This window comes from Arachis hypogaea, chromosome 20 (genome assembly GCF_003086295.3).
Source record: "Arachis hypogaea cultivar Tifrunner chromosome 20, arahy.Tifrunner.gnm2.J5K5, whole genome shotgun sequence".
NCBI lineage: Eukaryota > Viridiplantae > Streptophyta > Magnoliopsida > Fabales > Fabaceae > Arachis > Arachis hypogaea.
The window spans coordinates 105,789,792-105,861,880 of NC_092055.1; the positions used below are offsets into that span (position 1 = coordinate 105,789,792).

At 39.3% G+C, this 72,089-nt stretch overlaps 2 protein-coding genes and 1 non-coding gene across 3 annotated transcripts; all 3 read right to left on the reverse strand.

Annotated features, from left to right (window-relative positions):
• Positions 1 to 14,521: 14,521 nt before the first annotated feature.
• LOC112787234 (small nucleolar RNA R71) lies at positions 14,522 to 14,629 on the reverse strand. Its single transcript, XR_003194657.1, has one exon. It is a non-coding gene; the product is annotated as a small nucleolar RNA R71 (small nucleolar RNA).
• Positions 14,630 to 51,214: 36,585 nt separating this feature from the next.
• LOC112786095 (uncharacterized) lies at positions 51,215 to 51,559 on the reverse strand. Its single transcript, XM_025829514.1, has one exon. It carries the CDS (start codon positions 51,557 to 51,559, stop codon positions 51,215 to 51,217), a length of 345 nt encoding a protein of 114 aa, XP_025685299.1.
• A 9,740-nt stretch (positions 51,560 to 61,299) lies between these two features.
• Positions 61,300 to 65,392, reverse strand: LOC140183136 (protein ALP1-like). The gene is made up of 4 exons (XM_072231156.1): positions 65,366 to 65,392; positions 65,166 to 65,282; positions 61,833 to 61,953; positions 61,300 to 61,688 (listed from the first exon to the last, which is right to left on the reverse strand). Exons 1-4 carry the CDS (start codon positions 65,390 to 65,392, stop codon positions 61,300 to 61,302), a joined length of 654 nt encoding a protein of 217 aa, XP_072087257.1.
• Between the last annotated feature and the right edge of the window lie 6,697 nt (positions 65,393 to 72,089).

Genomic DNA, 72,089 nt, shown 5'->3' on the forward strand with positions numbered 1-72,089 from the left:
GTAACTTAGAAGAGATCAACACAAAGAAGTCGGTCTCCTACAACGGAAAGTTATAAAAGTAATCCCTGAAAGAGACCTGACAAAGGTCCAAGAAAGAGGATTATGAAGTAACTTAGAAGAGATCAACATAAAGAAGTCGGTCTCCCACAAATCGGTTATAAAAGTAATCTCTAAAAGAGACCTGACCAAGGTCCAAAAAGGAAGATTACTCTAAATACTTGAAAAAGATCGACATCGGTCGACTACTTGGAAAAAGATAAAGAAGTCGGGCATGGATTGTTAAATCGGATCCACACATCGACAACAAGCCCTCAAAGAAGCCAAGATAGGCGCAAGCAAATGTGACGTAAAAGCCTCAGGGTCAGACCCAAAAGCTCAGAAGCTATTCGTTGTGTTTTTAAATAATGTTGCTAAACAAGCAACCAGAAAGAGTGTCAATAAAATAAACTAAAGAGTTTTAAAGCCCACAAGCCGGGCCAACTACAAAAATATCCAACATAAATCAGCTAAAGGTTAGAAGGCTTCTTAGCAGCATCAGTCTGAGGAGAAGGAGGGCGAGCCTGGAGGGGAACAGCATCCACAGTACCATCGTCCCAGTTTAAAATCTGACAGTCAGGATCAGAAGCAGGAGGGTCGACCTTGGCAGGAGGAACAATAGGCGCTGACGCCTTGGCAGAAGACACAGGGAGGGGATCGACCTCATCATCATCATCCCCATCATCAGGGACAATCTTGCCATCCCTGACAATGTTGTCCAAGCTAAAGGGAGTGAGATCGGCTTCGGGAGTAATAAACCGAACTTGCTCCTTCAAGTTCTCGTAAGCAGCAGTCACACTGCCAACGAGATGACTTTGGAGCTCAGAATAATCTTCCCGGACACTGTCGAGCTCCCCCCTCAGACGCAACATCTCCCAATAGGATGTAACGTAACTATCCTTGTGCATCATGGCTGTGTCCTCAGCCAACCTCAAAAAAGCTGCCAGTGATTGAGAACTCGCCTTCTCGTTCTCTAAGTCCTTCTCCAGTTTGGCTACCTTTACCTCAAGTTTCTCCTTCAACTCCCTCATCCGATCAAACTCTTGTTTTGCCTCCTCCATAAATGCTTTAGTGGCATGGAGAGGGAGATTCTGAGCAGTCCGATATATGGCGGCCGCCATAGACGCCATCTTTACGTGATTTTGGGCCTTAAATTCCAAGTGATGGAGGATGGACACATCATCCGTAGAGAGGGAGCCATAAGGACCGATTTGTTGATCCACAAACTCAATGGCATTGAAATCAGGAGCATCAAGGTCAAAGGGCTCGGCTGTTTTTTGTTTTTATTGGGAGGAGCAACAGATGGAGCGGCCGAAGTAGGGTGAGGATCCACCAAACGGACTCGGGGTGTAGGGACCATCTTCTTCACCCCAGGAGAACTCGGCACTGATGGCTTCTCGCGGATTTGGGAGGACCCCTCCCCAGCCGCCTTGGCCGCAATATTCCTAGCAACAGTCGCCCTCTACGCCCTCTTAAAAGCTTTCATAGCTTCATTATTCTTCATTGTCTCTGCAAATAAAACAGAAGTCAAGCTACAAGTCGGATAAGTCAGAAAGACAGCTACAAGCAACATAAACAGATAAACACAAGATACCCAGTTCAGTTTGAAGAAGAGAAGGATTGTTTAGAAATTTCTGTGTCGAGATGGGGAGGATGACCCCAGTGATCTTCCAAGACAGTCACGAAGGCTCGTTTAGCCTCATCCAGCGTTTCCCACGCATATCTAGAGACCCTCACATCTTTTTGCCATTCCAAGGGAAAAGCAGGTTCGTCATTTTCATCCAGAAAAAAGGGGCGAGCTCCTTCAACAGCTCGAACTTTGAAAAAGTAGTTTTTAAAATCACAGAACGACTCGTCAAACATGGAAAAGACCTTCTTTCCCTGGGTGGAACGGAAGGAGACCCAAGCTGACTTCTTTTTTACCACACCGGGCTTAGTCAAGACAAACAAATAGAAAAAGAGAGATTGGGAAGCAGGAATACTAAAACCATTGCACAACAATTGGAAAATTTTTATGAAACCCCAGGAATTGGGGTGAAGTTGAGAGGGGGCAACATTACAGGACCATAACAGATCGGTTTCAAATGGAGTAAAAGGAAGGGTGATACCCAGCGGACCGAAGAAAAAATCATAAACATAAAAGAAGGGGCGATCATCAATAACCCGAGTAGAAAAGCAGACTCTTTCATCAGAAGAGGGAGGGACAAGCTCATAGTTCTTCTCATCACTGGAATTACTACAAACACTATGAAACTGTCTAAGCTGTGCACAAAATTCAGAATCAACCAGAGAGACACACATAAGAACCATCGAGTCCACCCAATTGGCTATACCCTCAGGAACCCGGGAAGGCATCTCTACAACGTTATTTCAGGAAGACATGAGGCCAACTAAACCCTACAAAAGAAAAGAAGAACGAATTACTCAAAAACATCTCGGCGGGCGAATACACAGAAAAAGGAAGCCCCAAGACTCAAACTAAAACTCCTGGGGCATCCTTTGGAGGCAGTAACAAGGTGAGGTATCAAGAAAAATCTACTTACGTCCCGGCATCCCGCAAACAAGAATAGAAGACCTCAAAACAGCAAGCATTTTTCATAGGAGAAAGACAAAACACAAACAAAACAGAAAATTATCTTCCTACAGTCTATCAGCAAGAAACAACAGCAAACATACCAGGCAAAAATCATCAAAGATGCAACCTTTTTTCAGAATCAAACAAAATTATCATTCCCAAAGCTTCAAAATCAAAAGCATTTCACAACATGCAAAAACCCTAAAGGTATCAAGCAACAGGAAAAGCAACAAAGACCATGCAAAATATGAAGAAACTACGAAACGCACAGTGATCAGGCACAGCAGAAAGTAGAAAGATCCAAACTTTTCCCAACTAAGATAAAAACTTTCTCAAAACAGGCATAAAAATGACAGAGGAGGAAAAATCGAACCTGGAAAATAGAAGAAAACCTCGAAAGAAAGCTGAAGAGCAAGAAGCGATAGAGCCACCCTTCGAACGGAAAAAATTCGCCGGAAGAAGACAGAAGGAGAAACCCAGAATCACTCCTTTTCCACAGAAAGCAGTAGAAGAGCAGGCGTCGCAGGAAGAAACTATGAAACGCTAAGGAAAAACAGAAAATGAGAGAGTAAAGGGAGAAGTTACGAAGAGAAACGAAGAAAAGAAACCATTTCTGATGACAAAATTCAAAATAAAACCAAGGGAAACGGGGCATTTGAAGTCAATTAATGAGGGTATTAAACCCTCGCACGTTTCCAAAGCGCCGATATAAAAGCGCGCACTTTTAAAGGAAAACGTTCCACATTCAAAAAGACTCTACAAAGAAAGAAATCGACAAAATGCTTGAGTTCGGCTTCGCCAGAGAAGGACAGAAGTCAAAGACTCGACCTCAGCAAAAAGACCGAGCTCAAGCAGGGGCATTGTTCATACCCTGGGTCGAGCTACCTGACCTGGGATGACTGGTGGTGCACGAAATTGTGATCTCCAGGCTCGAACAAATCCTGGTAATGGCTCCAAAGCTTGGTGCTCTGATCTTAATTCATGATTGTCACAACTTCGATACAACTAACCAGCAAGTGCACTGGGTCGTCCAAGTAATACCTTACGTGAGTAAGGGTCGAATCCCACGGAGAATGTTGGTATGAAGCAAGCTATGGTCACCTTGTAAATCTCAGTCAGGCAGATATAAAGTGATAATGGTGTTTTTGAATATTATATAATAAAATAGAGATAGAGATACTTATGTAAATCATTGGTAGGAATTTCAGATAAGCGAATGGAGATGCTTTTCGTTCCTCTGAACCTCTGCTTTCCTGCTATCTTCATCCAATCAGTCTTACTCCTTTCTATGGCTGGCTTTATGCAAGGGCATCACCGTTGTCAGTGGCTACATCCCCTCCTCTCAGTGAATAATATGCTCACGCACCCTGTCACGGCACGGCTATTCATCTGTCGGTTCTCGATCATGCTGGAATAGGATTCACCCTCCTTTTGCGTCTGTCACTAACGCCCAACAATCGCGAGTTTGAAGCTCGTCACAGTCATTCAATCATTGAATCCTACTCAGAATACCACAGACAAGGTTTAGACCTTCCGAGTTCTCTTGAATGCCGCCATCATTCTAGCTTACGCCACGAAGATTCTGGTTAGGAGATCTAAGAGATATTCATTCTAGCTTAATTCATGTAGAACAGAAGTGTTTGTCAGGCACGCGTTCATAAGGGAGAAGGATGATGAGCGTCACACATAATCATCACCTTCATCACGTTCTTGGGTGCGAATGGATATCTTAGAAGAGAAATAAGAAGAATTGAATAAAAAACAGTAGTACTTTGCATTAATCTTTGAGGAACAGCAGAGCTCCACACCTTAATCTATGGAGTGTAGAAACTCTACCGTTGAAAATACATAAGTGAAGGTCCAGGCATGGCCGAGATGGCCAGCCCCCTAAAACGTGATCAATAGTCTCCTAAGATGAACAATGGATTAAAACTGAGACCAAAGATTCCTAATACAATAGTAAGAGGTCCTATTTATAATAAACTAGCTACTAGGGTTTACATGAGTAAGTAATTGATGCATAAATCCACTTCCTGGGCCCACTTGGTGTGTGTTTGGGCTGAGCCTGAGTGTTACACGTGCAGAGGCCATTTGTGGAGTTGAACGCCAGTTTCTGTGCCAGTTTGGGCGTTCAACTCTGGTTTTGGATCCTTTTCTGGCGCTGGACGCCAGATTTGGGCAGAAGGCTGGCGTTGAACGCCAGTTTACGTCGTCAATTCTTGGCCAAAGTATGGACTATTATATATTGCTGGAAAGCCCTGGATGTCTACTTTCCAACGCAATTGGAAGCGCGCCATTTCGAGTTCTGTAGCTCCAGAAAATCCACTTTGAGTGCAGGGAGGTCAGAATCCAACAGCATCAGCAGTCCTTTTTCAACCTCTGAATCTGATTTCTGCTCAAGTCCCTCAATTTCAGCCAGAAAATACCTGAAATCACAGAAAAACACACAAACTCATAGTAAAGTCCAGAAATGTGAATTTATCATAAAAACTAATGAAAACATCCCTAAAAGTAACTAGATCCTACTAAAGACATACTAAAAACAATGCCAAAAAGCGTATAAATTATCCGCTCATCAACTGGCGACAAAGCGACCGACCTCTTCAGGTCAGGCTACCCGACCTCTTCTCAAGGAGGTTGGCCAAATCAACAGGAGAGCCCAATAAAGGGCCCAAACAGAGGAACACGACCCAAATCCACAGGCCGTACGAGCTTATAGAGATAAAGGCGGTTCCCTTGAAGATAAGCTGACCTCAACTCAAAAGATAAAGATAACTAACTTATCTTATCTAAAAAGGTCACTATCACACCATTATAAATACACTGGAGCACCCAGGTATAACTCATACTCTGATTCTATGTAAAAACCTGCTTAATATCCGTGCTAACTTAAGCATCGGAGTCTCTTGCAGGTACCCCCCCACCCTCCGGTGGCCAAGGATCAGTAGTGCAGCAAGTCCAACAAGTTGAATACAACAGCTCCGGCTGTCATCAGCCAACCGGACACGTTATCTCCGACCAGTACGGAAGATCTCGTCCGAGATCGACCTCCAGTTTCAGGTAACCCTCGGAACAACTTCCATGATTTTTCCGATGTGATCTATAAAGACCTTATTCATTAATCTCTGATAAGTAGCTCCTGTGTTTTTAAGTCCGAAAGGCATGACTATGTAGCAGTAGTTTGCTTTTGGGGTTAAGAATGAAGTTTTTTCTTGGTCGGACAGGTACATCGGGATTTGATTGTATCCTGAATATGCATCCATAAACGAGAGGTATTTATATTCAGAGGAGGCATCCACCAAAGCGTCGATACTTGGGAGTGGGTAAGGATCTTTAAGGCAAGCTTTGTTGAGATCAGTGTAGTCGGTGCACATCCGCCACTTCCCATTTGATTTCTTCACCAAGACGACGTTAGCTAGCCATAGTGGGTACTTGACTTCTCTTATGAATCCTACCTCCAGTAGAGCTTGTACCTGCTCTTCCATAGCTTGGGATCGTTCTGGTCCGAGCTTTCTATGTTTCTGTTGTACTGGCTGAGATCCTGGGTAGACTGCTAGCTTGTGGCACATTAACTTGGGGTCTATGCCTGGCATGTCTACAGCCTTCCATGCAAAGAGGTCGACGTTATCTTGTAAGAATTGTACGAGTGATTCCTTTGTGTCTCCTTTTAGGATTGTACCGATATTGGTTGTTTTGTCCGGGATATCTCCGATCTGGACTTTTTCTACTTTACCTTCGGGTTGTAGGTGGAGTTCTTCTCGCCTCTGAACTCCACCGAGTTCGATAGTGTGGAATTCTTCTCCTCTGCCTCTGAGGTTTAGACTTTTGTTGTAGCAGCGGCGCGCCGTCTTCTGGTCTGCCTTTATTGTAGCTATCCCTTCTGTAGTTGGGAACTTCATGCATAGATGTGGAGTCAAGACTACTGCGCCGAGCTGATTTAATGTTGTCTGACCTATTAAGGCATTATAAGATGAACTCACGTCGACCACGATGTAGTCTATCTTGAGTGTTCTTGACTGGTTTCTTTTTCCAAAGGTCGTGTGTAGTGAGTTGTATCCAAGTGGCTGAACTGGAGTGTCTCCTAGTCCGAACAGGCTGTTCGGATATGCTCTGAGTTCTTTTTCTTCCAGGTCGAGTTTGTCAAAGGTAGTTTTGAACAAGATGTTGGCGGAGCTTCCTTGGTCTATCAGTGTGCAGTGGAGATTTGCGTTTGCTAGTATGATAGTGATAACCATGGGATCGTCATGTCCTGAGATGATGCCAGATGCATCCTCTTTGGTAAAAGTAATTATGAGGATGTCGGGTGCTTCCTCTGTTCCCTCGACGTGATATACTTCTTTAAGATATCTTTTGCGAGATGATCTGGAGATCCCTCCTCCCACAAATCATCCGTGTATCATGTGGACATGTCTCTCGGGCGTACGAGGTGGTCGTTCAGCCCGTCCGACATCTTCATCCCTTCTTCTTTTTCTGGGATCGTCTGCTCGGTTCGCTAAATACCGATCTAACTTTTCTTCTCTTACCAGTTTTTCTATGATATTTTTTAGGTCGAAACATTCATTGGTGGAATGTCCATAGATTCGATGATATTCACAATATTCAGCCCGGTTTCCTCCTCTTTTTTTGCTTTTAAGTGGTCGAGCTGGAGGTATCTTTTCGGTATGGCATACTTCTCTGTAGAGATCCACAAGGGACACTCGAAGAGGGGTGTAATTGTGGTATTTTTTGATCTTTTCCCCATGTTGATATTCTTTCTTTTTGGACTCTTTCTCCTTATCTCGGGAAGAGTAGGAGAATCCGGTTTTTGAGGTCTCTCCTAGTCGAGATTTTTCCTCCATGTTGATGTACTTCTCTGCTCGTTCTTGTACTTCGTTCAGAGATGTGGGATGTTTTTTTGATATAGATTGGCTAAAAGGTCCCTCTCGCAAGCCATTAATGACACCCATAATAGCGGCCTCTGTTGGTAGACTTTGTATGTCCAGACATGCTTTATTGAATCTTTTCATGTAGCTACGGAGACTTTTCCGATCTCCTTGCTTGATTTCTAATAAACTTGGGGCGTGCTTAGCTTTGTCTTTCTGGATGGAGAACCTGGCTAGAAACATCTTGGCTAAGTCGTCGAAGCTGGAGATGGACCTAGGGGGTAGGTTGTCAAAACATTTAATTGCCATCTTTGTTAAAGTAGTCGGGAAGGCTTTGCAACGGACTGCATCTGAGGTGTCAATAAGGTACATTCGACTTCTAAAATTGCTAAGATGATAACTAGGATCTGCTGTGCCATCGAATAAAGTTATGTTGGGAAGTTTGAAGTCCTTTGGGATTTTGGTCCTCATGATCTCCTTGGTGAATGGGTCTTGACCCTTATGGGAGCTATCTTCGTGACCGGATCGAGTAGTTTTGGCTTTGAGATCTGCTTCGAGTTTTAGGAGCTTGTCTTCTAACTCGCGGCGTCGCGTAACTTCCCTCCGTAAGTCTCTCCCCGCTTCTCGTTGATGCTCCACCTCTTTTTCAAGCTATTTTAAGTGATCTTGAAGTGCCTCCACGACTCCCGTATTTGGTGAATTCTTGTCGTTGTTAGGTTGAGGAATAACTTTTGGTGTGGTATCCACATTTTTGTTCGGCGTCCGGTCTTCTAGATCAGAGTCGTGATCGTTGTCATGGTCGTCCGCCATGGTGATGGGATGACTTCCAGGTCCCCGGCAACGGTGCCAATGTTCCGAGGGTTACCTGAAACTGTAGACTGATTTCGGACGAGATCTTCTGTGCTGGTCAGAGCTGACGTGTCTGGCTGGTGGATGGTGGCCGAAACGTTTGTATCCGACTTGTTGGACTGGCTATGCTGCTGATCCTTCGTCACCGGAGGGTGGTGGTACCTACAAGGGACTCCGATGCTTAAGTTAGCAAGGGTATTAAGCAGGTTTTTTAGTAGAATCAGAGTATGAGTTATAGCTGGGTGCTCCAGTGTATTTATAATGGTGTGGATTGACCTTTTTGGAGATAAGATAGTTATTTTATCTTATCTTATCTTATCTTTGTGCGAGGTCATCTTATCTTTAAGGGAACCACCCTTATCTCTATAGGCTTTGGGCTGCCTTTGGATTTGGGTCGTGTTCCTCTATCTGGGCCCTTTATTGGGCTTTCCTGGCAATTTGGCCGAGCTCTTTGAGAAGAGGTCGGATAGTTTGACCTAAAGAGGTCGGTCCTCTTGTCGCTAAAACATCCCGGGTCGGACAGCTCGACCCAGGGTATGAACAACAACCAATATTGGCACAATCCTAAAAGGAGACGTAAAGGAGTCCCTCATACAGTTCTTAAGAGATAATGTCAACCTCTTCACATGGAAGGCCACAGACATGCCGGGCATAGACCCCAAACTAATGTGCCACAAACTGGCAGTATATCCAGGATCTCAGCTAGTACAGCAGAGACGTAGAAAGCTCGGACCAGAAAGATCCCAAGCTGTGGAAGAACAGGTGCAAGCTCTACTAGAGGCAGGATTCATAAGAGAAGTCAAATACCCACTATGGCTAGCCAACGTCGTCCTAGTAAAGAAATCAAATGGAAAGTGGCAGATGTGCACCGACTATACCGATCTCAACAAAGCTTGCCCAAAAGATTCACATCCACTCCCAAGTATCGACACCCTAGTGGATGCTTACTCCGGTTACAAATACCTCTCGTTTATGGATGCTTATTCGGGATACAATCAAATCCTGATGTATCCACCCGATCAAGAAAAAAACCTCATTCTTAACCCCAAGAGCAAACTACTGCTACATCGTCATGCCATTCGGACTCAAAAATGCAGGAGCCACGTATCAAAGATTAATGAACAAGGTCTTCGCAGACCATATCGAGAAACTTATGGAGGTATATGTGGACGACATGTTAGTGAAAACATAAAGCGAGGAGACATTACTATCCGACCCCGCCCAAGTTTTCAAAACCATACGTAAGCATGGAATGAGACTTAATCCAGCAAAATGCACCTTCGCAGTAGAAGCCGGCAAATTTCTGGGATTCATGCTCACACAAAGAGGAATAGAAGCAAACCTGGACAAGTGCCAGGTCATAATCGACATGAAAAGCCCGAGCTGTGTTACAGAGGTGTAACAACTCAATGAAAGATTGGCAGCCTTGTCCAGATTTCTAGCCAGATCAGTAATAAGATCTCTCCCCTTCTACGCCACTCTAAGGAAGGGAAAGAGGTTTGAATGGACAACGGAGTGCGAGCAGGCTTTCCAGGATTTCAAAAGGTTCCTGGTACAACCACCTATTCTAACTCAGCCACGGGAAGGAGAACCACTTGTATTGTACCTCGCTGTAGGAAATCGGGCAGTAGCCTCAGCACTGGTCAGAGAGGACGAAAGTGGACAACAACCTATATACTTCATCAGCAAAGCACTACAAGGGTCCGAACTGAACTACCAAAAAATAGAAAAATTTGCCTATGTTCTCATACTAACATCTCGACGACTTCGCCCATATTTTCAAGCCCACATCATCAAGGTTCGGACTAACCAGCCCATTAAAGGCATTTTACAGAAAACAGATTTGGCGAGAAGAATCTTACAGTGGGCAGTCGAGTTGTCTGAATTCGACATTCAATATGAAGCTCGAACAGCCATCAAATCACAGTACCTGGCCGACTTTATTGCAGAGTTTACTGACACCCTGAAAATCTCTACAGAATGGAATCTCTATGTAGACAGCTACTTGATGAGCGGATAATTTATACGCTTTTTGACATTGTTTTTAGTATATTTTTAGTAGGATCTAGTTACTTTTAGGGATGTTTTCATTAGTTTTTGTTAAATTCACATTTCTGGACTTTACTATGAGTTTGTGTGTTTTTCTGTGATTTCAGGTATTTTCTGGCTGAAATTGAGGGACTTGAGCAAAAATCAGATTCAGAGGTTGAAGAAGGACTGCTGATGCTGTTGGATTCTGACCTCCCTGCACTCAAAGTGGATTTTCTGGAGCTACCGAACTCGAAATGGCGCGCTTCCAATTGCGTTGGAAAATAGACATCTAAGGCTTTCCAGCAATATATAATAGTCCATACTTTGGCCAAGAATAAACGACGTAAACTGGCGTTCAACGCCAGCTTTCTGCCCAAATCTGGCGTCCAGCGCCAGAAAAGGAGCCAAAACCAGAGTTGAACGCCCAAACTGGCACAAAAGCTGGCGTTCAACTCCAAGAAGGACCTCTACACGTGCAACACTCAAGCTCAGCCCAAGCACACACCAAGTGGGCCCCGGAAGTGGATTTATGCATCAATTACTTACTTCTGTAAACCCTAGTAGCTAGTTTATTATAAATAAGACCTTTCACTATTGTATTAGACGTCTTTTTGACCATCTTTGATCAGTTGTATGCTATCTTAGATCACGTTTGAGGGCTGGCCTCTCGGCCATGCCTGGACTTTCACTTATGTATTTTTAACGGTAGAGTTTCTACACTCCATAGATTAAGGTGTGGAGCTCTGCTTTTCCTCAAAGATTAATGCAAAGTACTACTGTTTTCTATTCAATTCATCTTGTTTCGCTTCTAAGATATTCATTCATACTTCAATCTGAATGTGATGAACGTGACAATCATCATCATTCCCTATGAACGCGTGCCTGACAACCACTTCCGTTCTACATTAGATTGAATGAGTATCTCTTAGATCTCCTAACTAGAATCTTCGTGGCGTAAGCTAGAATGATGGCAGCATTCAAGAGAATCCAGAAGGTCTAAACTTTGTCTGTGGTATTCCAAGTAGGATTCAATGAATAAATGACTGTGACGAGATCCAAACTCGCGATTGCGGGGCGTTAGTGACAGACGCAAAAGGATAGTAAATCCTATTCCAGCATGATCGAGAACCGACAGATGAATAGCCGTGCCGTGACAGGGTGCGTTGACCATTTTCAATGAGAGGATAAGATGAAGCCATTGACAAGGGTGATGCCTCCATACGATTAGCCGTGCCGTGACAGGGCATTGGATCATTTTCCCGAGAGATGACCAAAAGTAGCCATTGACAGTGGTGATGTATCACATAAAGCCAGCCATGGAAAGGAGTAAGACTGATTGGATGAAGATAGCAAGAAAGCAAAGGTTCAGAGGAACGAAAGCATCTCCATTCGCTTATCTGAAATTCTCACCAATGAATTACATAAGTATTTCTATCCCTATTCTATTAATTATTATTCGAAAACACCATTATCAATTTATATCTGCCTAACTAAGGTATTACTTGGACGACCCAGTGCACTTGCTGGTCAGTTGTGCGAAGTTGTGAACCGTGGTTTTGGCATCATGTTTTTGGCGTCATTACCAGGGAAAGAAAGAGCGATGAATTTTACATAAGCAAAGTGTAATCACGATTCCGCATACCAAGTTTTTGGCGCCGTTGCCGGGGATTGTTTGAGTTTTTGGCAAGCTTTTGGTCCGGTAACATCAGTGCCAAGTTTGATCCGGCAACAGCACCAAGTTTTTGGCGCCGTTGCCGGGGATTGTTCGAGTTTGGACAACTGACGGTTCATCCGGTTGCTCAGATTAGGTAATTTTCTTTTTTGTTTTGTTTTCAAAAAAAAAATTTTCAAAAATCTTTCAAAAATTTTTCTTTTGTTTTCGAAAAAAATAAAAAAAATATAATGTTTTCAAAAATAAATTATTCTATGACTTCAAAATTTTTAAGAATGAATTCTAGTGTTTCATGAAGCATGTGAAGCCTGGCTGGCTGTAAAGCCATGTCTAAATTCGTTTGGACTAAGGCTTCCAAACCATCAGCATAGAGGCAAGTTACATATTTGATAAGTAATGAGCAGTATATTCTGATATCTTTCTAAAGCTTGGCTGGCTAGTGAGCCATGTCTAATTCCTGGACTGAAGCTTTAGACTAAGAATGCAAGATTCCTGGAATTCATATTAAAAATTTTGGAATCCTTATTTTTCTTTTTCATAATAATTTTCGAAAATAATACAAAAAAATTATAAAATCATAAAAATCAAAAATATTTTTTGTTTCTTGTTTGAGTCTTGAGTCATATCATAAGTTTGGTGTCAATTGCATGTGCATCTTGCATTTTTCGAAAATTCATGCATTCATAGTGTTCTTCATGATCTTCAAGTTGTTCTTGGTAAGTCTTCTTGTTTGATCTTTGCATTTGCATGTTTTGTATCTTTTCTTGTTTTACATGTGCATTTTTCGTTTCTTAGAGTCTAAACATGAAAGATTTCTAAGTTTGGTGTCTTACATGTTTTCTTTGCATCAAAAAATTTTTCAAAAATATGTTCTTGATGTTCATCTTGACATTCAAAGTCTTCTTGGTGTTCATCTTGATATTCATATCATTCATGCATGCATTCATTGTTTTGATTCAAAATTTTCATGCATTGAGTCTTTTTGTTGTTTTTCTTTCTCATCATAAAAATTCAAAAATAAAAAAAAATATCTTTCCCTTGTTCTCTCATCAAATTCGAAAATTTGGATTGACTTTTTCAAAAATTTTTAAAATCAAATTGTTTCTCATGAGTCAAATCAAATTTTCAATTTGAAAATCTTATCTTTTTCAAAATCTTTTTCAAAAATCAAATCTTTTTCAAAATTCTTAGTTATTTTCGAAAATTCCAAAAATATTTTTCAAAAATCTTTTTCTTATTTTTATACCAAATTTTCGAAAATAACAATAACAATTAATGTTTTGATTCAAAAATTTCAAGTTTGTTACTTACTTGTTAAGAAAGATTCAAACATTGAGTTCTAGAATCATATCTTGTGATTTCTTATGAATCAAGTCATTAATTGTGATTTTAAAAATCAAATCTTTTTTCAAAAACTAATTTCTATCATATCTTTTCAAAAATATCTTCTCATCTTATCTTTTTCAAAAATCTAATTTCAAAATATCTTTTCCAACTTCCTAACTTCTTATCTTTTCAAAATTTGTTTCAACTAACTAACTAACTTTTTGTTTTTTTCTTAACTTTTTCAAAACCACCTAACTAACTCTCTCTCTCTCTAATTTTCGAAAATATATCCCCTCTTTTTTAAAAATTTCTTTTTTATTAACTAATTATTTTTATTTTTGATTTTAAAAAAAATTTCGAAAAAAATACTAACCTTTTTCAAAAACTATTTTCGAAAATCACTAACTCTTTTTCAAAAATTATTTTCGAAAATTCTCCCTCTCCCATCTTATTCTATTTATTTATTCATTTACTAACATCTCATCTCACATCTCTGCCCTCCTCACAGTTGTGTTTCTTTCTTTACATCACATTCTTTGTCTCCCTCTTTTCTTCCACTCACAAAGGGATCCCTATACTGTGGTATAAAGGATCTATATTATTATTATTATTTTTTTGTGCCCTCTTCTTTGTCATATGAGCAGGAGCAAGGACAAGAATATTCTTGTTGAAGCAGATCCAGAACCTGAAAGGACTCTGAAGAGAAAACTAAGAGAAGCTAAATTACAACAATCCAGAGATAACCTTTCAAAAATTTTCGAACAGGAAGAGGAGATGGCAGCCGAAAATAATAATAATGCAAGGAGGATGCTTGGTGACTTTACTGCACCTAATTCCAATTTATATGGAAGAAGCATCTCCATTCCTGCCATTGGAGCAAACAACTTTGAGCTGAAACCTCAATTAGTTTCTCTGATGCAGCAGAACTGCAAGTTTCATGGACTTCCATCTGAAGATCCTTTTCAGTTCTTAACTGAATTGTTGCAGATCTGTGATACTGTTAAGACTAATGGAGTAGATCCTGAAGTCTACAGGCTCATGCTTTTCCCTTTTGCTGTAAGAGACAGAGCTAGAGTATGGTTGGACTCTCAACCTAAGGATAGCCTGAACTCTTGGGATAAGCTGGTCAAGGCCTTCCTAGCCAAGTTCTTTCCTCCTCAAAAGCTGAGCAAGCTTAGAGTGAATGTTCAAACCTTCAGATAGAAAGAAGGTGAATCCCTCTATGAAGCTTGGGAGAGATACAAAGGACTGACCAAAAAGTGTCCTTCTGACATGCTTTCAGAATGGACCATCCTGGATATATTCTATGATGGTCTGTCTGAGTTATCTAAGATGTCATTGGATACCTCTGCAGGTGGATCCATTCACCTGAAGAAAACGCCTGCAGAAGCTCAAGAACTCATTGACATGATTGCAAATAACCAATTCATGTACACTTTTGAAAGGAATCCTGTGAATAATGGGACGCCTATGAAGAAGGGAGTTCTTGAGATTGATACTCTGAATGCCATATTGGCTCAGAATAAAATATTGACTCAGCAAGTCAATATGATTTCTCAGAGTCTGAATGGAATGCAAGCTGCATCCAACAGTACTCAAGAGGCTTCTTATGCAGAAGAAGCTTATGATCTTGAGAACCCTGCAATAGCAGAGGTAAATTATTTAGGTGAACCTTATGGAAACACCTATAACTCATCATGGAGAAATCATCCAAATTTCTCATGGAAGGATCAAAAGCCTCAACAAGGCTTTAATAATGGTGGAAGAAACAAGTTTAGCAATAGCAAGCCTTTTCCATCATCCACTCAGCAACAGACAGAGAACTCTGAACAAAATACTTCTAATTTAGCAAACTTAGTCTCTGATCTATCTAAGGCCACTATAAGTTTCATGAATGAAACAAGATCTTCCATTAGAAATCTGGAAGCACAAGTGGGCCAGCTGAGTAAAAGGATCACTGAAATCCCTCCTAGTACTCTCCCAAGCAATACAGAAGAGAATCCAAAAGGAGAGTGCAAGGCCATTGACATAAGCACCATGGCCGAACCCAAAGAAGAAGAGGAGGACGTGAATCCCAAAGAGAAAGACCTCCTGGGACGTCCAGTGGTCAATAAGGAGCTTCCCTCTGAGGAACCAAAGGACTCTGAGGCTCATCTAGAGACCATAGAGATTCCATTGAACCTCCTTATGCCCTTCATGAGCTCTGATGAGTATTCCTCTTCTGAAGAGAATGAGGATGTTACTGAAGAGCAAACTGCCAAGTTTCTTGGTGCAATCATGAAGCTGAATGCCAAATTATTTGGCATTGATACTTGGGAAGTTGAACCTCCCTTGTTCATCAATGAACTAAGTGATCTGGATCAAGTGACATTGCCTCAGAAGAGACAGGATCCTGGAAAGTTCATAATACCCTGTACCATAGGCACCATGATCTTTAAGGCTCTATGTGACCTTAGTTCAGGAATAAACCTCATGCCCCTCTCTGTAATAGAGAAACTGGGAATCTATGGGGTGCAAGCTGCTAAAATCTCATTAGAGATGGCAGACAATTCAAGAAAACAGGCATATGGACAAGTAGAGGACGTGTTAGTAAAGGTTGAAGGCCTTTACATCCCTGCTGATTTCATAGTCCTGGATACTGGAAAGGAAGAGGATGAATCCATCATCCTAGGAAGACCTTTCCTGGCCACAGCAAGAGCTGTGATTGATGTTGACAGAGGTGAACTAGTCCTTCAATGGAATGAGGACTCCCTTGTGTTTAAAACTCAAGGATCTCCCTCTGCAACCATGGAGAGGAAGCATGAAAAGCTTCTCTCAAAGCAGAGTCAACCCAAGCCCCCACAGTCAAACTCTAAGTTTGGTGTTGGGAGGCCACAACCAAACTCTAAGTTTGGTGTTGAACTCCCATATCCAAACTCTAAGTTTGGTGTTGGAGAGTCTCAACAATGCTCTGAACATCTGTGAGGCTCCATGAGAGCCCACTGTCAAGCTATTGACATTAAAGAAGCACTTGTTGGGAGGCAACCCAATTTCTATTTATCTAACTATATTTTTCTTAGTTATATGTCTCTATAGGTTCATGATCATGTGGAGTCACAAAATAAACAAAAAAATCAAAAACAGAATCAAAAACAGCAGAAGAAAAATCACACCCTGGAGGAGCATCTGTCTGGCGTTCAACGCCAGAACAGAGCATGGTTCTGGCGCTGAACACCCAAAATGGGCAGCATCCTGGCACTGAACGCCCAGAACAAGCATGGTTCTGGCGTTCAACACCAGACATGGCAACAAATGGGCATTGAACGCCCAAAATGGGCACCAACCTGGCGCTGAACGCCCAGAGTTGTGTGCAAGGGCATTTTACATGCCTAAATTGGTGCAGGGATGTAAATGCCTTGACACCTCAGGATCTGTGGACCCCACAGGATCCCCACCTACCTCATCATCTCTCTTTCCATTCATGATCATCCCTTCTGTTTTCCATTTACCACTCACATCCATACACCCACTACCTTCAAAATTCAACATCTCTCTCCCACCCAATCCCACCCATATGGCCGAATACACACATCCATCCATCTCCTTCATATCTTCTTCTTCTTCTTCTGTTCTTTCTTCTTTTGCTCGAGGGCGAGCAACATTCTAAGTTTGGTGTGGTAAAAGCATAGCTTTTTTGTTTTTTTCCATAACCATTGATGGCACCTAAGGCCAGAGAAACCTCTAGAAAGAGGAAAGGGAAGACAAAAGCTTCAATCAAGGGTCTATAGCTCAGTGGTAGAACATTTGACTGCAAATCAAGAGATCCCTGAGATACCTCAGGGGATACATTTTCTTCCACACAATTATTGGAAGCAACTAAGGGTGGAACATCAAGAGCACTCCCTCATCCTTCATGAAATCAGAGAAGATCTAAAAGCAATGAAGGAGGAGCAACAAAGACAAGGAAGAGACATAGAAGAGCTCAAGGACATCATTGGTTCCTCAAGAAGGAAACGCCACCATTACTAAGGTGGATTCATTCCTTGTTCTTATTTCTTCTGTTTTTCGTTTTCTATGTTATGTGCTTATCTATGTTTGTGTCTTCATTACATGATCATTAGTAGTTAGTAACTTTGTCTTAAAGTTATGAATGTCCTATGAATCCATCACCTCTCTTAAATGAAAAATGTTTTAATTCAAAAGAACAAGAAGTACATGAGTTTCAAATTTATCCTTGAACTTAGCTTAATTATATTAATGTGGTGACAATGCTTCTTGTTTTCTGAATGTATGCTTGAACAATGCATATATCTTTTGAAGTTGTTGTTTAAGAATGTTAAATATGTTGGCTCTTGAAAGAATGATGACTAGGAGACATGTTATTTGATAATCTGAAAAATCATAAAAATGATTCTTGAAGCAAGAAAAAGCAGCAAAGAACAAAGCTTGCAGAAAAAAAAATAGGCAAAAAAAAAGAAAAAGAAAAAGAAAAAGCAAGCAGAAAAAGCCAAAAGCTCTTAAAACCAAGAGGCAAGAGCAAAAAGCCAATAACCCTTAAAACCAAAAGGCAAGGGTAAATAAAAAGGATCCCAAGGCTTTGAGCATCAGTGGATAGGAGGGCCTAAAGGAATAAAATCCTGGTCTAAGCGGCTAAACCAAGCTGTCCCTAACCATGTGCTTGTGGCGTGTAGGTGTCAAGTGAAAACTTGAGACTGAGCGGTTAAAGTCAAGGTCCAAAGCAAAAAAAGAGTGTGCTTAAGAACCCTGGACACCTCTAATTGGGGACTTTAGCAAAGCTGAGTCACAATCTGAAAAGGTTCACCCAATTATGTGTCTGTGGCATTTATGTATCCGGTAGTAATACTGGAAAACAAAGTGCTTAGGGCCACGGCCAAGACTCATAAAGAAGCTGTGTTCAAGAATCATCATACTGAACTAGGAGAATCAATAACACTATCTGAACTCTGAGTTCCTATAGATGCCAATCATTCTGAACCTCAATGGATAGAGTGAGATGCCAAAACTATTCAAGAGGCAAAAAGCTATAAGTCCCGCTCATATGATTGAAGCTCTGTTTCATTGATAGTTTGGAATTTATAGTATATTCTCTTCTTTTTATCCTAAGTGATTTTCAGTTGCTTGGGGACAAGCAACAATTTAAGTTTGGTGTTGTGATGAGCGGATAATTTATACGCTTTTTGACATTGTTTTTAGTATGTTTTTAGTAGGATCTAGTTACTTTTAGGGATGTTTTCATTAGTTTTTATGTTAAATTCACATTTCTGGACTTTACTATGAGTTTGTGTATTTTTCTGTGATTTCAGGTATTTTCTGGCTGAAATTGAGGGACTTGAGCAAAAATCAGATTCAGAGGTTGAAGAAGGACTGCTGATGCTGTTGGATTCTGACCTCCCTGCACCCAAAGTGGATTTTCTGGAGCTACAGAACTCGAAATGGCGCGCTTCGAATTGCGTTGGAAAATAGACATCCAGGGCTTTCCAGAAATATATAATAGTCCATACTTTGGCCAAGAATAGACGACGTAAACTGGTGTTCAACGCCAGCTTTCTGCCCAAATCTGGCATCCAGCGCCAGAAAAGGAGCCAAAACCAGAGTTGAACGCCCAAACTGGCACAAAAGCTGGCGTTCAAAGATTAATGAACAAGGTATTCGCAGACCATATCGGGAAACTTATGGAGGTATATGTGGACGACATGTTAGTGAAAACATAAAGCGAGGAGACATTACTATCCGACCCCGCCCAAGTTTTCAAAACCATACGTAAGCATGGAATGAGACTTAATCCAGCAAAATACACCTTCGCAGTAGAAGCCAGCAAATTTCTGGGATTCATGCTCACAAAAAGAGGAATAGAAGCAAACCCGGACAAGTGCCAGGTCATAATCGACATGAAAAGCCCGAGCTGTGTTACAGAGGTGCAACAACTCAACGAAAGATTGGCAGCCTTGTCCAGATTTCTAGCCAGATCAGCAATAAGATCTCTCCCCTTCTACGCCACTCTAAGGAAGGGAAAGAGGTTTGAATGGACAACGGAGTGCGAGCAGGCTTTCCAGGATTTCAAAAGGTTCCTGGTACAACCACCTATTCTAACTCAGCCACGGGAAGGAGAACCACTTGTATTGTACCTCGCTGTAGGAAATCGGGCAGTAGCCTCAGCACTGGTCAGAGAGGATGAAAGTGGACAACAACCTATATACTTCATCAGCAAAGCACTACAAGGGTCCGAACTGAACTACCAAAAAATAGAAAAATTTGCCTATGTTCTCATACTAACATCTCGACGACTTCGCCCATATTTTCAAGCCCACATCATCAAGGTTCGGACTAACCATCCCATTAAAGGCATTTTACAGAAAACAGATTTGGCGAGAAGAATCTTACAGTGGGCAGTCGAGTTGTCTGAATTCGACATTCAATATGAAGCTCGAACAGCCATCAAATCACAGTACCTGGCCGACTTTATTGCAGAGTTTACTGACACCCCGAAAATCTCTACAGAATGGAATCTCTACGTAGACAGCTCCTTGATGAGCGGATAATTTATACGCTTTTTGACATTGTTTTTAGTATGTTTTTAGTAGGATCTAGTTACTTTTAGGGATGTTTTCATTAGTTTTTATGTTAAATTCACATTTCTGGACTTTACTATGAGTTTGTGCGTTTTTCTGTGATTTCAGGTATTTTCTGGCTGAAATTGAGGGACTTGAGCAAAAATCAGATTCAGAGGTTGAAGAAGGACTGCTGATGCTGTTGGATTCTGACCTTCCTGCACTCAAAGTGGATTTTCTGGAGCTACCGAACTCGAAATGGCGCGCTTCCAATTGCGTTGGAAAATAGACATCCAGGACTTTCCAGCAATATATAATTGTCCATACTTTGGCCAAGAATAGATGACGTAAACTGGCGTTCAACGCCAGCTTTCTGCCCAAATCTGGCGTCCAGCGCCAGAAAAGGAGCCAAAACCAGAGTTGAACGCCCAAACTGGCACAAAAGCTGGCGTTCAACTCCAAGAAGGACCTCTACACGTGCAACACTCAAGCTCAGCCCAAGCACACACCAAGTGGGCCCTGGAAGTGGATTTATGCATCAATTACTTACTTCTGTAAACCCTAGTAGCTAGTTTATTATAAATAAGACCTTTCACTATTGTATTAGACGTCTTTTTGACCATCTTTGATCAGTTGTATGCTATCTTAGATCATGTTTGAGGGCTGGCCTCTCGGCCATGCCTGGACTTTCACTTATGTATTTTTAACGGTAGAGTTTCTACACTCCATAGATTAAGGTGTGGAGCTCTGCTGTTCCTCAAAGATTAATGCAAAGTACTACTATTTTCTATTCAATTCATCTTGTTTCGCTTCTAAGATATTCATTCGTACTTCAATCTGAATGTGATGAACGTGACAATCATCATCATTCCCTATGAACGCGTGCCTGACAACCACTTCCGTTCTACATTAGATTGAATGAGTATCTCTTAGATCTCCTAACCAGAATCTTCGTGGCGTAAGCTAGAATGATGGCGGCATTCAAGAGAATCCGAAAGGTCTAAACCTTGTCTGTGGTATTCCAAGTAGGATTCAATGAATGAATGACTGTGACGAGCTCCAAACTCGCGATTGCGGGGCGTTAGTGACAGACGCAAAGGATAGTAAATCCTATTCCAGCATGATCGAGAACCGACAGATGAATAGCCGTGCCGTGACAGGGTGCGTTGACCATTTTCACTGAGAGGATAAGATGAAGCCATTGACAAGGGTGATGCCTCCAGACGATTAGCCGTGCCGTGACAGGGCATTGGATCATTTTCCCGAGAGATGACCGAAAGTAGCCATTGACAGTGGTGATGTATCACATAAAGCCATCCATGGAAATGAGTAAGACTGATTGGATGAAGATAGCAGGAAAGCAGAGGTTCAGAGGAACGAAAGCATCTACATTCGCTTATCTGAAATTCTCACCAATGAATTACATAAGTATTTCTATCCCTATTCTATTAATTATTATTCGAAAACACCATTATCAATTTATATATGTCTAACTGAGATTTGCAAGGTGACCATAGCTTGCTTCATACCAACAATCTCCGTGGGATTCGACCCTTACTCACGTAAGGTATTACTTGGACGACCCAGTGCACTTGCTGGTCAGTTGTGCGAAGTTGTGAACCGTGGTTTTGGCATCATGTTTTTGGCGCCATTACCAGGGAAAGAAAGAGCAATGAACTTTACATAAGCAAAGTGTAATCACAATTTCTGCGCACCACTCCTCTAACAAAACCGAGAGCGGAGCAGGCGTGATAATAGAAAGCAATCAGGGAACCCAAATTGAACTCTCCCTAATGTTCGAGTTCCCTGCTTCAAACAATCAGGTCAAATATGAGGTATTACTAGCTGGTTTGAAGCTGGCTAAGGAGGTTGGAGCTCAAAAACTTATCATCTTCAGTGACTCACAAGTAGTCACCTCACAAATAGCAGGGAGCTACGAAGCCAAGGATCCCACCATGAAAAAGTACTTGGACAAATCCAGGGAATAGCTCGGACAACTCGGGGAATATGAGGTCCGCCACATACCTCGGGGACAGAATGTTCGAGCTGATGCACTCTCAAAACTAGCCAGCACCAAACCAGCGGGCAACAATAGAAGCCTCATCCAAGAAATACTGCAGAACCCGTCAATTTCGGAAGAAGAAAAGGTCCTAGCCATAACAAGTCTGGGTCAAGGATGGATGACTCCCATAATTAACTATCTCAAAATAGAAACACTCCCTGCAGATAAGAATGAGGCGAATAGGTTAAAACGGGAGGCACAATACTACACCATTATAAACAATACTCTATACAAGAGAGGGATTTTAACACCACTGTTAAAATGTGTGCCGACTTCCAACACAAAGGAAGTTTTAGAAGAAATACACAGTGGCATCTATGGCAATCATCTCGGAGCACAAGCTCTCACCAAAAAAGTACTTCGAGGCGGATTCTATAGGCCGACTTTACAAAAGGAAGCAACAGAGTTCGTAAAGACATGTCCACCATGTCAGAAACATGCTAATTTCCACATCGTCCCACCAGAGGAACTCATTCGTGTAACCTCACTCTGGCCATTTGCAAAATGGGGACTCGACTTCCTTGGGCCCTTCCCTCAAGGATCAGGACAGGTCAAGTTCTTCATCGTAGGGGTAGACTATTTCACAAAGTGGATTGAGGCAGAGCCCCTAGCTAACGCCACTGCTCAAAGAAGTCGAAAATTCCTATATAGAAACATTGTCACAAGGTTTGGGGTTCTATACTCCATTATCACAGACAAAGGCACTCAATTCACAGACGCAGGCTTCAAAAAATTGGTGGCTGACTTGAAAATAAAGCACCAATTCACGTCCGTAGAACACCCCCAAGCCAACGAACAGGCAGAAGCCGCCAATAAAGTTATATTAGCCGGGCTAAAACGGAGATTACAGGATGCAAAGGGAGCTGGGCTGAAGAGTTCCTACAAGTCCTATGGGCATATCGGGCAACTCCACACTCCACGACAGGGGAGTCACCTTTCCGACTAGCTTATGGAATGGAGGCAATGATCCCAGTAGAAATTGAAGAAGGGTCCCCTAGAACGATCTTCTACAGTGAAGAGGCCAACTCCCAACTTCAAAAAGAAGAGCTCGACTTACTTTCAAAAATACGGGAAAGAGCTCAGATCAGGGAGGAGGCGCTAAAACGTCGAATGGCCTCAAGATACAATAAAAAGGTAGTACAACGAAGTTTTGCCAACAACGACCTCATCCTAATCTGAAATGATATTGGAACAAGTCGACCTGGAGAGGGAAAACTCGCGGCAAACTGGAAGGGACCCTACCGAGTCATAGAAGTACTTGGAAATGGCTACTATAGGCTGTCTGAACTCGAAGGGCGAGAGCTGCCAAGGTCATGGCATGCCTGCAACCTAAGAAGGTATTATAGTTAGGAGGTAATAAAGATCTTAGGATAAAGTGCACTCTTTTTCCTGAAAAAGTTTTTTAACGAGGCACCGAGCCAAGATCTATGAACTACCTGACTTAGAAAGATAAAGCACCCACATGTATATATTTGCATATTTTCTATTTTGAATAAAGTTTTTTCAGATTTTCTACAAATCTTCTTTATCAAGATGTATTAATCTGAAACGCAAGAATTCATCACCCGATTATAAAGCTACAGATCGGCAAAAGTGAAAATCAAAACTCACTGCTCGATCATGATAAAGCCGGCGAAGATGAAAACCGAATTCATCAAAGGTCAGGCCAAGCGAGGATTAAAATCGGCAAGATGAAAAGCGACAAAAACAGAATAATGCAAGAAGTTATAAAAAGCGATCCATGAATAGAGACCTGACGAGGTCTGAAACAAAAAATGGACTGCTAGAAATAACTTAAAATGGACCGACATAAAAGAAGTTGGACCAGATCAAAGCGACAAAAAGTTATAAAAAGTAACCCATAGAAAAGAGTCCTGGCCAGCCCTTAAAATGGATTACTAGAAATAACTTAGAAGAGACCGACATGATGAAGTCGGCCCAACAAAACTACAAAAAGTTATAAAAGTAATCCATAAAAAGAGATCTGACAAGGTCCAAATAAAATGGATTACTAGAAATAACTTAATTAGAAGAGACCGACATGTTGATGTCGGCCCAACAAAACTACAAAAAGTTATAAAAAGTAACTCATAAAAAGAGACCTGACAAGGTCCAAATAAAATGGATTAGTAGAAATAACTTAGAAGAGACCGACATGAAGAAGTCGGCCCAAACCAACTAAAGCTATAAAAAGGTAATCCACAAAGAGAGACCTGGCAGGGGTCCAACTAAAAAATGGATTACCAAAAATAGCTTAGAAGGGACCGACATGAAGAAGTCGGATCAAAACAACAGAGTTATAAAAAGTAAATCCCAAGGGATTACTAAAAATAATTCGCAAAGAAATCGACCAACAGAAGGCGTGCGCTATAAGGGACTTAAGTCGGACCCAGAAAGCCATAACCTCAATAAAATCAATCTGCAAGTATTCTACTAAAGAATGCGAAGAAAAATAGTTGAACAAAGCTAGCCTCGACTAAAGCAGGAAATAAAGCACAAAGGCAATCAAAAGAGGTCAGACAGCAAAACTCCAACACTCTAAAGATTCCTGAAAAGTGTCAAGAAGATGCAAACAAACATATAACAAAGCTACTATAAATCGAAAAGCCACCTAAAAAGGCGACTTCAAGAATTGAAAGGGCATTTGTTTTTCTAAATAAATTGCTAAGGAAAGCAACTAAAAAATCCAAGTCAACCAAAACACAAACAAGAGTTCAAAAGCCCACAGACTGGGCTATACACAATACATCAAGAAAGACTATAAAGGATTCAAAGACTCCCCAGTAGCAGTATCTCGGGGTGAAGGAGGACGAGTCTGAAGGGGAATTGCATCTACAGTCCCATCATCCCAGTTCAAGATCTGGACATCAGGGTCAGAGTCGGGCTGGCCGACCTCAGTAGTAGGAGTTGAAGAAGCCGGGGTAGCAGAGGCTTTTGCAAATGGCACAGGAGGAGGGTCTACATCTACATCGTCATCATCCGGGCCATCAGGGACAATCTTACCATCTTCTACAATGTTGTCCAAGCTGAATAGGGTGAGGTCGAGCTCGGGCGCAAGAACTCGAACCTGAGCCTTCAAATTCTCATAAGCAGCATTCATGCTACCTACAAGATGGCCCTGGAGCTCGGTATAGTCGGCCTGAGCAGATTTCAACCTCTCCCTGAGCTCTATCATCTCGCCATAGGCCAGGACATAGCTCTCCTTATGCTTATGCGCCATCTCCTCAGCCAGATTTGCAGAAGCCACCGCAGCAGTAGCCCGAGTCTTCTCATCCTCCAACTCCTTTTCCAGTTTAGCCACCTTCACCTCGAGATCCTCCTTTAACCCCTTGATCCTGTCATATTCTGACTTAGCCTCTTCTATAAAAGCCTTTGTCGTGTGGACTGGAACATCCTGGGCAGTTCGAAATAATGCTGCCAACATGTGTGCCATTTTTATACCGCTCCGAGTAATGAAGTCCAAATGACGAAGGATGGATACATGGTCAATAGGAACAACACCATAAGGAGCAATTTGTTGATCAACAAACTCGACAGCATCAAAGTCGGGGGCATCCATATTGAAAGGCTCAACAGTCCTCTGTCTTTTTGGAGGAGGGATGGCAGTAGGAGAAGAGGTAGTAGCAGAAGCCTGGGGAGGATCAACCAAGTGGACTTGAGGAGTAGGAATCATCTTCCTTGGCCCAGAAGTGCTCGATATCGGCTTTTTAGGAGGAACCTGGGAAGATCCTTCCCCAGCCCCCTTTGTCGAGATGTTCTGGGCTGCTGTAGCCTTTCTTGCCTTCTTGAAGGCCTTCATGGAGTCATTGTTCTAATCATCTCTGAACATGCACAGCTCGACAAAATAAACAAGTACAACAAGATGCAAAAGAAGTCGACCACTACCCAGCTCAGCTCGGAGAAGTGAGGGATTTCCTAGAAATCTCTTTGTATCAAGATGAGGAGGCTGCCCCCAGTTCTCTTCCAACATAGTTACAAAGGCTTGATCGACTTCATCCAACATCTCTCAAGTTTATCTAGATACCACTACATTCTTTTGCCATTCTAAAGGAAAGCTGGGCTCGCTATTCTCATCCAAAAAGAAAGGCCGGGCTCCTTCAACAGCTCAGACCTTGAAAAAATAGTTCTTGAAATCGCAAAAAGACTCATCATACATTGAAAAAACTTTCTTTCCCTGGGTAGCTCAGAAAGATACCCAAGCAGCCTTCTTCTTAGCCACCCCGGGTTTAGTCAAAACAAAGAGGTAAAGAAAAAAGGGTTTGAGATGGTTTAACACCCAACTCTTGACACAGTAATTGAAAAATCTTAAGGAAACCCCACAAATTCGGATGAAGCTGGGATGGAGATACATTGCACGACCATAACAAATTGGTCTCAAAAGGAGTAAAAGGAAAAGTAATGTTCAGCTGGCTGAAAAAATAGTCATAGACATAGAAGAAGGGACGCTCCCCCCGGAACGAGGTCGGGAAACAAACCCTCTCATCAGGATCAGGTGCTACTAGCTCATAATTTTTCTCTTGTTCCTGCCTACTACAAATCCTGTGATGTTTCCTCAGCTCTACACAATACTCAGCATTTACCACAGAGATACACATCAACACGAGGGAGTCCAGCTAATCCGACATGCTCTCGGGGACTCTGGAAGAGGTCTCGACAATGTTTTTGCGAGACAACATGGGTCAACTAATCCTACAGTAAGAAAAAGAAAATGGATTACTAACCAAAACATCTCAGACAAATATGGATACAACTCGGGCTAAAGCATACAAACAGTAAAAGGAGACCCCAGGACTCACACCAAGGTCCAGGGGTACCCTTTGGAGGCAACAACGGAGTAAGGGTTCAAAAGAATGCGACCTATGTCCCGACATCCCTCAAACAAGAAAACAACCCTCCTTTGACAGTGACATTCCACAAGAGAAAACACAAAATAATCTATCAAAGTCATCACCTTTTATAGCCTATCAGCAAAAGCGAAATAATCAAACATCAAAGCATGCAAAGGAGAAATCATCAAGGGCGCAACCTTTCTCAGAATCAAACGGTTCGGCATTTCAAAGGGGAAATCATCAAAGGCGCAAATCAAGAAAGATACAATCAGAGATAATACCAACATTCAAAACCCTAACCAGCAGGAAGCACAAAAAAGTTATGCACATCAAAGAAACTCTTAAAGCACACATTTGATTAGATTCACGACAAAGGCAGAAAAAGATTCAAGCTTTCTAAACACGAAACCAAGCAAAGATAAAAAATTTTCAAACATAAAATAGTGCGAAAAGAAAGCAGAAGAAAAAAGGACCAACCTGTAAAGTAAGAAGGTAATGAAGACGAAAACAAACAGCAAGCTCACACTGGCAATCACCTCCGAGAAAAGCGCGAAAATGGTTAAAAACTGGGGAGTAAGCGAAAATGGAGAAGTCACAGACGAGCCAAAAAATGCAAGAAGGAAGAAAGTTGCAGTGAAGCAAAAAGAGGAGAAGCGGAGAAAAGAAACTCTTTGAACAAATTTGAAAAGAAGTAGAAGCAAAGGAAACGGTGAAGAGGGAGGTTAATAAGCAATTAAAACCCTCGCACGTTACCAAGACAGTGCGAAAATGTGCGCTACAAGGAAAAACGTTCCGCATTTAAAGCTACTAAATTGAAGTCCTACAAAAAAAAACAACAAATCCAACAAAAATGCTCGAGCTCGTCTTCTCAAGAAGAGGTCGAAAGACCAAAAGGACACAACCTCAAAAGGAAGACCACACTTAAGCAGGGGCACTGTTCATGCCCGGATCCGAGATGTGCGACCCGGGCTGATTGACGACAAGTCGACCGACCTGTTCAGACCAGGATTATCCGACCTCTTTGTAAAAGAGGTCAGCCAAATCACTACAGAGGCCCAAGAAGGCCAGACAAAGGAACACGTCCCAAATCTAAAGGTAGCCAAAGCCTAGAAAGATAAGGACGGTTCCCCTAAAGATGAGATGACTTCACTCAAAGATAAGATAAGATAACTATCTCATCTCCAGAAAATATCACTCTACAACATTATAAATGCACTGGAGTACCCAGGTATAACTCATACTCTGATTCTACAAAAACCCTGCTTAATACCCTTGCTAACTTAAGCATCGGAGTCTCTTGCAGGTACCACCACCCTCCGGTGACAAAGGATCAACAGCATCGCCAGTTCAACAAGTCGGACACGACAGCTCTGGCCACCGCCCACAAGTCAGAAACGTCATCTCCGACCAGCATAGAAGATCTCGTCCGAGATCGACCTACAGTTTCAGGTAACCCTCGGAACAACTACCATGGACAATTTGCTGTTGTTCTTTTTAAATGCAAATGGTCTGATACTACTAGGGACAGAGGTTATAAAAAAGACCATTGGAATTTCAATTGCGTCAATTTCGATAAATTAATTCACATGGGTGAGCGTGAAGAACATGAACCTTATATTGAAGCATCTCAAGCACAAATGGTGTATTATGTTGATGATATGGTAAATAAAGGGTGGAGTATTGCTGTGCATGTCAAGCCAAGGGATATATATGACATGGGTCAAGGAAATGAAGATGTAGTGTACGAAAATGAGCCGTATCAAGAGCATGAACTTGAACAATTATTTGACCCCAATAATGAGTACATCCAATTAGCTACCAATTTATTAGATAGCGATGCTATTGAAGATAATATAGCTACTAACTTGGCAAGAGATATGTTTGAATGAAAATTTGTACAAAATTTTACCAAAGGTAACATTTTAAGCTTTTTATTTATTATGCATGCATTTGTGTGTATAGAAAGGAAATAGTGTTTGATTGGTGATTTTTTTCTGTGTTTGATTGGTGATTCGTTTGCAAAACTCTTCTGTTTGTAGCAGTGGTGGGAGTTCTTCTGATCTGAGAGAACGAGGATGTCGAAACTCTTAAGAAGCTTTGGGAGGAGACAACATTTTATGACAAACAATGGCAAGCAACTTGGCAGGAGGATGAGAACTCAAGCACTTCCAAAAAAGAGTAGTTGAATTAATGTTTCCTAGTTCTTCCTACCCTCATCTGTCTCTTAATATATTGCTCTATAGAGACTAGTCAAAAACAATGGCAGGAATATGAATTTGACATTGTATTAAATTCCAACTCTCATATTAGTGCAGAAGAATTACCCATATAGATTTTGTACGTTCGGAATGCAAGAATTTTTTGTTGTGTCCTTGAAATTGTTATTAGACTGAGAAGTTCACTTCATTCGATTCCTAGAAAGTAATAGTGCTGAGGCAAATTCTTCAATGGACCATTAAATTTTTGAGTTATATAATCTTAGACGAAATGGTGGAGCAGAACCAGAAGCAAATTGCTCATAGAAAATTTATTGATACATTTGGCCAGAGAACATCTCAATATAGAGGTGTTACAAGGTTGGTGCTTTTGTTGCTGTTAAAAACACTAGTGTTTGAACAATAATAGGTTCAATGATTTGCATATATAATTGCTTTCTTATTTATAAATTTTTATTAAATTATTTAGGCATAGGTGGACTGGTAGATATGAAGCTCATCTATGTTCAAACTGGTCCTTTTAATGTCACTGAACTATTTCTTTCAGGATATTGTGAGGCTCAATCCCTGCTTGGACTTTCTCTCCGAGGTTGGCCCTTACAAGATTATGGATGAAATATTGTAGCCAATTTTAGAGGTAGTAACGTCGGCATTGGAGGAGATGAACTTGTCAAAGGACACTATAATAAAGAGACAAAGAACTGTGTAAGGACTTGTTATTTATACTGCTTGAAGTCATGTATCAAGTGCCTTGAGAAGGAATACAGAGCTCTTTGTCAAGTATAGCATCTTTTGTTTTTTGTAAAATTAGCTTTACTGTTTTCTTTTATTCAGAGTTTATATATTTACTTATTCTGCTGAATTAAAACTATATGCTTGTATGTTTGTATCATTTCATTTGTTCCCTTTCAGACTTTTATTTCTTGTTGAATTTTGTGCATCTCGAATGGATAATTTGATGTTGCAGCTTATAAAAGATACAAGTTGATTCATGAAAGAAGACATTTTCTTTGTATATTTTTTATTTTATTCCTTCTATTTTTAATTTGAGAATATGTAAATGAGATGAGATTAATGAATGTTTAGGGTTTTAACTTGAGATTAATGAATGATTTGAAATTAAAAATAAATAACTACAAAATTTGTGGAGGTTTGAAAACCTCACAAAATAGTTAATTTGTGGGGGTTTTAAACTGCCACAAAAATGATTTAAAACTGTCACAAAAGTTCAATATAAAACCTTCACTAAACACACACAAAACCCTCACTAAATAGATTGTGGAGGTTTTTAAAAATCTCCTGCAAAAATTCTTGTGGCACCTCAAATTTTGGGGGGTTTTGGAGACTCTACAAATCATTTGATGGGGGTTATAAACCTCCACAAAAAAAAAAAAAAAAACAGCCACAAATAAACAAAAGTCTTGTAATGAAATACTGTGCTGGTTGAGTGGATTTGCATTCACACAGACAAGAGTTAAGAGCAGGGACGGACCGAGGTTCACATAAAGGGGGGCATTTGCCCCCAGTAAATTTGAAAAAAAAGTAATAATTATATATATGTATATATATTTGCCCTTAATATAATTATATTTTTTTTTAACAAAAATTTATAAAATTTTATTTCGAGATTTATATTAAAATAATTTTTGTTTAAGTTTAACATGTAACAATATTTATTTTATTAAACTTGATTTAATATCACAATTTAAAATAAGTAAATAAATTAACTCAATAAAAAATAATTAACAATGATAACATAAATTTTTAAATTAATCAATCAGTTAATTATCAAACTAAAATTTTCTAAATATAAACAAAATTATGAGTATCTTTTTTATCTTCAAAAATTAGTTGAGATAAAAAAAATAGTATCTATCTATTAATTGATATTCTTTATTTTAAAATTATATAGTACTTTTATTTTATCTCTTAAATAATTTTGTTTGTAACAACTATTTTAGATTAAAAAGTATTTTATGTTATAAATATCATAACAAAAAAACTTTTTAATTGAATAAGAGGTAATTAATATTTGAAAATTATAATGAGTAGTAGGATAATTGTTTAAAAATATTGAAGTTAATTTGATATATTAAAATATATATTTTTTTACACTGTCATTTAATTATATTTATTTTTTTAGATAACTATTTACATGATGAATGTAAAAAGTAGTTTTTTTTAATTATAATATATAATTGCGTAAAATTTTTAATCAGACAGTATATCAAAATTAAATAAAAAATATATAAATAATTAATTATTTAAAAAAAAGAGAAAATAATTATAAATTAAATTTTTATTATTTTATATAAATATATTTTTCATATACAAATTTAGTTTTTTTTTTGTATTTATATATAATTTCAATTTCAAATTATAAATACTAGTATATTAATAGGCACTAATGTGCCAATTGATTCATTCTTTTATCATTAAATGTGTATAAAAATTAATAGAAGTAAAATTAATAAAGATGACAAATTCTCTCTAATTTAATTAAAATGTTTTAAGATCAAGATTTAAAAATAAAAAAACATAAAATTATACATAATGAATAGTATTTTAAGAATGAAAGTGTTCATTAATTTTTTTTATTTCATATCTCCAATATATTTTTAGCATAATTAACAATATTTAACAAAATTTATTTTAGTATATATATTTTTTGCCCCCACTCTTAAAATTTTCTGGGTCCGTCACTGGTTAAGAGTATATGTATCCCATCAAAACTTAGCTAATAGCTATCATCATCAATCACATTATCATGAATTTAGTGTATGCTTCTCTATCAAATTCCATTACACTGAAACTCACCAAACACTTCCTGTCTATATATTTGAAGTATATTTTTCATTGCTAAATATGAGTTGTAACTCACTAAATTCATGCTCTTGCCGTATGTAATAGCTTAATTAACATTTAACAATGCTCTTTATTCCCCATAAAGAATGTGCATTCCTTTTCAAATGCCATTGCAAATTTTATTAAATAACAAGTACTAGTTTGACATGCAAAAGTTATTTATTGTGAAATAACAATCCAAAATCGTAGAGTATATTATTTCAAGACAAAGTATTTATTAAGTTTATACATGAAAAGTTAGGCTAAATTTATCTATTAACACGGCTCCATTCAATTAATTAAATTAAACTATCAATAAACATAAAAGGCAATTATTTAAAATCAGCATTTGTTCTTCTTAAACAATTGGTCTATACTCATTCGCTGAATTTGGTGCTAAAACCAGCATTTGTTCTTCTTAAACATTTGGATTATATTCGAATAATATATATACCTTATAGTAACATAAAATTAAGAGAAGGCTTTCTTGAGCAGTGAAAAGACGAAGACTACTACAGAAGGCTCTAAGTTATTGTTTAGCACCTCTTTGCTTTTAGTGATCTCAAATATCTCTCCTTCCCTCTCTTTCAGTGCCATCTACATTGTTCACCATATAACTAACTAACATATCTATGGAATAAATGCAGGATTTGGTGTTTATTGCTTACCTTATGATTATTCTGCTACTATTGAGTATAGTTTGACCCTATACAATAGAACTTATTTTATAAAAAATCGGGTAATCAAAGGTACTATTACTGTAGCTCACATCTCCTTGTCTGAATAAGTGACACGTGCTTACAAAATTATTGTCTTCGACTAGTTTTCATAAACTAAAAAGCAAATTCAGATTGGCTTTAAAATCATCCTGAATTGGGAGGAGAGAAAAAATATTAGCATATATAGAAAAGTATTGTGAAAATTTTTTGATTTAGCAAAATTTTTTTGATTTAGGTAGTTATTAGTGCCTTGTTTCTTTAGTTCTAAGTTTGCTATATTGCTATATAAATAACTACTCACTCTAAATCTTTGACACACATTAATAACAAGTTTCTTTTAGCATTTTCTTCTTTCAATCTTCAAATATTTCTCTCTTCCTCTCTCTTTTGTCTTCCTTACACTTACATTATTAAGCTGAAGCTATGCTTTGCCATTTTTCTCCCTTTTTTTTCAGGTGAATAAATTTATACTGATAAAAAAATATAATTGGATGGCACTTTTAATTGTGTTTGCAGAGTGTAGAGTGCAGACATAAAGTCTCATCATTATTCTGCTACTAACATATAAAAATTTTTTTTAGTATATTTCTAATTGCTTACACAAACTACATCAGCTAATTCTACTTTAACTTCTATATCCATCATCCCTCAAAAATTCAATTATAAAACCTCTAAATTCACACATTATTTAAATAATCCATTGGATTATTAAAATTACCAGCAGAATGCACAGGTGATATTTATATGTTGTTGTTATATGAGAAGCAGATGAATCAGAAGCTATCCGTAACTCCCAAAATAAAACGACAAACCCCAACTAAGGGATCTCTAGAAGTAACCACACAAAGATCATCAAACTTTAAAGCAATAATTGATAAATTAAAACCAAGTTATGGAGGAATTGCAACATACCAAGAGAAATTGTAGCGAAAGGGGGGCCAAGACGACTACGAGCGAAACGAAGGTGTGGGACTAACTGCAAGACGGTGACGAGTCAGGGAGTGACGAAGACAAATCCCGGGACCTGCTGTGTCTACCGCCAGGGACGACGAGAGCACGAATGGTGCACGATCGCTACCGAGTGCTAGACCGGAGACAGTGAGAGATATCAAAACGAAGAGAGTGTCGATGAGCACGACACCAGAGACAGTGAGAGAGACTAGAGCCAAGAGAGGAGAGAGCTTGGGCGACAGAGCACGCGGTGAGCCACAGAGTTCGAGCTTGACATTAAGGGAGGGGACTTAGGATTGCTGAACGATTATGGTCTGATTATGTAAATGGGCCGAATTAAACAGGGTCTGATGCGTATGGTCTGGACAATTAGGTTTATTGATGTTATTATAAAGACCTTTTTTTTTCTTTAATCTTTTAACTATTAAACCGTAAGCATCCTTAAAAAAAGAGTTTTACGGTAACTTTAACGGACTAAATCTGATGGTAGGCTTGTATACTCCAAAAATATCAATAAATGATAGGGGTATTTGCGGTGCGGTTTGAATAAATTTTGAGTTAAAAAATTCATCCGATTCGAACACTAATTTTACTTGCGGTGCGGGTTAAATTGGATGATTTTTTAAAAAAAATCCGATCCGACCCGATCCAATTTCAAGCGGTTTGGATTGAATTGGATTTACGATTTCATAAATTAAAAAAAAATTAAATACATATAACAAATCCCAACATCAAATTTTAAATAACCAATAATAACATAACAAGTATCAACAATATCTTAAAAAGCCAACGATAATTGATGGAAGGCCAAAAGTAGGTTTGGAATTTCTCAAGATAGAATATCTCTGTTGCAAGTATAGTCCAAACCCAACAATTGACCAACATCAAATTTTAATTCAAAGATGTCACAATCAACACAAATAACCAAGAGTATTTAAACTTCCGGGTCGTTCTCCCTAGGAATTGCAATTAAGTGTCATATTATTGGCTATGAGGGAGTTGGGATTATGATTGCAAGTGACAAGAAAATTAAAAGGCAAGAAAGTGAATAAGCATGCAAGGGAATTAAAACTCAAAGCAAATCAATTGAAAATGGAATGCAAGTGGCAAAAAGGACTCTTGGCAAGGATTGGGAAACTGAGGATTCTTATCCTAGTTATGGACCACAAACATGGTAATTGTGTAGAATTAATCCCAATCAGTCTATCCTAACATTGAGGATAAGTCAAAAGGGCATAATTGATCTCAATCCATAAGTCCTAGTCAACTCACTAATTAGCTTAGTGAAAGACTAGCGTTAGTGGAAACCAAACCAGTTAACAATCCTAATCACAATGTAGAATGGACATCCATGACTCAAGTTCACCTAATTACCCAATTCCTAACCAAGAGTGTGAAAAACTATACAAAAATTAGAAGAGACATTTATCAAACACCTAGCATGCATAAAAGGGAAAATATCATAATTACAATAAAAATAAATTCTATAACAACCAATTGCAATAAAATGATAATAATAACTCAAATAAGTATCGAAGAAGCATAAAATATCAAAATTAAATTAAATGAATTAAAAGTAACAAGAGTGTTCATAAACTAGAAATGACAAAATTGAGAAAATAACAAAAGAAATGAAGAGGATCAAGACATGAAAGCATAAAAAGATAAATGAAACTATACTAAAATAAGAATTAAAGACTAAAATTAAAGAGAAACTAAGACAAAAACCCTAAATTTTAGAGAGAAGTGGGAGCTTCTTTATCTAGAAAACTAACTAAAACATGTAAAAACCTAAACCTAATTACTCCCCCTTCATCCCTCTTCAATTTGGCTTGAAATAGCTTCAGAAATGAGTTGGATTGGGCTCTGGAAGCCCAAAAATCGCTGCCAGCGAATTGCATTCAATGAGGTCACGTGCTGGGACTTGTGCGTACGCACACCCAAACTCCATGTCCACTATGACAAATTGTATATCATTTTGAAGCCCCGGATGTTAGCTTTCAATGCCACTGGAACCGCCTCATTTGGACTTCTGTAGCTCAAGTTATGATCAATTTAGTACAAAGAGGTCATGATTAACAACTTTCTAAATCCTTCCTTTCTTGAATTCTTCCACTTTGCATGCTTTCCTTCCTCTTTCTCAAGCCATTCTTGCCTTCAAAACCTTAAATCACTCAAACAAACATATCAAGGCATCGAATGGGAGAAAAGTGAATTAAAATTGGCAATTTAAGCATGAAAAGCATGTTTTTCACAATTAAGCACAATTAAAAAAGAATTCACAAAAGCATGCTATTTCAATGAATAAATGCAAAAAAAGTCAATAAAATCCACCCATATAGAGCAAATAAATACCATAAAATGCAGATTCATCAATAATATAACAATAGAAATAAAATTATAGATGAGTTAAATTAAATAAATAAATAAACAAATAAATAATATTTTAAACATAAAATATTTATTAAATAATAATAAGGGCAATTTACCCAAATAAATAAATTGAGTGAATCCTTTACCTAAATGCACAAAATGAAAACTTGTTACGTGCATGTGCATTTTTACTATTATGTAAACCGTGGTAGCCAACCACGGTTTCTAATTTCTACGTAAACCGTTGCTACCAGGGACGGATTATGGTTGGAACACATTAGGCATAAATCGTGGTAGCCTCCCACGGTTTATGAAGAGAATTCGTTGAACATAAACCCTTCTAGCTTCCCACGGTTTATGAAGAGAATGGCTTCAACGTAAACCCCCCTAGCTTCCCAAGGTTTACATGTTAGGTAGTATAAATACATAAACAAACATATAAAAGTGATTCAATTAAACATATAAAATAAATGGACTTACTCAGATGAATTTAGTACACTAAACAAACATGTCGACATTCATTGACTTAACCAACCTTACATTACTCAAATTAAGAGTGCCTAATACAACTTAAACAACAACGACGACCCAATAAACCAGTGGCGGAGCTTAGTTCAGACAATGGGGCCATGGCCCCCCAAACTTTTTATAAAAAACTTAGTAGTACTTTTTCAAAAGATACTTGAAGAGGGAGAAAACGGAGTTGCTGGCTGATGCTAAGGGTGTGATTGCGGCTACTGAGGAGACAATGAGGGCTCAGGCTTTAGTGCTGGCTCCAGGTGTGGATGTGTCCGTGATGGGAGCTTTCAAGACTGTTCGTGATGGCCAGATTGTCGACTTCGAGTGGCTTTCTATCTTTGTTTTTTGAATTTCATTTGGAACTGTGTTTTGAATGTTTTGGATGGCCATGGGCCGTGTAATTGCTACTTCATAATATCGGACATCATTTAATGATATTTTCGGCCGTTCGTGCCTCCTTTGTATATTCCATTTTATGGTATTTTTTGGCCGTTCGGGCCTTTTTGGTATATTTCATTTTAAGCTATTCCGTTTGTGTGTTTTATTTGTTTCCTCAGACCGCCGTTTGGTCGGGTTTATCGTGGATATCCGTGTGTTGGGCCTGGGGGGTGATCGGTCCCCCAGTCGTGGCCATGTCTTTGTTCCGTATTTGGGACATTTAGAAAGATAGAAATAGCTTTTAATGGAATTTTATTGATGGTTGGGCCTCGTTAAAACCCTCCGTCTTTGGGGAAAAAAAGTACCCAGGATTGATACTTAAGCGAAAATTAAAATTTAAGAGTCGTAAAATGGGAAGATAGGTAAAGAAGAGACATAAACAATAAAGAGAAAAGGGGTGACCTAGTTAGGTCGGCCTAAGTGTAGTATCGCCGTAAGTTGGTGGCGTTCCATGTCCTTGGGACTTCATTGCCGTTAAGCCGTTCAAGTTTATATGCTCCCTTTCCGATTACAGCCTTGATTCTGTATGGTCCTTCCCAGTTGGGAGTGAGTTTCCCTTCTCCTGGGGTTGGGGGACCGATGTCGTTTCGTCGTAGGACGAGGTCTTCGGTTGCAAAGTCTCGTCGGACGACGCCATGGTTGTATCTTAAGCTGATTCTTTGTTTTAGGGCTAGCTCTTTGATATGAGCTATGCTTCTTTCTTCGTCAATGAGGTCTCGTTCTGCTTCCTCATCATTACCTCCGACCGTTTTTCTGGGGCTTGGGTCTCCGATTTCTACCAGGATGATCGCCTCCACACCGTATGTTAATCGGAAAGGTGTTTCTCCCGTGGTCGTTTGAGGTGTGGTTCGGTATGACCATAGGACCGATCCGAGTTCGTCGGCCCATAGTCCTTTGGCTTTGTCGAGCCGCTTCTTGAGTCCTTTGACGATTATTTTGTTCGCGGATTCCACCTGTCCGTTTGTTTGGGGGTGTTCTACCGAGCTGAAACGGTGAGATACACGTAGCCCTTCTAAAAATTCTCTGAACTTTTTGTTAGCAAATTGGGTTCCGTTGTCCGAGATAACGATCTCGGGGATCCCGAATCGGGTGATGATCTGTCGCCAGAGGAATTTTCGGCATTGGGTTGCCGTTATAGAGGCCAGGGGTTCGGCTTCGATCCATTTGGTGTAGTAGTCTATGGCGACGATGAGATACCTGAGTTGATCGGGTGCCGTAGGGAAGGGCCCGACGAGGTCGATCCCCCAAGTGCCGAATGGCCGTTCTGCCGATATGATGCTGAGCTGGTGAGGGGCGGCTTGGTGGATATTGGCGTGACTTTGGCATTTGTCGCAGTTTTTAACTATCTGTATGGAATCCGGATAACCGTGGGCCAGAAGTAGCCTGCCCTGATGACTTTTTGGGCTAATGTTTTACCTCCGACGTGGTGGCCGCAGCAACCTTCGTCGATTTCGCGGAGTATGTACTCCGTGTCCCCGGGTTCGACGCATTTGAGCAGAGGTTGCGAGAATCCACGTTTGTATAGTTGTCCTGCGATAACGGTATAGTTGGCGGCTTCCCTTTTTATTCTTTTTCCCTCTTTGGGGTCTGGCGGCAGTGTTCCGTCGAGGAGGTACTGCAGGATAGGGTAGGTCCAAGATCCCTGGTTCGAGAATGTCAGATGAGCGTTGGTTGTCGTTGACACCGAGGGCGACGTAACAACTTCCTGAATTTGCGATTTGTTACCGTGTCCTGGTTTGGTACTGGCTAGTTTGGAAAGTAGGTCTGCCTTGGCGTTTCATTCCCTAGGAACGTGTTGTATGGTAACGTGCTCGAATCCTTCTTTCAGTTTGTTTACCTTGGCGAGGTATTGTTGGAGTAGGGGATCTCGTGTCTGGTAGTCTCCGTTAATTTGGGAACTGACTACCTGTGAATCGGTATTTACCTCTAGGACCTTTGCTCCGACTTCCCAGGCTAGGGCTAGGCCTGCCAAGAGGGCCTCATATTCTGCTTGGTTGTTCGATACTGGAAATTTGTATCGTACTGATTGTTTGATTACGACTCCATTCTGACTCTCGAGAATGACTCCGGCACCTCCGGAGGTGACGTTCGATGAGCCGTCAACATGTAGTTTCCATGATTCGGGGGTGGAGTTTCCTGGGGTCATCTCGGCGATATTGATGGACCATGCTAGCATTCTTCCCGCTAGGTCGGGTTTTTGTAGTACTTGTTTGACCGCCTGGTCGGTTCGGACCGTCACGGGGTGGGCCTGGAAGTATTGTCGCAGGTGCCGGGAAGCCGTGAGGAGTGCGAAAGCTAATTTTTCTAGACGTGAGTAGCGAGTTTTTGCTTCTTGCAAGACTTTGCTTATGAAGTAGATAGGTTCTTGTTCCTTTCTCTTGTTTTCGCGGATGAGCGCCGCTGCGAGTGCTTCTTCAGTTATGGAGAGGTATAGGTACATGGTTTCTCCTGTTTGAGGTTTAGCGAGAACCGGTGGTTCTGCTAAGACTCTTTTGAAGTGTTGGAATGCTTCTTCGCATTTTGCTTCCCAGTTGAAAGGGGCTCCTTTCTTCATTAACTTAAAGAAGGGTATTGATTTTTGTGCCGATGCTCCGAGGAAGCGGGATAACGCTGTGAGCCGTCCGGTGAGCTTTTGGATGTCGTTAAGGTTTTTAGGGTTTGTCATTTCAAGGATGGCATGACATTTTTCCAGGTTGGCTTCGACTCCGCGTTGCGTGATCATAAAGCCGAGGAACTTTCCCGCCTCTATTTCGAAGGCACATTTTGTTGGATTGAGTCGCATCTGGTGTTTCCGTAGGGTGTTCATTATGAGGTTAAGGTCGCTGACGAGTTGTTCGCCTGACTCGGTCTTGGCGAGCATGTCATCTATGTAGACTGCTAGTTTGCTTCCGAACAGATTCTGAAATATCTTGTTGACGAGTCTTTGGTAAGTGGCTCCGGCATTTTTTAGGCCGAAGGGCATTACCGTGTAACAATATGTCCCTTCTGGGGTGATGAATGCTGTTTTTTCTTCGTCAGGTCGGTGCATCGGAATCTGGTTGTAGCCGGAGTATGCGTCCATGAAGCTGAGGTATCGATGGCCGGATGCGGTATCTACTAATCCGTCGATGTTTGGTAGGGGAAAGGCGTCTTTTGGGCAGGCTTTATTGAGGTCTGTGTAGTCGACGCACATTCGCCATTTTCCGTTAGATTTTTTGACCAGTACGACGTTGGCTAGCCAGGTCGTGTAAGGGAGTTCCCTTATGAAGTTGGCTTCGAGTAAGGCTTTGACTTGCTTCTTGACTTCGGCGGTTCAGTCTGGTGACATTTTTCGTCTTCTTTGTGCTACGGGTTTAGCTTTGGGGTCCACGGCTAACCGGTGGGACATTAGGTCGGGGTTTATTCCCGGCATGTCGGTTGGTGTGAACGCGAATAGGTCTCTATTTTGCTTCAGGAGTTGGGAAAGATCCTCTTTAAGATCGTATGGGAGGTTCCTGTTGATGAAGGTGTATTCCTCTTTGGTTGGCCCTATTTGTAGTTTTTCCATGTCGCCTTCTGGCTCTGGCCTGGGTTGGCCGTCTTGTCGAGCGTCCAGGTCGGCTAGGAATATTCCGGCCGCATCTCGGGATTTCTTCCGTAGGGCTAGGCTGGTGTTGTCGCACTCGCTGCGACTTCTCTGTCTCCGTGGATAGTACCGATCGAGCCGTCGTCGGTTGTGAACTTCATGAGGAGGTATTTGGTAAAGATGACAGTGGAAAAGTCATTGATTATTTTTCTTCCGAGGATGACGTTGTAGGCTGTGGAGTCTTTGAGGACCATGAATTCGGCTAGGATTATCTTCCTTTGGTTACCTGTCCCTATGGTGATGGGGAGGGTGATCGAGCCGTCTGGTTTAAGGAAGTTATCTCCGAGTCCCGTGACACCATTGCGGTGTGTTTAGAGGTTGTCGTTGTGGAGTTCGAGCTTGTCGAAGGCTCCCTGGAAAAGGATGTTTGAGTCTGCCCCGGTGTCTACCAGTATCCTTCGTACTAGTCCTGTTCCGATCCTTGCTGAGATGACGAAAGGGGCGTCTTTAGCCGAGGTGCCGTGCTGACAATCCTCGGGTAGGATGGTTATCGTATTGTCAGCCAAGGTGGTAGGGGCTTGGTTTCTGACAGCCATGACCTTGAGATCTTTTTTCAATGTTGATTTTGACTTGCCCGTTATGTCTTTGCCTGTGATGACGTTTACTATGATGGTTGGGTCTTCTTCTGGGTTTTCCCTAGGGGGTTCTTTTTGCGCTCTTGGGTTGCGCCCTTCTCTTTCACCAACCGATCCTCCATGCGATCCCATCGCCACCACCTTCCGAACCTCCTCAATCCCAGTAGAAAGCACAAGTAATATACAATGCAAGTAACTCACAAGTATAAGCATATAAAGTAATTAATTCAGATAGTAATTAGGCATGTTATTCAACTAAGCAAACCATTACAAGTAAACAAAGCATACAAACAGGTAGAAAACAATATTTCAATGGTTTTCAGAAAATATTTTCAGTATGCAGAGATCCATCGTCTCAATCCGAGTCCTCGACTCCTCTCAACCACTGTCCCTTTCATAACTCAATTTTCCAATGTCAAAGGTTCATCATTCCGTATCTCATATATCACTCATCCTCCACCCAACGTCAAATCATTCTCAGCACGCCAGAAACCTAAGCCTTCGTTTTCTAATTTATCATAAAATCGTGCTCTAAAACCTTAAGTTACATCCCCTATTCCAATACTCAAAGTTAAGCCCATAAGTTTTAAAATGGTGTCTTAGAAGCTTACAACCATGTTGGGAAGGTAGAATAGTTGAAAATAATTAAAATTTTGAGAAACAGGATGTGTGCGGCCGCACAAGGGTCTGTGCGTGTGCACACTCCTGAGGGTTTTGAAAAGACCGACTTCGTTAGGTCGATCTCTTCTAAGTTATTTTTGTAATCCTCTTTCTTGGACCTTTGTCAGGTCTCTTTCAGGGATTACTTTTATAACTTTGTTTGCTATAGGAGACCGACTTCGTTAGGTCGATCTCTTCTAAGTTATTTTTGTAATCCTCTTTCTTGGACCTTTGTCAGGTCTCTTTTAGGGATTACTTTTATAAATTTGTTTGCTGTAGGAGACCGACTTCGTTAGGTCGATCTCTTCTAAGTTATTTTTGTAATCCTCTTTCTTGGACCTTTGTCAGGTCTCTTTCAGGGATTACTTTTTTAACTTTGTTTGCTGTAGGAGACCAACTTCGTTAGGTTTTCAAAAAATCACTTAATTTCTTTCCCAATCTTAGTTTTCGAAAATCATTTACCAAATTTTCAAAATTTCTTTTAATTATTTCAAAATCTTTTTACTTTAATTTCGAAAATTCTTCCTCTCTTCCCAAATCCTTCTATTTAAAGGACTAACACTTCTCCATTATCAGCAATTCGAACTCTGTCCCTCTTGATAAGTTTGAATTCTCTCTTCTCTACCTCATCCTTCTATTTTTATTTTCCTCTGACACCTCAAGGAATCTCTATACTGTGACATAGAGGATTCCCTATTTTCTTCTCCTCTCTTTTCATATGAGCAGGAACAAGGACAAAGGCATTCTTGTTGAAGCTGATCCTGAACCTGAAAGGACCTTGAAGAGAAAGCTAAAAGAAGCTAAAGTACAACTCTCTATAGAGGACCTAACAGAAACTTTCAAACAAGAAGAAGCCATGGCAGCCGAAAACAACAACAATGCCAACAATGCAAGGAATGTGCTTGGTGACTTTACTGCACCTACTCCCGACTTCTATGGGAGAAGCATCTCAATCCCTGCCATTGGAGCAAACAACTTTGAGCTTAAGCCTCAATTAGTTTCTCTGATGCAACAGAATTGCAAGTTTCATGGACTTCCATTGAAAGATCCTCATCAGTTCTTAGCTAAATTCTTGTAAATCTGTGACACTGTTAAGACCAATGGGGTTGATCCCAGTAAAGGGTTTTGTTGCCGCCTGTTCTTTCTTTGAGTTGTCGGGCTTTTGGAATGATGGCTCGATCTGCGATCTGGTAGTATATCTCGGTAATTGGTGCTGTCAGGGGCGTGTAATTAGAGAATTTGCCGATTCTTGGTGGTCGGTTTGTGTTTGTCAGTTTGGGGTGGTCCCTTTGATTTTCTTTAGGTGGTGGGTTATGTCGGGGCGCCAAGTTGCCGTGTTGGGCGTTGCCGTGTTGTCATTTATTGGCGGCGACGACTTGGCTGACTTCCTCGTCATTGATGTAATCTTTGGCGACGTTCTGGATCTCGTGCATGGTCCATACTGGTTTGGTGGTGAGGTGTTTGAGAAACTTCGTTCATGAGCCCGTTGGTTAGGCAGAGGCTTGCGACGGAATCTGTGAGTCCGTCGACCATTAAGCATTCATCGTTGAAGCGGTCGAGGTATTTCCTTGTGGATTCTTCTTGTTTTTGCGTGACCCCAAGTAGGCTGATGGGGTGTTTGGCTTTAGTGATTCTGGTCGTGAACTGGGCCATGAACTTTCGCGTTATGTCGTGGAAACTGGCTATGGATCCGTTTGGGAGGGCGTTGAACCATTTGATTGCCGGTCCTGCTAGGGTTACCAGGAAGGCCCTGCATCAGACCGCGTCGGCTGCTCCTTCTAAGTTCATCCTGGCCTCGAAGGCCGTTAGATGCTCCTGGAGATCTTTGGTTCCGTCGTACTTCATGTCGGTGGGTTTGTCGAAACCTTTAGGGAGTTTTGCTCTTAAAATCCTTTCTGTGAAAGGTGTGGCTCCCATTATTGTGTGGTCGTTTCTTGTGCGCTTGGTATCTCGGTGTCGCCGATCTTCGTTCGAGTCGTGCTGACGACTCAGATCACGGGAAGCGCTGCGGTTGTGCCTTTTGCTGTGTCGCCGTTCTGGCGATTTCTCTCGTCCGTGGTTGCGTGAGGTGCTGCGACCATTTCTTCTGTCGTGTCGCCGAGTTGGCGACCTTCCATGGCGAGATTTTGATCGGGAAGTTGCATGGCTTCCGTGTTCGTTGTTGTGTCTTTCCTTGGTGGCCAATTTGCCTTCGAGTTCCTGGACCCGGAGGCAGAGGTCTTGAATGATTTGTGCCGCTTTGTCCCCTGTTTTCTGGGGGTGTCGCGGTTCCGTGATATGATCGTTCATGTGGTGGATAGTGCTTGCTATCCTGCCTTGGTTTATGACCTCCTGGTGTTCTGGGGTCGGATGGAGCGGTCGAGAGTCATCCCGGCCTGAGGAGGTTTCTTCCAGTACGTCTCCCATTCCGGCTTTGGACGGCGCAATTTCCCACAGACGGCGCCAATGTACAAGATGTCTCTGGTACGGGTTGAAGGATGGATCGGGAACCTGCAGGTCGAGGCGAAGACCGGGTCGCGTGACTGGAGCGATGGGGGGAGGTACCTGCAAAGACACTCCGACGCTCAAGACAGAATGGATCTGAGAGGTGTAAAGTGTGTGGAATGAATGAATACCTGGAGGGACCTGGGTCTTCTATTTATAGGTGATAGTGAATATCTTATCTTATCTTTATTTGGCTAAGATAAGGAAGACGTTTGAATTCGAAAGTTGGTTAGGAGCTCTAGAGAGGGCCGGTTTCGGGCCTTCTAGAAAAGAGAGGCGGGTCGGACCCGGGAATCCGGGTTCGGGTCTAATCCTGGGTCCGGGATCCGTAACATTGACCTATAAGTTTGTAACAGTGTTGGAGATTTGGTCCGTGTTCCAACATATCTGCTATTTGTTGACGTCAACAGTATGGTAATGGTGATAACAAAGTAGTTCGAAAGAGGTTAATTACCGTGTGATTACTAATGAGAATTGCTGTGACAACTGTGGCCACCCACACAGTAACAAAGTCCCTTGAGCAGATAAGTGAAAAATCAGGAGACGATAGACAGAGATAACTCTAGGTTCCAGACAGGATGGCGTAGAAAACAGTACTGCCGTGAAGAAGAAGGTGGGCCACCGAAAGGCGTTTTCGCCGTGAGAATAAATTCATAGCGCGCGCTCTCTCTCTAATCTAATTTGAATTTTTCCAACATTGATAATTGATTAATATAAATTAATTAAATAATAATTTATTATGTTGTTACAAGCAATTTTTCTACAGGTCTACTAAAACCGAACCAACATGGTTTTTTAACAATGAAGAAGCACATATAATTAGATTGTTTGCTTACTCATTGATTGTCTGTTCAATCAACATTGATTTTTATCCACACAATCTTTTAATGAAAATACTATTTAGTCTTTACTATTTATGGTTTGAAAAGAAAGGTGGATAATAAGAATATTTTTTAAAAAATTATTTATTATTTTTTGAGCATATATTTAAATAGATCTTTAAGAAATTTCGCATCGTTTTGTTTTCAAAAATTTTTTATTATATACAGATTTTTGAACATTATAAAGTAAGATATATAGGTCATTTTATCATACTTTTGAGTATTTATTTATTCTAATAAAAATAATGGGTCTGACTAAAGTAAAGACTTATATATCCTATTTTTATAACGTTTAAGGACTTCGATGTAGTAAGATTTTCTTGGGGACCAAAACGTCCGAAACAAAATTCTTTAAGAACCAATGTGCATATATACTCTTATTTTTTTAAAAAATATTTGTGTGTTAATGAAGAATTAAAAAGAATTTAGAATGATATTTTTATTATTTTGTTGATTATAAACTATTTTTGTCTCAACAAATTACATATTAATATAAATACATAAATTGATCTTTGAATTTTTATAACATTAAATAATTTAGTACATAATTACTAATTAACATATATCTAATTTTGAGCAACAAATTAATTTGTGATTTTTTTATGAAAAATAACTCAATACAATAATGGATAAATATTTAAAGGATTTATTTTAAGGGAGTTTTTAAGATTTTTAGTGATAAAATTCATATCAATTCATGTTCTAAATTTAATCTCATAAAAAACAAATTGATGCTAATTTTTAGTTGCAAGAATAAACGTGCTAAAATAATTAAAAATAATATAAAATTTTAAATGAACTAAGACTAAGTATTGGAGAAGTAAATTTTATTTTAAATTTCAAATCCTTATTTATGATATATAGTCTCACAAATATTTTTATAAAATCTAAAATAGAATTTAAATTAGAACTAGTATTAGAAATGCTCTAATGTACAGTTAATTATAATTAAGTGCACTTTAAATGAAATCATACTTTATTTTAAATAAAAATTATACTTAATACTTAATTACAATCGAAATACCATTCTTAACTTTAAATTAGACTTCTTATTTTTATTAAAACAAAAATATTTCAATAACTAATAAAATTATAATTATTAACATTTAGTAAATATTTAATTTAATTATAAATGTAAAAAATTGTCTAATATTTTAGATTTGAATTAACTGTTTAATTAATTAATATTTTTAATATGATTTGTTTTATTATAATTTATTTATATTTAGATATACAAATTATAACTTATTTTTCAGTTTTTTTTTTATTTTTATCATTGAAGAAAAAAATTAAGTAAATTTACTAGTAAAAATATTAACCTAAAGATATATTGATATTTTTAAATTTGAACCCATGATTTAGTTTAACACGGTTCAATAAACTATAATTAAAATCAGACCAAATTAAAAAGCAAATTATGATTTGGGACACTTATTTCTACAATTGTCACGGCAATTCTCATTAATAATCACATCGTGGTTAACCTCTTTTGAATTATTTTATTATAACCATTATCATACTGTTGAGGTCGACAAATAGTAGATATTTTAAAATACCGATCAAATCTCCAACACCGTTATAAGTAAAAAATAATATGTTCAAATCAATTCATATTCTAAATTTGTGACATTCGGCACTAATGAAAAGGACAAAATCATTGCCATTAAAAAAGTTGGTAAAGATTTTTCTATCTTCATTGATAATATGATTTTGGTTGATGGTTTGAAGCATAATATTTTAGTCATTAGTCAACTTTGTGATTTGGGCTATTGGGTTATCTTCAAAAAGTTAGAATGCTTAGTTGTGAATGAATTTTTTTTTGTGATATGCTATTTGTTGCTAATAGATGCGATAATGTGTATGATCTCAGGATTTATGACATTCGGCGATGATAGAAAGGATAAAATTATTGCCATTGAAAAAGTTAGTAAACATTTTTCTACATTCATTGATAATATTATTTTGGTTGATGGTTTGAGGCATAATCTTCTAAATATTTGTCAACTTTGTGATTTGGGCTATTGGGTTATCTTCAAAAAGTTAGAATGCTTAGTTGTGAATGAAATTTCTGGTGATGTGTTGTTTGTTGCTAATAGATGCGATAATGTGTATGATCTCACTCTATATAAACTAAAAGGACAAAATGTAGCTTGCTTTTTTTCTATGGATTTAGAAAAATGGCTTTGGCACAAGTGATTGAGACATGCAAGCATGTTACAAATCTTTAAGCTAGTAAAAAATGATTTACTTAGATGTCTTTCTAAGATTAAGTTTGATAAAGATATCACTTGTGATGCTTGTCAAATGAAAAAACAAACCAAAAGCTCTTTTAAAAAGAAGATATCTCAACTAAAAGACCTTTGGAGTTGCTACATATTGATCTTTTTGGATCTACTAGAACTCAAAGTCTTGGAGAAAAATACTATGGCTTAGTTATTGTTGATGACTTCATAAGATTTGGTTGAGTTTTCTTTCTTACTTATAATAACGATGCATTTTCAGCATTCAAAATTTTTTGCAAAAATGTTCAAGACGAAAAAGATCTAAAAATTGCTTCTATTAGAAGTGATCATGGAAAGAAATTTAAAAATCATTATTTTTAATTTTTTTTGTGATGAACTTGGTATCTCATGTAACACCCGACCACACAGAGCCTTATGCTTAAGTCATAAGACAGAGGTGGCGAGGTATTACGACCTCCAAAATAAAATTTAGTAATTGTAGTATTGTGAAAGATGTTTATAACTATGAGCCTTTGAAGAAAAAGGGTAAAACAAAATCGTAACTTGAAAGCGCAACACTTCGATCGGTAAAATGACGTAACGGATAAAGGATAAGCTAACGCAAGAATATATTCAAAGAGTGCCAAGGTCCGATTATCAAAACTCAAAATCCGGTTTGCGAAAAAAACCGATCTGAGCATAGAAGTATATGCATATATGTAAAGTAAGAAACCCAAGGGAAACCCCAAGGACAAAGTCTCAAAACCTATTCTCCAAAACAACCTCTAAGAGGAGTCAAAATAGTATATTTATATACATTATTTAGTGGAGATAAAAGTTTCTAAGTGAAAACATAAAACCAAAGTAAAGTCCCGAGAATCAAGGATCTTTGCTAATCTAGAAGTCTCCAGCATGCCTCAGCGAGAAGCCTCACGTCCTACATCTAAAAACCACAAAATCCACATGGGTGAGAACCGGAGATTCTTTGTATGGTAACAGTACCCACATATCTAACATGTAATGTCCTAGAAAAGCCGAAGGCAATCCTAGAACTTCCACCAGATAATTCAAAGCTTATAAACATACTAAACCATAAATGGCAACTGACTAAAGATCTTCAGTCTAACTAACATTTCCCTTTCTAAATCCTGCAGACCTCCCAACCACCAACAGTAATATAATATGGCAAACACAATTATATCAGATAAGAAGATATACAGATATAAAGCAGATATGATATTTAGACAATTAGCAGGTAATATGCAGTCAATTAGGCAATTCCAAACAATTCACATAGTATGCATATGATGAATGCCTGTCCTAATGGTTGATAATAGCATCTGTCGGTTATATAGCCAACCCGACAAGTCCTGGTAGCTAACCATTGGACTGTTCCTTTGTCGTGCATCCCCAACTCGAGTTATTCACAACATAAGCCATAATTCATATCCAACACCCTCACTGGTGTATATTCACGGGGGTGAGCTCATCTGGAACTTTCCCAGTGTCTGGCTACACTTACGATATAGAGTCAGCAGAGTATCGAGTCTCCACTTGGAGCATATGGTGGCTAGCCATTGCTTTCTCCCAGGAAAACTCGTATCTCAAATAGTGGAAGTGCAACATTCACATTTCATTCAATACACATATATGCAAACATACTCATCCATAATTCAATAATAGCTCAGCCCTAACACGGCAATATCTCAGCCATTCGGCTCATAATACAATCCATAACCAGCCAATTCATTAACAATTACAGCCCTTCGACTCATGGCATATCAAGCACTTCCACATTCATCCTCCGTATCTCATACAATGATCCTTGATCATCATTCATCATTCATCATTAATTCTCCCATTTCTTCATCCACAAGTTACCATATTGGCTAGCATTTCTCATTGCTAGGCATATCATCAAGTTTTAAGACATAAGGAGTGAGATCGGAGGCTTAAAAGTATGAAATTTGGCTTTGAAAACTCAAAAATCAACTTTCGGGTGAAAACAGGGGCACGCGTGCGCGTCGCCCACGAGCACGCGTGTAAGGCAGCAAGATACAGCGACGCGTACGCGTCTCCCCATGCGCACGCATGGATGGAAGAAAAGCCAGGCGACGCCTGCGCGTCAGCCATGCGTACACGTGGGTGCGTTTTGTGCCCCAGGCACAAAACCAGCACAACTCAGGCATAACTCTCGGGAATTTTGGCTGGGCAACTGATTTAGCTCATCGACATATACGCGTGGGCCACGTGCACATGTGGGTAGTGAAAATTTGAAAATGATGCGTGCGCGTCGGCCACGCATACGCGTGGGAGTGCGTTCTGCAAAAAATTTTACTAAGTTAAAAAGCTGCAGAATTCACAAATCCCACCCCTAATCTTCCGACGGGCATAACTTCTCCGTTTTAAATTATTTTTCACCCGTTCTTCAAACGCCATAACCACCCCGGATCCAATTTCATTTCTAAATAAATTTGGCACAAAACGGGAATCCGGAGTCCAAGTTACGCTTCATCAATGTATGCCCAAAAACCACATTTTCATACAAAACCACAAAGTGCCATTTTCAAAACAACCCAATTCCACCCTTTCTAAAATCAAGGAAAACATACCAAAAATCAACTCAAGGCTCCTTAACTCATACATTAACATTCTTATCGAGTTCACAAAATCACCATCCCACCATTTTAATCCATCTCAATCAAATAGATCAATATCAAACACATTTCATGTCATATACTCTTCCTCATCCCAATTTCCAACAACACCATATCCAATCAACCATCATTGCATACAATCAATATCACCTCCACCATCAACATGGATTTTCACCCACAATTCAATCTCAACCAATCATTAATCATATATCAAAACATGCTTATCTCTCATGCATCGCACCATCAAAACATCAATATTCACAATTACATATATGACCACACAATATGTCTCAACCATTCAACCACATCAACAATTCAATTCCTATCTTAGGGCCTCTTGCCTAATTTTTCACACCACATTATATTTTAGATACAGGAAACCGAGACCATACCTTAGTCGATTTTCCCGCTCAATCCGGAGCACTTCTAAACCACTTTTTCACAAGCTCACCAAACTCCAACATCTCCAAGAACATATTTTAGCACACCAAAGTCCTTTTCCAAGCTTTCTAAAATCTTAATCAAGCTTCAATATTCACATACACACTACCTAAGCCACAATTATCACATTCAAACACAACAACTCAATACCCAACATCATAAATCAACGAATTCCACTAGGGTTGAGAATCTTACCACACTCAAGGGTTCAAGGAGACAAGGTTACTGTTCTCCTTCAAGCTAGTTTGGTCCTAAAACATCAAAGAGCCCAAAATCTCAACACTTTTTCCCATTAAATTCGAATTTAAGGCTGAGAAAACTGGACTAATTTCGTGGCTTACCTCAAGAATAAAGTAGTGGATTTTGTAGAGCTCATCGCGGTGAATGCGTGGTCGCAAACGATGTGGCAATTAGAGCTCTGGATCAAAAGTTATGGTGGTTTGAAGATTAAGCAAAGGTAGAACTTTGAGAGAGTATTCTTCCCTTCCCTTTCACCATTTCAGCGTTCTTGAGTGTTTAGTGAGGAGAGAGAATGCTATTTTTAGGGTTTTAGGTTTAGTTTGGTTGGGCCAAGGGCCCAGTATGGGTCCAGTTGGCCCGGTTTGACCCGTTCGGTCCAATCTTGGGCCGATTTCTATAAAATAGGTATCGAAATTCTCGTTTCAATCTCCTCTATCATATTAAGCCATAAAAATCACATTTTTGGCTTTCTAAAATAAATTCTCATTTATGAGCTAATTAGTCATTAATTAACCGGGTTTTACATTCTACCCACCTAATTGGGAATTTTGCCCACAAAATTCAAATCCAGTTACCTGAGAATAAGTGCGGATAGTCAGTTCACATCTCCGACTCAAGTTCCCAAGTGTTCTCCTCAACACCGACTCGACTCCATGCCATTTTGACTAACGGAACCTCTTTTTCACGCAACCATTTGATACTAGTATCGTCAATTTTGACCGGAGTCACCAGAAGCATCAAATCTTCTTTTAACTTAACAGATTCAGGTTCTAACACATGACTAGCATCAGGATTATACTTCCAAAGCTGCGACACATAAAATACGTCGTGTAGGTTCAAAAGGTGGAGTGGTAGAGCCATCCAATACGCCACCGGTCTAACCCTCTCCAGGATCTGAAACGGACCAAAGTACCGAGGATTCAACTTCTTTGCTTTAATTGCCATTCCCACTCCCGTGGTTGGAGTAACTTTAAGGAAAACATGGTCTCCTTCCTCAAATTTCAAGGCCTTTCGCCTCTGATCGGCGTAACTTTTCTGACGACTCTATGCAGTGAGTATCCTATCTCAGATTTTCTTGACTTGTTCAGTGGTTTCAGCTATCATCTCCGGCCCCAATAAGCTTTTCTCCCCAGCTTCATACCAACATAGCGGAGATTGACATTTCCTCCCATATAAGGCCTCATACGGAGCCATTCCTATGCTCGCATGGTAGGTATTATTGTATGCAAATTCCACTAGTGGCATATACCTATCCCAACTCGCCGGTTGGTCCAAAACACAAGCCCTCAACATATCCTCTAGTGTTTGGATCGTCCTCTCAGATTGACCATCTGTCTAAGGATGGTAAGCCGTACTTAAGCTTAATCGGGTTCCGAAAGCCTTTTGAAATGTACCACAGAATCTTGAAGTGAAACGAGGATCTGTATCAGAGATTATAGTCGTAGGCACACCATGAAGTCTCACAATCTCCTTTATGTACAAGCGTGCTAACTCCTCAAGAGTGTAGTTCATCCGAATGGGTAGGAAGTGAGCTGACTTCGTCAGTCGGTCCACAATCACCCAGATAGCATCAAAACCGGCCCTAGTCCTTGGCAATCCCGACACAAAGTCCATCGCAATACTTTCCCACTTCCATTACGGAACTTCTAGAGGTTGCAACGTCCCAGAGGGTCTCTGGTGTTTGATCTTTACTTTCTGACAGGTTAAACACTTTGAAACATATTCCGCCACATCATTCTTCATACCCGGCCACCAAAACATCGCCTTTAGATCATGGTACATCTTAGTACTCCCCAGGTGAATAGAGAATCTGCTTTTGTGTGCTTCCTTCAAGATATCTTGTCGTAAAGTGCCAACATCCGGCACAATGATCCTATCCTTGAATCTCCATAGCCCATCCTGATCCTCTGACACTCTCCACCGCTTTCCTTGCTCAATAGCTTGTAACATGTCATCGTTTTCATGAGCCTTTAGGAGTTTGGATTTAAAGTCACTTGAGATCTGCAATCGACTCAAACATAGAGTTCCAGATACTTCTTGAACACCAATCTTCAGACTCTCGAATGCCTTGAGTAACTTCACTTCTTGAAGCATCATCCAAGCAGTGTACAATGACTTCCGACTTAATGCATCCGCCACTACAGTAGCTTTCCCCGGATGGTAACTCAACTAAAAGTCGTAGTCCTTCAGTAATTCTATCCACCTCTTCTGCCGCATATTGAGCTCTTTCTGATCAAAGAGGTATTTCAAGCTCTTGTGATTAGAGAAGACTCGGAACTTAACCCCATAGAGGTAATGCCTCCACATCTTTAACGCAAACACAACCGTAGCAAGTTCCAAATCGTACGTAGGGTAGTTAACTTCATGAGGTCTCAATTGTCATGAGGCATACGCCACCACATTACGATGCTGCATCAGCACGCACCCTAGATCCTTCAGTGAGGCATCACAGTACACCTCAAATGATTCATTTGGCTTAAGTAACACCAACACAGGCGCGGTGGTCAAATTTTGCTTCAACGCCTGAAAGCTCTCCTCACACTCAGGAGTCCAAACGAACGGCGCATCCTTGCGGGGTTAACTTTGTCAATGGCAAAGCTATTTGCGAAAAGCCTTTGATGAATCTTTGGTAGTAGTCAGCTAAGCCCAGAAAACTCCTTATCTCAGTTACTGAGGTTGGTTGCCTCCATTTCATCACTGCTTCCAGCTTAGAAGGATCTACAGCTATCCCCTGTTTACTCACCACGTGACCCAGAAACTTCACCTCACTCTTCTAGAATTCACATTTAGACAGTTTCACATAGAGTTTCTTTTCCTTCAGTATCTGCAACACGGTCTTCAAGTGCTCTGCATGCTCCTCTTCCGTCTTAGAGTAAATCAGTATGTCATCAATGAAGACAACAATGAATTTATCCAGAAACGGGCGGAAGACTTTGTTCATATAATCCATAAATACTGCAAGAGCGTTTGTCAACCCAAAAGACACCACAGTGTACTCGTAATGACCATAACGAGTCCTGAAAGCGGTTTTAGGGATGTCCTCACCCTTTACCCTTATTTGGTGATAACCGGATCGCAAGTCAATCTTGGAGAAAACCCCAGCTCCTGGTAACTAGTCCATGAGATCATCAATCCTTGGCAGGGGGTACTTATTCTTTATTGTGACCTTATTCAGTTACCTGTAATCCACACAAAGTCGCATACTCCCATCTTTCTTTTTTACCAGTAACACTGGCGCATCCCACGGAGAAACAGTTGGTTGGATAAAGTCCTTACCCAACAGATCCTCTAGCTGAGACTTTAGCTCGGCCATTTTCAGCGGATGTGTCGAGCAAAACATGGTTCTTAGATAACCAGTCCAAACCCATGATAAGATCAAGACCAGACATCGGCAAATAGATTAAATCATGAACAAAATCACGTTGCTGGACCCTAAATGAAACTTGCGGGCATGCTAGCCTAGTTATTATGGCTTCATGGGTGACATTATACACCTTTAGGTCATAACCTAAGACTACAATCTTCAATCCTAACTCACTAGCTTTTTCGAATGCAATGAATGAATGTGTTGCTCCCGAATCAAATAAAGCATTTAAAATTTGACCAGCCATTTCATAGTTACCTCGGATAAGTGTCTCGGATCCCTCGGCACATATAGCTAAGGTGGTGAACACCCGACCAGACTGCTGTGCTTTCCCCGCACCTTGCTTCTGCTTCTCTGGACAGTTTGTGGCTTTATGCCCCGACTTACCACAAGAATAGCACAAGCCCCATCCAGCTTTGCACAGGGCTCCCGGATGGTGACTCCCGCACCTAGCACAAGCTTGCTCATTCTGAGGCTGCTTCCTAAATCTTTTCCCTTGTGAGTTGTTGTTTGGCCTCCTGAAAGAGCCTCTCCACTTGAAAGGCAGACCTCTAGGAGCAAAGCTCTTTCCATGGTTCTGTGGGAATGGTCTCCTATGGCTTCCTCTCTCCGCAGCTGCCTTCTTCACATACTCCTCAGCAACCTTGCTCTTGTTCACCAACTCTGAGAAAGTCCTGATCTCCATTGGTCCCACTGATATAAAGATATCGCTCAGAAGTCCTCCTTCATACTTAATGCACTTCCATTCCTCAAAGTCTCCCGAAGCTCCCTGACACATACGGGAAAACCTGAATAGCTCCTCAAACTTGTCGGTATACTCAGATACGGACATAACACCCTACTTCAGCTGCAGTAACTCTAGTTCGTTGGCCGTCCTAGCAGAATTCGGAAAGTACTTCTTATAGAACTCATCCTGAAAGGCATCCCAGGTGATAGGGTCATCACCCTGCTGCAGGAGACGTCGGACTCCTTGCCACCAATGCAATGCTTCCCCAGTGAGCAGATAGGTAGCAAACTCAACACACTGCCCTTCAGGTACCATCTGCACTTGCAATGCTCGCTCCATAGCCTGAAACCAGGTATCGTCTTCAGTCAGGCTAGTGGTTCCCTTGAACTTAGGTGGATTAACCTTCATGAAGGTTGCCAGTGTCATCGGGCCCTGAGCTCCACTTCCGTTATTCCCATGGTTGTTCATCTGTTGCCCAAGGGCCACAGTAGTGGCCTGCATAGCAGCATCCATATTCTCCAACGCCGCTATAAAATCTACCGGGTTATTCGGGTTGGCTCCCGGTCCCTGAGTACTAGTACGACCTCTCCCACGACCTCGACCACGTCCACGAGGCGCCATCTAGTTCCTATACACACCAAACAATTGATATCAAGTTGATCAGTCTCAATATCGAAAGTCTAGTGCTTCAAAGTCCCAAATGCATGCTCATGAACGTTTATGCCAGGTATATCAGTTAGATATTCTAATAGCACATAAACACACATACAGAGAATGCACAGAAGCATAGTCAGTCCGTCCCTCAAGCTCTATAGGATCGAACTGCTCTGATACCAAAATGTAACACCCTACCACACAGAGCCTTATGCTTAAGTCATAAGACAGAGGTGGCGAGGTATTACGACCTCTAAAATAAAATTTAGTAATTGTAGTATTGTGAAAGATGTTTATAACTATGAGCCTTTGAAGAAAAAGGGTAAAACAAAATCGTAACTCAAAAGCGCAATACTCCGATCGGTAAAATAACGTAACGGATAAAGGATAAGCTAACATAAGAATATATTCAAAGAGTGCCAAGATACAATTATCAAAACTCAAAATCCGGTAGAAAACCGATCCGACCATAGAAGTATATACATATATGTAAAGTAAGAAACCCAAGGGAAACCCCAAGGACAAACTCTCAAAACCTATTCTCCAAAATAACCTCTAAGAGGAGTCAAAATAGTATATTTATATACATTATTTAGTGGAGATAAAAGTATCTAAGTGAAAACATAAAATCAAAGTAAAGTCCCGAGAATCAAGGATCTTCGCTAATCCATAAGTCTCTAGCATGCCTCAGCGAGAAGCCTCACCTCCTGCATCTGAAAACCACAAAACCCGCATGGGTGAGAACCAGAGGTTCTCAGTATGGTAACAGTACCCACATATCTAACATGTAATGTCCTGGAAAAGTCGAAGGCAATCCTAGAACTTCCACCAGATAATTCAAAGCTTATAAACAGACTAAACCATAAATGGCAACTGACTAAAGATCTTCAGTCTAACTAACATTCTCCTTTCCAAATCTTGCATACCTCCCAACCACCAACAGTAATATAATATGGCAAACACAATTATATCAGACAAGAAGATATACAGATAGGAAGCAGATATGACATTTAGACAATTAGCAGGTATTATGCAGTCAATTAGGCAATTCCAAACAATTCACATAGTATGCATATGATGAATGCCTGTCCTAATGGCTGGTGATATAATCTGTCGATTATATAGCCAACCCAACAAGTCTTGATAGCTAATCATTGGACTGTTCCTCTGTCGTGCATCCCCAACTCGAGTTATTCACAACATAAGTCATAATTCATATCCAACACCCTCACTGGTGTATATTCACGGGGGCGAGCTCATCCGGAACTTTTCTAGTGTCCGGCCACACTTACGACATAGGGTCAGCAGAGTATCGAGTCTTCACCTGGAGCACATGGTGGCTAGCCACTACTATCTCCCAGGAAAACTCGTATCTCAGATAGTGGAAGTGTAACATTCACATTTCATTCAATATGCATATATGCAAACATACGCAGCCATAATTCAATAATAGCCAGTCGTAACTCAACAATATCTCAGCCATTCAGCTCATAATACAATCCATAACCAGCCAATTCATTAACAATTACAGCCCCTTGGCTCATGGCATATCAAGTACTTCCACATTCATCCTCCGTATCTCATACAATGATCCTTGATCATCATTCATCATTAATTCTTCCCTTTCTTCATCCACAAGTTACCACATTGGCTAGCCCTTCTCATTGCTAGGCATATAATCAAGTTTTAAGACATAAGGGGTGATATCGGAGGCTTAAAAGTATGAAATTTGGCTTGGAAAACTCAAAAATCAACTTTGGGGTAAAAATAGGGTCACGCGTGCGCGTCTCCCACGCGCACGCGTGGAAGGTAGCAAGATACAGCAATGCGTACGCGTCTCCCCACGTGCACACGTGGATGGAAGAAAATTCAAGCGATGCCTGCGCATCAGCCATGCGTACGCGTGGGTGCGTTTTCTGCCCTAGGCACAAAACCAGCACAACTCAGGCACAACTCTCAGAAATTTTGGTTGGGCAACTGATTTAGCTTATCGACACGTACGCGTGAACCACGCGCACGCGGGGGTAGTGAAAATTTAAAAATGACGCGTGCGCGTCGGCTACGCATACGCGTGAGAGTGCATTCTGCCAAAAATTTTACTAAGTTAAAAAGCTGCAGAATTCACAGATTCAACCTCCAATCTTCTAACGGGCATAACTTTTCCATTTCAAATCATTTTTCATTCGTTCTTCGAACGGCATAACAACCTCGGATCCAATTTCATTTCGAAACAAATTTCGTATAAAATAGGGATCTGGAGTCCAAGTTACGCTCCATCAAAGGAAGCACAAAAACCACATTTTTATACAAAACCACAAAGTGCCATTTTCAAAACAACCCAATTCCACCCTTTTTAAAATCAAGGAAAACATACCAAAAATCAACTCAAGCCTCCTTAACTCATACGTTAACATTCTTATCAAGTTCACAAAATCACCATCCCACCATTTTAATCCATCTCAATCAAATAGATCAATATCAAACACATTTCATGTCATATACTCTTCCTCATCCCAATTTCCAACAACACCATATTCAATCAACCTCATTGCATACAATCAATATCACCTCCACCATCAACATGGATTTTCACCCACAATTCAATCTCAACCAATCATTAATCATATATTAAAACATGCTTATCTCTCATGCATCACACCATCAAAACATCAATATTCACAATTACATATATGATCACACAATATGTCTCAACCATTCAATCACATCAACAATTCAATTCCTATCTTAGGGCCTCTAGCCTAAGTTTTCACACCACATTACATTTTAGATACAGGAAACCGAGACCATACCTTAGCCAATTTTTCCGCTCAATCCGGAGCACTTCCAAACCACTTTTTCACAAGCTCGCCAAGCTCCAACACCTCCAAGAACATATTTTTAGCACACCAAAGCCCTTTTCCAAGCTTTCCAAAATCTCAATCAAGCTTCAATATTCACATACACACTACCTAAGCCACAATTATCACATTCAAACACAACAACTCAATACCCAACATCATAAATCAACGAATTTCACTAGGGTTGAGAATCTTACCACACCCAAGGGTTCAAGGAGAAAAGGTTACTCTTCTCCTTCAAGCTAGTTGGATCCTATAACATCAAAGAGCCTAAAATCTCAACACTTTTTCCATTAAATTAGAATTTAAGGCTGAGAAAATTGGACTAATTTCGTGGCTTACCTCAAGAACAAAGTAGTGAATTTTGTAGAGCTCGTCGCGGTGAACACGTGGCTGCAAATGGTGCGGCAATCGGAGCTCCCGATCAAAAGTTATGGTGGTTTGAAGATCAAGCAAGGGTAGAACTTTGAGAGAGTGTTCTTCCCTTTCCTTTCACCATTTCAGCATTCTTGAGTGTTTAGTGAGGAGAGATAGTGCTGTTTTTCGGGTTTTAGGTTTAGTTTGGTTGGGGCAAGGGCCCAATATGGGTCCGGTTGGCCCGGTTTGGCCCGTTCAGTCCAATCTTGGGCCGATTTCTATAAAATAGGTATCGAAATTCTCCTTTCAATCTCCCTATCGTATTAAGCCATAAAAATCACATTTTTGGCTTTCTAAAATAAATTCTCATTTATGGGCTAATTAGTCATTAATTAACCGGGTTTTACATCTCACACAGTTTATCTTGTCCTAAAACATCTTAACAAAATAGTGTTGTGAAAAGAAAAAATAGAAGCCTTCAAGAAATTGCTAGAACAATGAATTGTAAAAGTGATGTACCAAAATATTTTTTGGTTGAAGTTGTAAATACAGCCTGCTATATTTTAAATAGAATCATCATTTGAAAGTTTTTTAAAAAAATCCCTTATGAGCTTTAAAAGAAAACTCCTCCAAATCTTAAATACTTCTACATTTTTAGATATAAATGCTTTGTTTTGAAAACAAAAGATAATTTGCAAAAATTTGATCTAAAGACATATGAATGTATTTTTGTTGGATATTCAATTTTTAGCAAATCCTATAGGGTGCGTGTAGTTCAAAGATTAAATTTTATTACCAAGAATATCATTCCTAGGAATATAATACCTAGGAATGAGATTAATTGGAATATAAGATTCCTATGTTTGGTTATAAAATTTAATGCTTTGGAATGTTATGTAATAATCCTAGGAATGAATAAATTTTTGTTTGGTTGAGTTTAAATTTCTTACTCATATTATGTAATATGTCAAAATTACCCTTATTCATTCAAATTAAAATATTAATGACTAAAAATTAAATATAAAGCTAATTAAATATTATTTTTTTACACTGATTTTTTTAATTTACAAAATATCTCTAATAATAAATATGTTTAGCTAAAATTATTATTGATTTCAATTTTTTTTAAATTTACTAAAATATCCTTAATATAAAAGATCTTTAGTTAAATTATTATTGATTCTATTTTTTTTTAAATTTACTAAAATACCGCTAATATTAAATATGTTCAACTAAAATTATTATTGATTCTAATTTTTTAAAATTTACTTAAATATCTCTAATAACAAATATGTTTAACTAAAATTATTATTTATTCAAAATTTTTAAAATTTACTAAAATACTCCTAATATCAAATATCTTTAGTTAAATTATTATTGATTCTAAATTTTTTTAAATTTACTAAAATACTTATCTAAATTTCTAAAAATTTCATAATTCATAATTCATCTCATAATCCATAGTTGAACTTATATAAAATAAATCTCAACGATTCTGGCCACATATGTATTAAAAAGATTTACTATTATCCAAAAAGTTAAATTACACAGTTGGTCCCTATACTTTTGGTGAAATTACAAATTAGTCCTTACACTTTAAAAGTTTGTAATTGGGTCCCTAAAGATAATTAAAATTTGTAATTTAGTCCTCGCCGTTCAAAAAGTGTTTGATTTAATAGAATATTCTCAGAATATTCTCTATTTTGAACATGTGACCTGCACATGTTTGCAATAGGGACCAATTTGCAACTTTAGTGAAAGTATGAGGACCAACCGTGTAATTTAACCATTTGAAAATGACCAAAAACTCCCTAGACTATCTAAATCCACCCTACCCCTCCCCAGCTCTCTCACTCTCACTTTCTCACTTTCCAAAATGGCACCCCAATCCCAACGCTCTCTGTCTCTCACCTCAGCTCACCATCATCGTGCCTCTCGCCTCCGTCACCACGCCGAATTCACTAATAAATTGAGTTGCTATTTTTGTGTTGATTTGTTGCTATTTTTTTCTTAGACATTAAATTGTTCGCTTTGAGCATGCTTGGGATTAGAATTGTTCTCTTTCATTTATCGTCGGTGTTCAGTATTGGAATTGGAAGATAAGAAAAAGTTGTCGGATGAGAGAGGTGAGATTGAGAAAGGAGGCGAGACTTGACTCGTGAGCACAAATGTGGTGGATCCGACATAGCGACGGTGAACCGAGGTGAGAGATAGAGAGCGGTGGGGTTCGGGTGTCATTTTAGAAAGTGAGAAAGTGAGAGTGAGAGAGTTGGGGAGGGACGGGGTAGGTTCAAATAGCCTAGGGAGTTTTTGGTCACTCCAAATGATTAAATTACACAGTTGGTCCCATACTTTCACTAAAATTACAAATTGGTCCCTATTGTCAAACATGTGCAAGTCACATGTTCAAAATAAAGAATATTCTGAGAATATTCTGTTAAATCAAACACTTTTTGAACGGCGGGGACTAAATTGCAAATTTTAATTCTCTTTAGGGACCCAATTATAAACTTTTAAAGTGTAGGGACTAATTTGCAATTTCACTGAAAGTGTAGGGACCAACTGTGTAATTTAACCTATCCAAAATAAAGTTACAAGAAAATCTCAAAAGTTAAAACTTACTAGCAGGCATACATGCACAACTCTTGTACAAGAACGGAAAAACATCAATAAAATGGAATCAATGTCATAATAGACAGCCTCATACACAGAAAAATGAACACAATTATCGAGCGTGATATCTTCTCCTCCATTGGTTCCACATTTCTTGTGCAAGTTGATCCCACCATCTACCCCAAGCATCGCTCGTCTCAATATAGTGGATCATCCCACCATCTACTCCAAGCATATTTTGATCTACTATCTCATCAATAGGATCCACAACCATCACTCTTCTAATGTGATTATGCAAAAGGCAACATGCAGTTATAACTCTTCCTTGTATCTTGATAGGATAAAATGACCTTCCCCTTAAAATTTTCCATCTTGCTTTCAATACTCCAAATGCTCTTTCAGTGACATTTCTAGCTTGTGAATATTTCATATTAAAAAGTTCTTGGGTTGTACTGGGTTGATTATGTGGATTGAACTCACTCAAATGATATTTTTTTACCTCTATAAGGTGCCAAAAATCTTTCACAATTCATGTATCTAATATCACATAAGTAGTAATGAACTAGTGTGACATATAAAATTAAACAAAATTAATGAAAGATCAAATGGTTACTTTGATAACATACTAAACTCTCAATAAAATACCTTGGGGAACACTAAACCCATTGCGAAATAGTGCATCTCGCAATACCCTAGAATCCGCAGCTGAACCCTCCCAACCCGCCAATACATAGATAAATTGCATATCGGGAGTAATTGTAACAACCTACCACACAGAGCTTTATGCTTAAGCCATAAAACAGAGGTGGTGTGGTATTACGACCCCTAAAATAAAATATATACATATAATAGCAGCAGAAATATAATAAATGAGGAGCCTTGAAAAACAGGTGAAACAAAATCGCGAAAATAAAAGCGCCACGCTCAGGAAACGAGATTACTTACGTGAGACGAAAACTATAGTTCATAAGTATAAATAAACAAAAGGTAGGAATAGAGGGTCAAGGATACGAAATAACAAGCTCCTAACCTAGCCTGCAAAGCTAAGGCTGGCCGGAGAATATTTACATATACATATACATATCCCAAAACCCAAAATACATAGCCAAAATTCTAGCTCTCCATAAACTTCTAGGCGGATCAAAATAAACAAGTTGTTTGGAGAGAGTTAATTACATATATATACATAAGCTATACATCAAAATAAACCCAAAAACTACTCCGCTTCAAAAGTCCAGATGCCTAGCGAGGTGCCTCTCGACCTGCATCTGAATAAGTAACACAATATGGGGTGAGAACTGGAGGTTCTCAGCATGGTAAAGGTGCTACGCACATAAGATATAAGGTCTTGGAAATGCCAGAGACAATCCTAGAATACTGACACTCAGATTATAAAGCTTAAATTACTAAACAGAAACCATAAAAAGGGTAGTCATCTAGGGAATTCTAAGCCTAGCTTAAACTTAAACTTAATACTAAGCCCTTTCACCTTTCCTCCATATTCGGTGAGTTTACAATGACAGACAAACAGACAATTTCAAGCATAGTAGAAAACAAGTAGTGCAAGTAGCAAATATGATAGTTAACATAATATATTCAATTAGACATTCCCAAATAATGCATATCAAACAAATCAGACAATGTGCACATGATGTATGCCTGTCCTATAGCTGATGAGGCTCATCTGTCGGTTATCAAGCTAACTCGACAAGTCTGGTTTGCTAAACCATGGACTTTTCCCCGACGCGCATCCCCAAGAGTCTATGCATAGTTTTTTCTCAAATATATAAAATTGCTCAATGGGGTCAACCTTCTCGGGAGTTTAGAGTGCTCGGTCACATCTTACGTCGTAGGGTCAACAGAGTATCGAGTTTTGATCTGGAACACGTGGTGGCAAGACACAGTACTTAACCCAGGAAAACTCGTATCTCAGATCAATTGAGTGTATAATGCCAAATAATGTTCATAATCATTGTAACTTTTCCATAATCATATCATATAGGCCATAGTGTCATATACACTCCAAATATACTCATTTTCATACTTACTTCACCACTTTTCCTACTTTACTTCGCCCCAAAGTTATCTCAATTTCCTATCTCCATCTTACTACTAGAGCTCACACTATAATTTGAGGCTAAAAGGATGAAAATAGAGGTTTAGAAGTTTGAAGTTTGACTTAAAAACACGAAAATTTATTTTCACTGGAAGAGGGGCCATGCATACGCGTGGGCCACGCGTACGCGTGGGCATGAAAAATCCCCACTCACGTACGCAAGCTCCCTGCTCGCGCACGCGTGAATCCCAACCCGAAAGGGTTTGTCGCGTCGCGAGCAGTTGGACACGTACGCAAATACCAAGTCACTCGTACGCGTGGGCCACGCGTACGCGTGGGCATGAAAAATTCTTACTTGCGTACGCAAGCTCCGTGCTCGTGTACGCATGAATCCCAACCCGAAAGGGTTGGTTACGTCATGAGCAGCTGGATGCGTACGCAAATACCGGGTCACGCGTACTCATGGGCCACGCGTACGCATGAGTGTACATTTTTCCAAAAATTTTGCTAAGTTTGAAAAAGCTGCAGAATTTCCAATTTCAATCCCAAACTTCCGACGCAGATAACTTTTCCATCTTAAATCATTTTTCTTCCGTTCTTTGAACGATGTAAACTTCACAGACCAAATTTTTGTATAAAATAAGTTTGAAACCATTTGGGAGTCTGGAAGCCAAGTTATGTCTCTCCAAAGTTTGGACAAAACTAATTTTTCACAAAACCTCAAAACCTCAATTTTCATTAAACCAAACCAAATTCCCACTACTTATACATATATCCAGCACAACCACACTTTATAACATTCCAATACATTACCACTAAGCACTCATCACATAAAAAACTATCATACTTCCATTTTTACCTAATTCACACCTTAAACTTCTTACTTCCATCAACAAAATCACTAACATGTTGTCATACATATATATAATCAATATCACCAATTTATCAACAATATCAAAGCACCAAAGAAGCGTTATATCCCCATCATAACCATAATCACCAACACATGTTTAACTCTCATCATCAATCAATATCATAATTACTAGACATTCAATACACATAATCATTCCAGCTTATCCTATGGTCCTCTAGCCTAAGTTTTCACACGACATTATATATTAAAGTACGCGAAACCTAAACCATACATTGGCCGATTTTTACGTATTTCTGAAACACCACTAAGGTACCCAAAAGGTCCAAAATCACCCAAACAAAAGCACTCAACCTCCACCAAGCTCCAAATCTTACGATTCAAGCTCCAACATATACATATACACACCTAATACATATATACAACACATATACACCCAAATTCAATACCCAATACACAAATTTAAGAATAACTAGGGTTGAGGATCCTTACCATACCCACGGACCAAACAGACTAAGCCAACAAATTTCGCAAGCTAAATTGAACCTATAGCATCAAAGCCAACAAATTCTCAACATGTATGCTCAAGGTTTTCGAAAATCAAAGGGGTAGAGCAACAGGGGTGATAGAATAGCTTACCTATGAAATTGTTCCAGTAGAATCGTAGAGCTCGATGCTGTGGACGCGTGGCCACAAATGGTGCAGCAATCAAAGCTCGTATTGAGAAGTTATGGTGGTTTGATCACAAGGTTAGGCTTTAAGTTCTTCTTCCCTTCTCCAAGAGTGTTTCCACCGTGCATGAAGTGAGAGAGGAGGGGAAGCTGTGTTTGCTTGTGTACTGTTGACCTGGAGTTGAGCCTTGGGTCTATTTTGGGCCCTGTTCAACCGGTTCGACTCGTTCGGCCCAATCTTGGGCCGAATTCTTTGAAATTGGTATCAAAATTCTCGTTTAATGAGCTCTATCCTAATTTAATATAAAATTCATATTTATAATTTTATTTATTAAAATTTAATTTATTAACTAATTATTTACTAATTTAAGAGAATTTACAGCAACCACTCCAAACACATTGGTTGTTATGTCACCTTTTCTATTTCGATATCTAGGCTTATTAGCCTCAAGGACATTGACTTTGATATGAGTACCATCTAAGCCTCCTAGGCAATTCTAAAATGCAAAAAAAATCAATTAACTTAATACTAAAGCACACCAAGCATATTAGGTTTAATAATATTAATAAGATAAATTACCTTGAACCATTTCCATCGTTCATCCATTCTATCCTGGCTAAGTGGTTGAGGTTTTGTAAAACCCGATTAATTAATGAATAATTAACCCACAAATTAAAATTTATTCTAGAGAATTAAAAATGTAATTTTTATGGTTTAAAGTGCTAGAGAAAATTAAAACGAGAATTTTGACACCAATTTTCAAGAAATCGGCCCAAGATTGAGCCGAACGGACTAAACTGATCGAACCGAACCCAAACCGGGCCGTGGGCCCCACCCACTCACTTAATAAAGTGAGTTCAGATCTTCTCTCTCCCTTCTTGCGTGCTAAACATGCTGCTGGGCAGCCATGGAAGAGAGGAACACTTCCAAAAACATAAACCCTTGGTTAGCTTCAATCTTTGATAACTTTTGATCCGGAGCTCCGATTGACGCACCGTTTACGGCCACGTGACCACAGCGTCAAACTCTACAAAGCCCATAACTTTATTCAAGAGGTAAGACATGATTTCAGTTCAGTTTCCTCATCCCTTGAATTCAAATTTTTGGATAAAAAGTATTGAGATTTTGGGCTCTTTGATGTTATAGGATCCAAATAGCTTGAAGGGAAGGCTTAGTCTAGCCTCTTTAATCCTTGGATAAGGTAAGGAAACTCTAAACCCTTGTGGTTCGTCCAATTTCATGTGCCCTAGTGTTAAAAGTTTCTCAATTGTATGAACTAGTTGAGTTTATGTTGAATTAGAGTTTAAATTGTCAAATTGGAGCTTGATTGAAGTCTTGGAAAGGCTTGGAGTGGGCTTTTGGTGCTGGAAGGTCCATTTGAATGGTGTTGGAGCCTTGAAGGTTTGAGGAAAGTGAAGATTAGAGGTGTTCCGGGTTGAGCGGGGAATCGGCTAAGGTATGGTTTTGGTTTCATGTATCTAAAATATAATGTAATGTGAAAACTTGGGCTAGTGACCCTAGGATAGAGATTGAATTGTTGATGTGTGGAATGGTTGAGATGGATTGCATTATTATGTATGTGGTTAGTGATTTTGGAGTTTTGATGAGATTTTGTATGCAAGATATGTATGCCTTGGTGTATGTTTGATGGTTAGTGAAATGGAGTTGTTGTTAGTACCATGATGATGGTGAAATTGATGATGAAATTGTCATAAGAAATTGATGAAGTGTTTTGTATGTTGTGAAAATTTGAGATATTAAATGTTGTTGAAATTGAATGTTGAATGTGTGTTGAGATTGAATTATTGAATTGTGGATTGGATTGGGGAGTTGGGATATGCTTGATGTGAATGGTTGAGTTTTGATTGGTGTAAAAGGGTTATTTGTGGCACAAAAGGTATGTTACGAAGTATATTGGAGCTTGGTGTGGCTTAGGTTTAGTTTTGGTTGGAAATTGTGATAAGTTGAGGATTTAGTGAAATTGTGTAAGAATGAATTTTTGATGAACTTCAACGGATCATATCTTGAGCTACCATTTTTTAAATTTAATGCATTTTATATCAATTGAAAGATAATTTGACAAGCTTTAAAATGGTTTAAATTTTGTGGAAAACTGAATTCTGTGAAGAGAGATATGATCGTTGAAATTTGGGTCCTGAAATCTGAATTCTGTGAATTCTACAGAATTTGTGATTTCTGGTTTGTGTGCGCATGCACACCCTGTGGATTTCTGAACCTGTGCACACACACACACTTGTGTGTACGCACACACAGGGAAGTGGCTATGGCTAGGAGCGCTAGCGCGTCTTGTGCGCGCACACAATCAATGACGTTTTGCGAGCTGTGCGTGCGCACAGCCCTGTGCAGACACACACGTTGGGAATGACGTTCTGTTGATGGCACTGGCACGCCTTGTGCGCGCACTCAACAATGGAAAATTTTCTTTCTGTGCGTGCGCACAGCTCTGTGCGTACGCACACGACCCTATTCTTTTATAAAGCTTTTGTTTTTAAGTCTTTCACTTTCCCAACAAGCTTGTAACCTTCCAAGACGTTGTTGCATGCTTATAAACCCCTATTTTCATCCTTTAAATCTGAAATCAATATAAAATGCCTAGTGGATGAGAGGAAGCTAGGGAAGAGGATAACTTGTGGATGAAGAAAGGGGATATAATGAGGAGTTATGACTAATGATGATGTTATGAGTTATTAAGGAGGATGGTGGAGTGTTGTGTATGATATGAGCCGAATGGCTGTGTGTAAAGGATGATTATGCATTGGTTATTAATGATTATGAATGAGATATAAAGATAATGAAATCGAGATTGATTGTGATGTGCCTCCGGATAAGACGCAGTGGTGTTAACCGCTTGCTCCGGGTAAGAGGCGAGAACATCGGGTAAGATGCAGTGGTGTTATCCACTTGCTCCGGGTATGAATTAAGAATGAGTGGATGAATGAATGAATGGTAATGATAATGAAAGTGTGTTTCTGTATGTGACTTCGGGTAAGATGCAGTGATGCTATCCACTTGCTCCGGGAAAGTCCAAGGCTTCGGGTAAGACGCAAGGGCTGTGTTCTGTTGCCGCTTGCTCTGGGCCAAAAATGTAACACTGCCTGGGTAAGAGGCAGGGTGAAGTTGTCCCCTGATCCAGGTCTGCGGGTAAGATGCAAGGGTTGTGGCGTTGCTCCGTGTTTGGTGTTCTGTCCAATGGTTAGCTACCAGGACATGTCGGGTTGGCTTTGCCACCGACAGATGAGACTCATCAGCGACTAGGACAGGCATGCATCATATGCATCTATATGTCTTGTTTAGATTGCCTAAGTGATTGCATAATTAAATGCTACTTGATTATCTGATCTATTTGAATCTTATTTGTGATTTCTCTGTTTGTAATAATTGTATTTGTTGCATTTGGTTCCGTTGGTGGTTGGAAGGTTTGGAGGAGTTGGAAAGGGGAGTTTTAGATAGCTTTGAAGACCCTTAGCTAGTTGCCTGTTTTATCTTTATGGTTTAGTTATGTTTTAAGCTTTAATTATCCGTTGAAAGTTCTAGGATTGCCTTCAGCCTTCCCAGGACATTATATGTTAGATATATGGGCACTGTTACCATACTGAGAACCTCCGGTTCTCACCTATGCGGGTTTTGTGGTTTTCAGATGCAGGACAGGCAGCACCTCGCTGAAGCATGTTGGAAGCTTCTGATGTTGCGAAGATCTTTATCTTTTGGGTTTATTTTTATTTTTTGTATTTGCTTAGATACTTATTATCTCCACATATTATATATATGTTGTATTAATTCCTCTTGGAGGTGATTTTTAGAGATTCAGGTTTTGTAACTCTGTATTTTGGGTTTTCTTTTAGGTTTTCCTATATATATATATCCATATATGTATAACTATGTGCTCGGACCGATTTATCTTCGTGAGCCGAGTCTTGGGTTTTGTTACATGTATTTTTGAACTCTTGGTATATTAACTCCTTAGCTTGTTCTACCTTGCGCCATCTGCTTTATCGCTTCGTGAGCGTTACGCTGTTCGACTTAACAATTTTTGTTTTATCCTTTTCTTCAAAGGCTTCTAGTTATAAACTTTTTTCACTATATTATATAATAAATTTTATTTTTAGAGGTTGTAGCATCTCGCCACCTCTGTTTTGCATCTTAGGTGTAAAGCTCTGTGTGGTAGAGTGTTACAGGTTTCTTCAGTAAGAGATTATGACATCTCAAAATAGCAAGCAATACATCATTAAACCGCCTACTAATTCTTTCTTCAGATCTCACAAATTGTCTCTTTATTACTCTAATTTTGACGTCATATGCTATAATATGTAAAAACATGGCAACCATTTCTTCTACACCCATATTCCTACTTGGTTCTAACCTTTCAACTTCTTTAAGCATGTTACACAATGCATGAAAGGTACGCCTATCCATTCTTGTATTTTCTATACATGCTAGATCACTAAAATAAATAATCCTATCGACACTAACATCCCTTACTACTTGCCTACTATAACTATCATTCTATTTTCTTTTCTTTTTTCTCAATTGCAATATAATCAAAACATAGCAAATCATTAACAACTTAACCATAAAGTCATTCATTAATTCAAAATGTAAAATCAAGTAAGCAATAACTCTCATCTTCTATTTGGGATCCATTCTGTAAGAAAAAAAAAGAAAAAACCATTAAAATATTTAGTTAGAAGACATTTAAACTTTGTAAATCAATTCAAGTATGCAATACATAATACAAATCATACATAAAGCTTGTGCATCCATTTTTCGATACATAAAGCAACACATTTTTTTTTGCTACAGAACCTAAGTACAAATACAGGGGTAAAATACTTATATTCAAACCAAACATTTTGATAACATATCTTGCTTTAATTCATGTTATATACTTTTATATGTGCATATTTATGTGAACTTTGAGTGTTCTAAAAGAAATAGGCACACTAACATTACTCACTCAAAATTTAGAAGATTATGGATATTATATTAGATCTTGTTTTTCATTTCATATCATGTGCACATGTTTAAATGAACTTAGTCTAAGTTCTGGAACAAAGAATATAATGCAAAAAATTAAAATCATACAAGAAGAAAGAATCAAAGAGAAGGTAGAGATCTATCTTCTGTTGTTTATTAACAAATCAAAATTCAGTTTTACCTTAGGCCTAGTCTTATATAGACTGTCTTCAAATTGAAAACAAATTAAAAACTTATATAACATGTTGCTGCTTTTCTCTGATAAGAGGCAAAGAAATCTTTAATTTCTAATGGAATGTAGCTACTACTATTTATGGACTCTAATAAAAATAAAATCTGATTTGATTATTGGAGATAAAAAATACCAACAAATTAAGTAGACCTATAAATCACATATATGTAAATTGCTCCAAACGGCTTACCATATATATCAAGGAATTAATAATTGACATAGAATATTGATGTACATAAGAATTAAGAGAAATTAAGTATGTTCATTATTTTCTTAAAAAAGATGTAGTTTCAATATTTCTTTCAATTTATTCATATGTGAATTTAGGAAATTACCTAACATATTATTCCATCATAGCATCAGATCCTATAAGACCCCATATTTTTGAAAATTTAATAATAAATTATTTTACGATTTATTCTATTTATTTAAGATTATATTTTTTTAGAGAATTTTATAATAATCACCGGTGATGGAGCCATCGTCACCGACGCGGGGGAAGACCGGAGCTGAAGGAGAGAACCACGTGAGGAGGGAGAGTTGCCGCTGCCGAAGACGTGAGCTAGAGGAGCTGCATCCAGCCACCGCTGTTGCGCCAGTTACCGCCGCTGATGCAGATGGAGGCCGTTGCTGTCGTTGTGCATGTCATCGCTGGAGGCCCAGAATGCAATGGAGAGGAGGAAGCCGTACTGGGTTCGCAGTCACTGCCGTGTGTTCTGTCGTCCGCTGCTGGCACCGCCACCACAGCCGTTGTTTCCGGTAACCGCCGGTGGAATCCTTGTCTCCTCGGTAAGCATTTCATTCTTGAGCCTCTTGAAATAAATATTATGTTATAGCCTATTAGAGTTTCTGAGGTTTTTGTAACGTAGGGTCGACTTCCAGTTATCTCGAGTCGTGATTGAAGCTGCCGCTACTGCGTGCTAGGAGAAAAGGGACTTTTGATGCATTTTATAGCTTTTTGGTTTCGACAATTGAGGTAAGGGTGTTTTCCTAAATTTATTTTACATCTAAGAGTTGTTATAAATTGATATTAAAGCGAAAAATATATTTATTCTATGATTACGTAAATGTTGTGGATTGAATTGAATTATTTGGTGTAATGAAATTGTTTGCTTGATTGAGCTATTAACTGATTGAGGTGGCTGGAGATTGTGGATCTTAATTGAGTAAATGAAAGTTGGTTAAATTTTAAATCACTTAGTTGATGGTTTGAATATTTGGATTTCGTTTATTTTATTAAGTTGAGTTTGGTGTGGTTGTGATAATAATTTATTCAAAACGATTGGATTTGGTTTCTTGCTGCTTTATCAAAAATGATTTGATTTTGGAAGCGATTTGACATTACAAATGAATTGATAGTTAGAAATCTGAATTTTATGTTTATTTGGAAAATGATTTGGTTTTGAGCCTGTTGAAAAAGATTTGAGAAAATGGTTTGGATGAGAACCGAGAAGGGTGGCAAAGTCCGAATTTTAGAGGAGGTGCTGCCGAAATTCTTATAAAACTTTAAAACTTTGTTTAAAGCTTATTTAAAAGGAAATATGATTTTAAGAATATTATTTGATTTCAAATTATTATGGAAAGAGTCTTGTTTTCAATTCGATTTATTAAGAAAAGTATGTTTTAAATTCAATCTTTTGAGGAGAAATTTTGTTATAAGTTATGATTTGAGTTCGGTTTGTTAAGAAGAAGAAAGAAATGGAAAAGAGAACACGACACGTGTGATTTATGAAATGATTAAAAGGTCACGAGAGGGTGACGGAAAGTAAGTGGTTAAGGTGTTGATGTGAAAATGTTAAGTCGTGGGCTTTATGTGTGAATGATTGTGCGGGGATGCCCGTGTATATGGAATGGCTTCCAGGAGAAAGGAGCACATGCTTCAGCTGGAGAATCAGTGCCTGCAAGTACTTGCAGAGGTTATGTTCAGCATACTTCAGCTGAAGAATCAACGCCTGCAAAGGTTTGGGACCTTGCAGAGGTTATGCCGCTGGAATACCTTATCTGACTTGAGAGTCGGATTGCATCGGGTGCGAGTCGAAACTGACAAATGAGCTCATTACATGCGTTAGGGATAGA

Excerpts from the sequence above, each read along its gene's own strand:
- LOC112786095 (XM_025829514.1), bottom strand. The coding sequence starts at position 51,559 with ATGGCAATTAAAGCAAAGAAGTTGAATCCTCGGTACTTTGGTCCGTTT.
- LOC140183136 (XM_072231156.1), bottom strand. The coding sequence starts at position 65,392 with ATGGATGAACGATGGAAATGGTTCAAG. Across the intron at positions 65,283-65,365 it reads AACGATGGAAATGGTTCAAG|AATTGCCTAGGAGGCTTAGA; the intron begins GTAATTTATCTT and ends TTTGCATTTTAG. Across the intron at positions 61,689-61,832 it reads TGGGTTTAGTGTTCCCCAAG|AGGTAAAAAAATATCATTTG; the intron begins GTATTTTATTGA and ends GGCACCTTATAG.